This window comes from Lolium rigidum, chromosome 7, assembly GCF_022539505.1.
Source record: "Lolium rigidum isolate FL_2022 chromosome 7, APGP_CSIRO_Lrig_0.1, whole genome shotgun sequence".
NCBI lineage: Eukaryota > Viridiplantae > Streptophyta > Magnoliopsida > Poales > Poaceae > Lolium > Lolium rigidum.
This window is the reverse complement of record NC_061514.1, coordinates 169,226,886-169,295,577: the sequence shown is the minus strand read 5'-3', so window position 1 is coordinate 169,295,577 and position 68,692 is coordinate 169,226,886. Positions and strand designations below refer to the sequence as shown.

At 47.2% G+C, this 68,692-nt stretch overlaps 3 protein-coding genes and 1 pseudogene across 3 annotated transcripts; all 4 read right to left on the bottom strand.

The window, feature by feature from the left end:
- Window positions 1–18,524: 18,524 nt before the first annotated feature.
- On the bottom strand, window positions 18,525–20,880 carry LOC124675624 (transcription factor BHLH6-like). Its single transcript, XM_047211691.1, has 4 exons — window positions 20,729–20,880; window positions 20,383–20,623; window positions 19,810–20,262; window positions 18,525–18,926 (listed from the first exon to the last, which is right to left on the bottom strand). The coding sequence occupies exons 1-4, from the start codon at window positions 20,806–20,808 to the stop codon at window positions 18,825–18,827; spliced, it is 876 nt and encodes a 291-aa protein (XP_047067647.1). The 5' UTR covers window positions 20,809–20,880; the 3' UTR covers window positions 18,525–18,824.
- A 7,398-nt stretch (window positions 20,881–28,278) lies between these two features.
- LOC124672269 lies at window positions 28,279–32,008 on the bottom strand (annotated as a pseudogene).
- Window positions 32,009–33,530: 1,522 nt separating this feature from the next.
- On the bottom strand, window positions 33,531–43,264 carry LOC124672268 (beta-glucuronosyltransferase GlcAT14A-like). Its single transcript, XM_047208527.1, has 4 exons — window positions 42,748–43,264; window positions 37,463–37,538; window positions 37,268–37,383; window positions 33,531–34,348 (listed from the first exon to the last, which is right to left on the bottom strand). The coding sequence occupies exons 1-4, from the start codon at window positions 43,262–43,264 to the stop codon at window positions 33,843–33,845; spliced, it is 1,215 nt and encodes a 404-aa protein (XP_047064483.1). The 3' UTR covers window positions 33,531–33,842.
- A 5,107-nt stretch (window positions 43,265–48,371) lies between these two features.
- Window positions 48,372–52,701, bottom strand: LOC124677352 (polyubiquitin-like). The gene is made up of 7 exons (XM_047213343.1): window positions 52,562–52,701; window positions 52,259–52,475; window positions 52,075–52,153; window positions 51,154–51,227; window positions 50,587–51,027; window positions 50,115–50,201; window positions 48,372–49,277 (listed from the first exon to the last, which is right to left on the bottom strand). Exons 2-7 carry the CDS (start codon window positions 52,454–52,456, stop codon window positions 48,573–48,575), a joined length of 1,584 nt encoding a protein of 527 aa, XP_047069299.1. The 5' UTR covers window positions 52,457–52,475; window positions 52,562–52,701; the 3' UTR covers window positions 48,372–48,572.
- Window positions 52,702–68,692: the final 15,991 nt, after the last annotated feature.

Genomic DNA, 68,692 nt, shown 5'->3' with positions numbered 1-68,692 from the left:
ACCTTCCTTGGTGGTTTCTTCCGGACTTTTCTAGAACCTTCTAGAACCTTCCATAGAACCTTCCGCGACATTTTATTCACATAAAATGACATCCTATATATGAATCTTATTCTCCGGACCATTCCGGAACTCCTCGTGATGTCCGGGATCACATCCGGGACTTCGAACAAATATTCCAACTCCATTCCATATTCAAGAACTACCATTTCAACATCCAACTTTAAGTGTGTCACCCTACGGTTCGTGAACTATGCGGACATGGTTGAGTACTCACTCCGACCAATAACCAATAGCGGGATCTGGAGATCCATAATGGCTCCCACATATTCAACGATGACTTTAGTGATCGAATGAACCATTCACATATATTACCAATTCCCTTTGTCTCGCGATATTTTACTTGTCCGAGGTTTGATCTTCGGTATCACTCTATACCTTGTTCAACCTCGTCTCCTGACAAGTACTCTTTACTCGTACCGTGGTATGTGGTCTCTTATGAACTCATTCATATGCTTGCAAGACATTAGACGACATTCCACCGAGAGGGCCCAGAGTATATCTATCCGTCATCGGGATGGACAAATCTCACTGTTGATCCATATGCCTCAACTCATACTTTCCGGATACTTAATCCCACCTTTATAGCCACCCATTTACGCAGTGGTGTTTGGTGTAATCAAAGTACCTTTCCGGTATAAGTGATTTACATGATCTCATGGTCATAAGGACTAGGTAACTATGTAACGAAAGCTTATAGCAAATAACTTAATGACAAGATCTTATGCTACGCTTAATTGGGTGTGTCCATTACATCATTCATATAATGATATAACCTTGTTATTAATAACATCCAATGTTCATGATTATGAAACTAATCATCCATTAATCAACAAGCTAGTTTAAGAGGCATACTAGGGACTTCTTGTTTGTCTACATATCACACATGTACTAATGTTTCGGTTAATACAATTCTAGCATGATATATAAACATTTATCATAAACATAAAGATATAAATAATAACCACTTTATTATTGCCTCTAGGGCATATCTCCTTCAGAGTTTCCTTCCACTTCTCGCAGTTCTCGAGGCGGGCGTAGACGTTGAGGAACTTGAACTGCAGGCCGGTGTCGTCCGTGTACATGTCCAAAGCTCGGCGCAGCTGGGTAAAAAAGAGCACGGCGATACGGGTCAGTTAACGACGATGTACCTCGGTGATGCAGGGTCGACGGAGCGTGGTGGTGGACGAGAAGACGCCGCATTGTGGTGGACGAGGAGGAGAGTGGTGGTGGACGAGAAGACGCCGCCGGGAACTGGAACTGGAAGACGAGGAGAATGGCCAAATTCAGCGGGAGAGAATGGGGATATGCAAGCAAATTGGAGGAAATGGGGATATGCAAGCAAATTGGAGGGAAAATCGACAGGATTTGGTTTTCCTGTCGCCGACTACGCGGGTCCACACGACGTTTCGCGCCAAAATCTTTCGTCCGGAGTCCCCGAGCGCGCCCCGGGGGGCCGGGGATGGCGTGGGCTCGCCGGATGGATGAAGGGCCAAATCCGGACGAAAACGAGGAACCGGGGGCGCGACTGGGCAGATTTACGCCGTCCGGATGTAAAAAGGATCGCCGGGGGCCTGTTTGGGGGACGAGTGGAGATGCTCTTAAGCCGAAGAAGGAGACGGCGATAGAGCAGAGCGCGCAGTGCGCCGCCATGGAGACGGCGGAAGGTGCTTTCCGTGCTCGCAAGCTGCAGCAACGCCCAGTGACGAACGACTGCACCGATCTATGAAAGGTGATGGGCTCAGTGGCGAGTAAAGTGCACCGGTCTATTGAGTCAGCTCGCTAGAGCGCTCCTTTCAGGACGAAGCTAACTCGACGACGAGCATTCCTTTTCCATGCTACAAGACTGTAGATAGCGCGTCTCGTGAGGGTGAGCGAGACGTAAGATGGTGTGTGACAAAACTATTCGTACAGCTGAAGCACCCACGCAACTTCCTTCTATCCGCCACCTTTTACATTTCGCCATAACATTTATTTTTTTTCCCTTCGTTAAATCCAATGAACCCTTCTTGCACATGCATGTGTAGGCGGCTGCTGGCATTTAAATGTTCATGTGAAACACTTCCGGTGCCACAAATTGTTGGTCACCACCAACAAGTTAATTGGTAAGATGAGATTTGGCCACCGTCAAAACCAAACACACCCTTGTTCATATCGGTTTTGCACTGAGAAAACTTAGAGCTCGGTCAACTTCTGAATCATTAGATTTGCATCACGATTTAGTTTGATGTGTGAGTTATAAGCCTATATTGAATCTAGGGTCTGGGATATTTAGCTAAGTGCGGTCCAAACCGCATTCGAAGGAAATTTAGAAATGCGCTATTAAAATAATATAATTGAGAAGATATTGGTAAGATTGAACCATTATTTTCTCTCGGTCGCATTACAATTTGATATATAATGTTTAGTTCATGCAATGTTCATTGAGAATATGTTATATGGTTTTACTTCCGAGGGCGGCACTAGGGCGGAACCCAAAAGAATACACTAGCGACTCCCCTGCCGCCGATGAAGTAGCGGCGGCGGCAGCTTCCCTGTGGCGGCTGGGGTGGTTTTAGGGGAGGGGCCTACGCATGGCGGCCAGGGCGACGCCTTTAGTCGGGTTGCGGTGGCGGTGCTCCCTCCAGCGTTCGCACGAGTGATAGATGTGGTTGGTTGTGGTTTTTGGGATCCCCCCAAGATCCGCCTTTAACACGGCATGACCATGGGGAGGCGTGTGGGTTGGTAGCACGGTGCGTGTTGCTGGCCTTGATGTGTCGCGCTGGGCTTTGCCCCGTGCGGAGGTTTGCATGCTTTCTGCATAGGACGATGGCAATGCTTCTGCGTCGCTCTTCCTCATGAGGGCATTGCTTTTGGAGCAGCTGTTGGATGGAGATAAGAAGGGGTAGAGCGGTCAGCAGGGACGGAGTTAGGAATCCATGATAGGGGGATCGAGAAGCAGAAGCATCAAAACCACTTTTTTTTTTGCCTCACAACACACTAAATTTTTCGGATGAAGCCTGGTGATCAGGTGGATACGTGAGCACCCCTTCTCTGCTCGACACGTGTCTAGCGACGTTAGCACTGTACACGCATCGACGCGGTCCAGCGCGTCGAGTGGAAGGGCGGAGAGACGATGGGAAGGTGCACGGTGACGCGCTTGGCCGGGGAGATACTGGCGCGGCCTCAGATGCGCGAGGTGGAGGCCGGCGAGGTAGTGGCCGTTAGTGAGTCGCCATTAGTGGCCGTTAGTGAGTAGCAGAATCCAACGGTGGTGGACCAAATCCAACGGTGATAACCGCGTGCTCACGTATCCCCCGATCACCAAATCCACTCTCCTAAATTTTATAAGGTGCAGATTATCAAGATATTTCCACTTTTCCGCAATGGCTTGAAAGTTTCTACAAATTCTGCCCCTCTTCAATTTCATGTCTAACCAAGCACAAGCGAACAATTGAAAAAATCCATTAAATTGGAGAGTTTGGTTATCACTTTTGCTGTTTATCACTCGGTTGTTTTCTAATTCGCCATCACTCGAATTTTCTAACGTGTAATTTTCACCCGGCAAAAGACATGTTTTGGCTCACCCATGGTTGACCGGTTTTGTGCATGGTTTTTTCTTTTTCCTGGTTTCTTGTTTCCGCCGTTTTTTTTTTCGATCGGTGGGCCCCACACTGGCTTCAACGGGCTTTTCTCTTTTTCCTTATTTCGACCCAAATCCCTCGCTGAGTGGAACGCAAAGTATCAGAGCAGCGGCGGGGAAGGGGAGAGAGCGGCTCGAAAGGGGCGAAATCGCCGCCGTGGTCGGAGACGATCCCGTCCGCCGCGGTTGAGCGCAGTTCGCTGCGCCCTTCCACCGGCCAATTTTTGCAATCGTTAGAAAAAGGAGCTTGGTCAGCCATGTTCCCTACATACCCTCTCGTTCGGGTGGGAGTGGGGGCTGGGGGCCTCGGGCCTGGGGCGGCATCTCCATTGTTGTACTCGAGCTCGTCCTCAAGGTAAGCGACGACCCCAAATCCCTCGCTGTTCTTCTGTTGCTGGTCGTCGACGATGAATTCCGTGAGTGGTAGGCGACCTGCGTGTACCATTTTCTAGCCGTCTAGGTGTTTGGTGATGTGGGTGGCGAGATTTTCGTCGGCGGATTTTTTTCGTGGATCCGTTGTTTTGGTTCATGACGAGGTGATTTCAGTACCAGGAATCGTAGATAGTTTGCAGGAGATTCGTGGGTAGGTTTAGATGTTTTTGCTCTGTAGTGTTTCGTGTGCAGTATAGGGGTTTCCCGTGGATGCTTCTGGTTGTTCATGTTCGGATGAAATCCATTAGCCGTGGATGCAGTATGTGTATGTTTTGGAGAGTAATTTAGTAGCATGAAGCAGTCCCATGAGGTGTGGGAAGTGTTTAAACTGTTTTTTGCATCAGTTCTGCATAGCACCTTGGTTTCTGGCTTTTTTGATGATTGATGATGAAGAAGATACTACTGCTAGTTTGTGCTCTGCTTGATTATTCTGCGTGACTGAATAGATACTTTGTGTTGCACTGTGTCTAGTTTTTTTATCTCTAAAGCATATAGCAGAGGGGTGCACAAATAATGAGTACACCTGTTCTTACTGTCGCTTTATGGACGATGTAAATCAGTAAATGACGACTATCTATAGATGTATATGCAATGTATGTATAGAGGTATATGGTATATACACACTGCTTTGTAGGGAAGTATTCTATGGGGGGGGGGGGCTTTGGAATAATATTGGCTATATGTAGATATATCCTTTGCAAGCATGATTTTAATGTATTTTCTACAATATGGAGAGATGCAAATTTCCTTAGCGCAGTGGAGGTGGGTGTCGGCTTTTTGATGCTGTGGTATGCAGATGTATAAGCATTTGTGTGTCGCCTTTTTGCTCCCTGTGGTGTTTGTACCTTAGCGCGGTGGAGGTGGGTGTCGGCTTTTTGATGCTGGTGTTGTTTGTACAGGGGCGCGACCTTGGCCTACCGACTGGCATAATAATCAACAAAACCAACGGTAGTGCACTATAGCTTTTCCTTGCAAGTTCCCTGATGTTTCCATATCACTGGTTGTTCTTATTTGCATTTAAATTTGAGTCGACCTATGTCTCGGCCGTGTGTGGTGAGAACTGAAAGTTTGCGTCCATTTCTCCCCTGGAAATAGTGTTCTCTTTGTGTGCTTAGACCGTGTGGTGTTAGTCTGATAGTTTTGATTAGAGGCTATTGCGAGGTGCCAAGATGCTCCATTGGAAATCTGAAATTTCTGTGCTTATGAAATTTCTTCAAGACTTGATAACACTGTCAGTCTCTCCGCTTTAGCTTGAGTGCTGCATTGTGCACTACTGATTTTACAATGAGCTTGCAGTGATACTACATTGTGGTGTTTTCAGTTTGCTAACAGTTTCGCGATAGTCCCACATCACTGATTGCTACATGCTGCAAAATGTAAATGAGATGCACAGCGCTAGCCGTTGGTTCTTGCTGTAACATGACTCTGTTCTTGTGTTTGTGGCGCAGCAGATATTCATATGACTCTTCGTATGATTTTCTTGCTCCTGTATTAATCATCCTATTATTTGATCAAATTCATGGGTTGAAATCTGGGTCAAGGAGGAGGGCTATTTGGGTTTCTAGGTGTTGATGCAGGTATTATATGTCTCTGCATTTGCTGATTTTGATGTCTCGGTTAGTTATTTTTAATCAGCTCCAGGTTGCAAGGTGGTTCTTCGGGCCAACGTGGCTGTGTGTGTGTGTGCGCGTGTGTACATTTTATACTCCATTTTTTTAGGAACCAGTTTGTCCATTTTCCATCTTAACAATTTTAATAGCGCGGGTGGCTGGCTGGCACAGGGAGAAATAAATTAGTTTTGGGCTGTTCAGTGCTCACTTATTATTTTTGGTATCTGTTCGTGTTTGATTTCTTAAGTATCAATTGATTTCTTGAGACTAGACGATGTAACTGTAGCAGATCCGAGATTCCGAGGGAAGTGTGTGTTGAATAATTCAGTGCAGTGCTAGTGTAGGTCTTGTTTTTCGTCAGACATAAGCAGGCTAGCTGCAGTAGTTTCAGTTTCAGACTAGTTTCAGTTAGCCGTTTTGTTTCAGTCAATTTAGACTTGGTCTTGGCTGTCTTGGATGCTCGTGGGGATGGACACGACCTATTCATGCAGCTATCTTGTAGGGTAGATGGATCTGAGCGGTAGTGGGATGGCACTGCCCTGTAGGCTCGGGTGTTGATCCTAGTTTCTAGCTTTTCAGTTGTAAGCCGTTGGCATAAAGAGATAAGAGGAATACAGAAAACGTTGCAAGTTTTACGCAACACAAAACACCTGAGTCCAGTCGTCAGTGTGGTACTTGGGAAATAACGCTATCTTCAGAGTGGATTTTATCACCTTTGAAAAATGTTAACATGTCTTCACATTCTGTCATGTTCGAAGGACAGACACTCATGTCACTGTGCACCTTATTCCTTCACCATTTAGAGTTGGTTAGCACTCCATATGCGCTATGTAATCTCTTGCTACTGTACCATTTCCATTGAGTGGTTTCAAGTGTTTGACCCTCTCTTTGTTAGATCTTCCATACAATGGGTACAAAATGGTGGGTTAGAGAATGATATATCGTAAGATTAAGAAATCAGTGTGCCATTTTTACTTAAAACTGCTGCTTGCTGCAGATACGAAATTTGTGAGGGGATTATTTAGGTGTTATTCATTGGGGAATGCAGTCTCATGCATTATTTTTATTTATTGCACATGTCTAAAATGCAGAATTGTTTTTGTATTCTCTGTAGTGGATTGTACTTGCTGATATATTAGCATGGATCAGCTCTCTGTTACTTACTAGCTTATTGATTTTTTTTGGATGCATGTACTATCTGTTTTATATGTAAATCCAGTGTATATGCAGTGTATCTGTTTTATATGATATATACAATCGTAGATGCATTGTATATATCAGAAAGTCCAATGTATATACAATGTAGGTTGTGTGGGATTGCCTCTCTGTTAGCATATAGTGTCTGTTATATATATGTAAATGCAGTGGTATATGCAAGTAAATAGAGTTTATATACAATCGTAGATGCATTGTATATATCAGCAAGTCCACTGTATATGCAATGCAGGGGCATCAAGCATCCAGGGGCGTGGATTGTCATTGATTTTTTTGGATGTATATACTGTCTGTTTTTATATGTAAATGCAGTGTATATGCAAGTGTATATGTTGTAGAAGGATTTGCATATCTCCAACGTATATACATCATAGGTGCATTGTTTATATTAGCAAGTCCTCAAGCCTCCAGGGTATATGCATATTCTTTCTCTTTTTTAGTTTTTAAATAGTTGTATATGCTCAATGCATATTCTGGTTGTTCAAAATGCAGAATCTGTTGGCTTTTTTTTGATGATTTTGAATGATTGGAAGCTTGAGTTCCAGTGCCATTGTTTGTTAGAAGTCAGTAGTGTTCTTTGTTTCTACTGCACTATATATCCATTGTATATGCAGTGTATATCCAGTGCATATGCAGTGTATATCCAGTGTATATGCATTGTGGCAATGCAGTATATGCATTATGTATATGCAATGTATACTACAGTGCATATGCATTGTATATGCATTTTTTCATCTTCATATTCTTAGTATCATTTTTATGAGTTTCTTTTCCTCAGTTTCTCTGGTTTCTTAGTATCATTCTATATGCATTGTGTCCCTCCTTCTCTCAATTAAGAAGGCTAGGGATAGAAATTGTGTCCCTCCTTTTCTCTCATTTCTTATGATGACCTGGTCGAGAGAGTACGAGTAAGGGGGCGAACCAAGTGCTTGCATATGCAATGTATATAGGATGCATATACAGTGTATATGCATTGTATATGCAGGGTATATGCAGTGCATATGCAAATGTTCGCACATAGTGAGATTTGCAAAAGCTACCGACAATTTTTAGCCGTACTCGTGAGATGAAATTTTTGCATACTTGCTACGGCTCCAACCGAACATGAAATTTTATGCACGCACTATCCAGATTTTATTCTTGTCATTTGACCAGATCTAGGATGTATATGTACTATATATGGAATGTATATGCAATGTAAATGTAGTATATATAGTGTATATTTGTCATTTTCATGTTGTCATCCTATAGTGCATATAGGATTTATATGCTATGTATATGCATTGCATATGCAGTGTATATCCACTGCATATGCATTGTGGCAATGCAGTATATGCAATGTATATGCACTGTATATGCAGTGTATATGCATTGTATATGCATTTTCTCATCTTCATTTTCTTAGTATCATGAGCTAACTGTTGTTCTTCACAAGAAACATGATCTGCTACAACCTGCAAAGACACATACAGGTAAACAATAATGAACTCCCCATGAGCTAACTAGCTATTTCCTCTGCAACTCAAAAAAATTCATGCTACAAAAACTAAATGATTTACCTCTTCTATGTCGATGTTTTCAAACATGCCAACTCCCCATGGATTTTCATCAAACAAAGCAAACTCAGAAGATGCTTCTTGATTTGTTGGATGTGAATGAGAATAAGCACCTCTATCCTGCATTTTTAAGTAACCCATTTTATGAATAGGTAAAATGAAAAATCAGTATCTTCATGAATAGTACAATTTCCATTCATAGAGCACATTCCAAACTTACATAGTCGCAAACATCATCCATTGAAACATCACTGTATCCGACATCCTGGAGGTTGACATTCTACAAAATGAGGCAGAACAAAATGTTTATTCTTTTTCAACAAATGAAATGAGGAAAACTATCTTCTTTCAAAATAAAAGTTACCTTATTAGGGACAGACTAATCCATGCCCAACAGCTCCATGTATGACATAGTCTGAAATCAAAGTAACACAAACATAGTTTAATACATTTTTTGAAACAGTCACTTTTATGTTTTCTCTGTAAGCATATAAAGTTTTAAATACTAAACTGACCTGTAAAGCGGGATCCTCTTGACTGCCAAGACAAATCATGTCTTGCATTAACTGTGTGTATTGTCCCTGTACAATTTTAGGCACATTAATTTTATTTTGTATTTTTAGCAGTGTATTACCTTACTAAATTGTCTTCAAATACAAATTTTCAAAGCTGCTGACTATATGTGCATATAGCAAATTGTAAGTGCTTGGTAAGACACTTGAACATGGACATATATACATATTCAGAAAATATATAAGTAAGGAGCATGCACACTATATGTAAGGCATGTCAACTATTTTTTGTCTTCTTCTAAATGCAGGGGTACATACATTTGCGAAGGGTCTAATTTTTGGAAGACAATCGGAAAAACATAGGTACTAGTTAGTTATTTTCCTGTCACTTTTTTTATGGCTCAGTTGTATGAGAACATTTAAGCTAGTAGCAAGTTTCAGCAAGTTCTAAAGGTAGTGTTTTTTCTTTTTGATAGTGTGATACCGTAGAGTGCAAAATATAGTTCATGACTACTTTCTAGCAGAATAATATCAGTTTAATTGATTTACCAATATGTCCACCTTTAAATAATGTTGGTTTCTTTCACAGTCAAGTTAGGCATTTTTTCAGAAAGAGAAACTATAATTATTTTGTTTGGAAATAAACCATGATACTGGTTTCCTCCTTATGTTGATGGTCGGCTAGGTCCTCTCTTGTTTGTTTGTAGGCATAACTTGAATCACTTTTGATTAATTTTGTTGGACTAGGTGTGATACTGCGTGTGGATGGTTATCGCTGAATTTGCTTAGTCTGGGATGTTGATACCATATAGTGTTTGTCTCTTACATAGCCTTTTGAGGACTTGTCCTTTGAATGCATGGGTGAGTTAGAAGTTGCTGGTCTGGTGTAACGGATAGTTCGCTGTGTACAAGGGCCTATAAAGGGTGTTATTTTACATTTTACACAAAGTTTTTGGTGACATTGGAGCATAAATGCCTACATTTTGCCTATGATTGGTTTTGTCTATGCCCCACGTCTTCAGCTAGTTAGTTTCTCAGTTTTTTTTGTGCTAATGTTGATCCGTTTCTATTCACTGAAGGAGTTGTTTCAGGTTTTAACAAAAAAAATCTTATCTTTTTCTTTGTCAGATGGAAATTAAGTTGAGCATAGTTCCATGGTTTCTGTTTGGGCATTAGAAGCTGTGGTGCCATTCTCTGTCATCTTAGGACAACTTTGCGACACAATGGGCGGGAGTTGTTGGTTTTTTTGGTCAAAAGTTGTCAGGGGAATGAACCGGTACAAGCCAAACACGCCCACTTTTCTGGAATTTTTGGCGCAGGGACCACGAACAGCTGGCGCTTGTTTATTGGTGCAGGAAATTTGAGTGATGTCTAAAAAGAAAACACTCGAATGCCAAATAGATAGTCCCTTATGGGCCAAACTAAGACACGAAGAGAATTGGCTAGACAAGTACACATATCTTTTTTTTCTTCCCTCGCCGTCGCTCATGTCGACGGTGTTGCCGGCCGGTCGTGCAGCCGTGGATTGCCGCCGTTTTTTTCTCAGAGCTCGAGGGAATTGGAGTCTTGGCGAGATACGGCGCAGACTGGCGGTGACCGAAGAAGAATCGAAACGTCGATCGAACTAGGAATGGAGATCCGATATGCGTGGCTGCGTGTGTGCGCGTTGTTTCTGATTTGCAACTGTTGGCCCTCTTGACTCTTGTGCTTGCCTGCGGTCGAATGCGCTAATTGCCACGTTTGGGCTAGTACTCTTTTCAGTTTTGAGCGGGAATTTGGGCTAGTACTAGTTGGCCCATCTGTTTCCAGGCTATCATGGTAGTCAGATGGGCTTGAAGAGGGCAGGTGAGTTACACACGGATCGGTATCTAATTTATTTATTTTTGAGAGAGGGAGCCCAGAAGGGCCTGGAAGCTTATATTAAAACACAAACAGTGGAGGTGTACAATATTATAGAAGACCTCATGAAATTGAGAAAATTATACATAAGGTCCCCAGTTTATGTGGAGAAGACCTCTCTGAAAGATCTGAAAAGCAATCTGGTCCCTCCTTATCTCCTCTGCCGAGCCAGAGATCAGCTACACCGCCGTCGAGCACCGCCGCGGGAACGAAACCACTTGCTTCAGTACCAACATTGGGCGCGGCCGCTGACCTTGAAGAAGGCCTCCGATGGAGGTTAAAAGGGTGCCGGAGCTCACCGGCTTTAACAGACGACACTGAGTCGTCAAAGAGAAGCTCGCCGATGTTGCTTCCAAGTTTCGGAAATCCCGGACATATTGGCTACAGAAGCCAACACCATCGTCGCCGTCTTCATCTTCCTCCTCGCCGCCACGGCCGGCCAGGTTGATGTTGAGGACGTCGAGGACGCATCACTGTACCCAACGGTGCTTATTTCCGCGGGCCTCGGCGGGAAGAACAGACGAGTTCCACCCCCACCTCGGGGGCTTGACGCGTCCATTCTTCGGCCAACCACTGGTGCTGCACCGAATCACCAAGGGATGGAGGCCCTTGTTCCCCTCTGAAGCACAACCGCCCGAGCCAGATCTTCCCCACCCCTCACCACCTCGGTCGGCCGGCGGGATAAGAACCGAAGGAGAGGCTGTGCATAGCAAAGGAAAGGAACAAACCATGGGCTTATTGATGGAGATTTCTGGGAGAGAACGGAGCGCCGCCGTATCCGACCGCCGGAGCTCTTTGTCGCGCCGCCACCACCACCTCCCGCACCAGATCTCGCCCGTAAGATCTGGCACACTACTCCAAAACCACGGCATGTTGCCGAGAACCCTAGATCTACACCTAATATCTACTCCGGCGCGTCCCCTTCCCCATCCCGACCGGCAGAGCCGCCGGAGACGGGTCGGGTTCGGCCCGGTCTTCCTCGGTCAACAGGCAGGAGAGGAGAGGTGGAGAGAGAGGGGGGTCGGGGGGAAATGAACAGAGCGAACTTGGTAATTGAGGCCAGCTTTTCTCTCCACTTCGCAAAGGCACCGATCGGTATCTAATTCATGGGCGACAGCGAGTCCTTGTAGCGAGGTGTAACAGGGGATCGGTGTCAGATGTGACATGATGGACTCGAGCAAAGGGTGGCAGCCGTGGTGGCATCGACGGTAGGTATGGCAAAGTGAATGCATGGATCCTTGTCCTTAAGACAGGGTTAGCAGTAGATGACGGCAACTTCTGGAGTGTGTGCAATGGAGCATGCTAAGGGTCAGCTGGATTAGTTTGTGCTCCCCAGCTTGGCATTAGACGGTTTAGTGTAGCTCCATGTTTATAGGTGATGTGTGTATGTGTGAGGTTCTATCAAATGGTTCCAACATGGTCAACCCATTCCTCAAGTTTGTAGGTGATGCGACGTCTGTCGCTAGCGAAGCAGCTTCGGGTTGATCTTTATATTTTTTTTGTAAAGCTCTGGTGAATAATATAAATAAAAAGCGGTTATGTGCATTATTTTGACATAAAGGCTACGTGTACATCCATTTCGTAAGAAAATCATCGATCTGGTGGGCTTTTTGGAATCCTTAAGAAGCATGTTTTCCTTGTAAATATTTAAATGTTGTCCTTCTATTAATATATTAAAACACTAGGTGCCCTTCCTACTGTTCAATTTTTAAAACAAGTGTGAATGATGACGTACACAATTATTTTCAAATTAAGAAAATGATGTGTTAGGGTGACCCTTTATCCCCTATGTTATTTAATATCATTGTGGATATGCTAGCTATTCTCAATGAAAGGGTAAAAGACGGGCCCATTCTCCACCTCGTTAATGAAGGAGTGTCTATTTTGCAATATGTCGATGATACCATTATTTTATGGATCAAGATTTAGAAAAGGAGCTTAACATGAAGCTAGTTCTATGTATCTTTAAACAACTATCCGGTTTAGAAATTAATTTTCACAAGAGTGGAATATTTTGTTTTGGTTGAGCAAAAGATGTGGAAGAGGAATATAGAATTTTGTTGAGTTGGGAGTGTAGTCTCCCCTGTTTAGATATTATCTTCAAATCCCTATTCACCACTTCCGTCCGGTCATCGTGAGTCTACATATATTTATGCTATCTTTTCTGGAAATATCTAAAGGGCGAGGAAGCGATTAAATTTCATCCGATCTTGTTTCGTTTGGCAAAGAATTGGATTACCTAAATAGAATATGATTCATAGACCAAAGGACCAGTGAGAGTTGGGGTTTGAGGTTTTAGAACTTAAAAATGCTTATTATTTGAACTTTTAAATGAAGAGGGAGTTTGGCAAGAATTACTTTGTACTACCTTCGTTAGATTTCTAAAAAAGACTTATTTTTCGGAATGGAGTTCATCATGGTTTTAAAGGCCTCGCCTTAGCATCGCCTCGGCGTCCGAGCGGTCCAGGAGTGCAAGGCGTCGGCGTCGCCTTTGATTTCAACGGAAGGCGTCTAAAGGCGTCTCCGAGGCGTCAAAGTTGTCGCCTAGGCGTGAAATCGCCGCCTTCATCGCTTCTGGACGCCTCCGTCCTTGTCACGCGGGAAACCCTGGGATGGCGGGTGGGGAAAACAGATAATGGCAGGCTGGGAGGGAAATTGGGGGCCATATATAGGGGAAAGAGAGGGAAGAGAGAGATGGGAACTGACCAGGGGAACCAATTGGGAGAGAAGAGAGAGGAGGGAGCTTCTCTCGTGCGACCTTCCCAACTTCGGCCAGATCTGCTGCTGATCCACCATCTTCTGGCCTCCGCAACTCCGATCAAGCTTGTGGCCAAGCTTCTGGTGACTCCTCCCAGTGGCGCAGCCCTCTCCCAGAGGGGAAACAAGGTACAACTTCTCCTCCCCCTGGTGCAGCAGCCTCCCTTTGCCATGTTCTATTGTTGGTGTCTTGGTGGTGTATGTACTAGTTTGTGTGTTGCACTTCTGCTTGTCTACTTTGCCTCTGATATAGTAGTCGTAGTAGTGAGTTGCTTGCCTCTGATTAATTTAGTGCTTGTTGTCCTTGTTAGTTGTTGCCTCTGATTATAATAGTAGATGTGATTAAATTAGCGGTTGTTGTTGTCCACTTGTCCTTGTTAGCTTTTGGATGTTGTGATTAAAGTAGAACAGGAATAGTTGATTTGTGGATGCACTTTATCATTAATTTAAGTGTTGTTTTTTTCCTTGACTCCTTGATTGCAGTGTCACAATGGATGATGGGGATGATGCAACTTATGATCCAATGAAAGTTCCAGAACGCAGGCCATGGAGGTCAACTGATACGGGTTGGAACTATGGCTATATGGCGACACCTGGCAACAAGAATATGGTTAAGTGCAATATTTGTGGCACAATAACTTAGGGAGGGATCAAAATGCATAAGGAACATCTTGCTGGCACCGGTGGAGATGCATTAGATTGTCCAAGGGCTAGCACACAACTCAAGAGAGAGATGTATGAGTAATTGGAGAAGAAAAGGAGAAACCACCACTGCCAAATTATGACGATGATGTTGTGGAGGTAGATGCAACTAGGACAGCAACAATTGAAGCCTCCACTACAAGACCAAGTTCAGGGACAACTGCCAAAAAGAATAACAGAGCCTTTGCTATGAGAGTCTACGACAAGAAGGTTCAATATGTTGCAGCCAAGTCAGTTGATGCAATGCTTAGGAGAAAACATGAGGATATTCTTGATGAAAGATGCTCCGGGTGTTCTCAAAGCACCATGGAGTCAAGCACAAAAATAGAGGCAGAGTTGCACTATGTGGATATGCAGTGGGAATTGTTCTTCTATGAGTGTGACATACCTTTCAATGTTTCAAGCTCTAGAAAATTTCAAATTGCAATAAAAGAACCTTGTCAATGTGGCTCGGGTTACAAACTTCCTTCTCCTTATCAGCTGCGGGAGCCATTGCTTAGGGATTGTGTGAAGGAAACAAAACTTTTGAGGGCGAAGCACGAGACAACATGGAAGCAATATGGTTGCACATAGATGTCAGATGGATGGTCGGATAGAAGGGGACGCCACTTAATCTTTGTAAACATCCCACAGGGAACTTACTTCTTGGAGTCGGTTGATGCATCAATTGAATGCCAAGATGCTCGGATGGTAGCAGATTTGCTTGAGAAGAGAATCGAAGATGTCGGAAAAGAGAATGTTGTCCAAGTTGTCACCGATAGTGATGCTAACTACAAGGCAGCGGGAAAGATTCTAATGGGGAGGATTCCGACACTTTTTGGAGTCCATGTGCATGCCATTGCCTAGACCTAATTTTGGACCTAATTTTGGAAGATATAGGGAAGCTAAAAGCATTTAAGAATCCAATTGCATGTGGTAGACGAGTCACTACTTTCATCTAGGGTTCATGGCAGACTTCTTGCTCTAATGATGAAGCCAATGGGCAACGAGGATCTTGTGAGACCCATAGCCACTCGCTTTGCCACATCATATCTTGCTCTTAAGAGTTTGTTCAAGCACAAGCAAGCTTTGAGGAGTCTATTTACAAGTAGGGAATGGGTTGCAAACAAATTAGCCAAAACTACAACCGGTTTGAATGTGCAACACATTGTGCTTTCAGCGAATTGGTGGTATGCAACTGAGGACTGCATTATAGTTATAATTCCACTACTTTGAGTTCTTAATTAGGACAGCAGATGGTGATGAGCTTCCTTCCATGCTAGAAATTTTTGCACTAATGAGGGTTCCAAAGGATAGGATCAGACAAGGTTTTCCTCAACAAAACAAGCAAGGTTTGCTCAAGATGGTCATGCCCATTATTGACAAACGTTGGGAGACTCAAATGGATCATCCATTTAATGGGGATGCTTTGTTTTTGAACACAGGAAAATACTTCTATATTAAACAGAGTGGTGATGATGAGCTTTTTGGTGAGCTAAGAAGTTGTTTCAACGATGTACTTTTAAGAATGGTACCTGATGTACCCACTCGCAACAAGATTGATGCACAAGTCGTTCTCTATGAGGACAAGCGACAAGGTTTTTCTAATGTGATGGAAATTGAAAACATGGGCAAAAGAATCCCTCGTAAGTGAACTCAATCTAATTTCAGCAACAAGCAAGTTAATTTATGCATGTTATTCTATGTATAAACTCCTAATGCAAGTGTGTTTTCCTATTGTAGTTGATTTGTGGAATTCATATGATGGTCGAGCCATTGACGTACAAAGGTTTGCAAAGAGGATTGTTAGTCTTTGTGCATCATCATACGGTTGTGAGAGGAATTGGAGTGCATATGAATTTGTGAGTAACTTCTTTGTCTTTATTTTAGCATTAGCAAGTAATTGCAGCAATTTATTTATTCACTCTATTGCTCTATTTGCTATTTGTAGATCCGTACCAAGAAAACGAATTGGTTACAACACCGAATCTTGAATGGCAATGTTTTTGTTTCATACAACCGGAAGAACATGAATAGGTTTCAAAAGAGGCATGAGAAGATTGGTGACAAAAGCTATGACCCTGTAATCATTGCTGATATTGATTGGGGCAATGAGTGGGGTTGACCCAACAATGCCTCCACCCCAAGGTGCTAAAGGGTGTCCCGATGTCATTCCATGGGAGCTTGTTGATGAGGCTATCGGTGCAAGTTCATCGTTGCAAGGCTGCAATCTTCCTAGAGGTACAACCATGGGAAGGGGTTACTCAAATGTCAACATCCAAAACGAAAGGCAGCGCAAAAGTCCCGCTCCAACACCATCATATGTTCAAGGACTAGATGAGTCAGATGATCAAGAGGATGACCATGAACAACGCTCAAGTGAGCCCGATGGAGAGGATGATGCTTCAGACTATGTTGAAGATGATGTGGATGTGACTGATGATGACGAAGATGTAAGTGGTGCTGACCAAGATGATGAGAACACAAATCCTACCATGGATGAGTTCGATGATCACTTTTGAGAATTAGGATTGAGAGTGCGAGCCTTGCTTATGATTCGATTGTGTTATGTGGAAGTGGAACCTATTTTATGTTGTTGTGAATCTAATTTATTGTGTTCTCTGGTTGTGCACCACTAGACCTATTTATGTTTTGGACCATTTGTCATGTAATATGTAATGCACTGTTGTTTGTCATATTTTTTTTGCACTTGGAGGCTCATTTATTATCTGTTTTTTTACATATGGTGGTATGTTAAGACAAGTTCTAACCATAGATGCTCATGGTTTATGCAGATTTCTGTTGTGGAAAGAAGAAATGGGGAATGGATAGGAAATATGGATGCTATGTGGCCAGCAAATTCCAGGTATGTTCATCTGCTCATCCTACCTAGCTGATGCTTTGTTTCCAGCAACGCAGCCTCAAAGGCATCACCTTGCAACGCGCCTTGAGCGCCTAGGTGTTGAGGCGCCCACATCTCCTTGGACGCATGGACACCTTTGAAACCATGAAGGTCATAAGAAATACCTTCAATCTAAAGTATTACTTCATTTTTCAGCTAAACCAACCAACTCATCTTTTTTGGAAAACCTCATGAAAGCAAGAGTGACTTTCGTGAGAGAGGATCATTTGAAATAATAAATGGGATGGGCACTAGGTTATGGGAACTCGATAAGCCTCACTAAGCAATATACATCACTCTACAATATATTGCATCATACAAAATGAAACCGTTTCAAATATTTTGTCCACAGTTCCTCTAAACATAGGTTTTAGGAGGGCTTTGACGGGAAATAAACCTAGATGGTTAGGTTTGCTTCGACAACTAAACGCAGGTTCATCTATCCTCGTATGAGGATGTTTTGAAATGTAACCTTACAACAACCGGCAAGTTTACAGCTAGGTATGTATCTAGATATGATTTTTGGTCACACACCTTTCCTTCGAATACATATGTAAGATCAAGGTACCACTTAAAATCAGGGTATTTTATGTGGTGTCTTCATATGAAGGTAATTCTCACCCAGGATATTTGGCCAAACGAAATTGGCATGCGTGTAATGTTGTTTTTGTGATCCAAATGAAACAATTCAGCATATGCTCATCTTATGTTCTTTTGCTGAGATCCTATGGCACATTGTTCACATGAATTTTAACATTTATCCACCCACAAATATCACAAATTTATTTGGTAATGGTTGAATGGGGTGATTTTTTAAGAAAATCACGCATTAAAGCGTGTGTGTGTGTGTTTTTTTTATATGGGCTATTTGGCGTGTTTAGAAAGATTTTATTTTCAACAAGGCAAGTTTCCCTTGATTTATGTAGGTTATACTTTTGGCTACCCATTAATTGGATATGTATGTGGTTCTATCTCTAACAGCCAGAGGAGCGCCGGGATATGGATATTGAGTGCAACCGTTTAACAAGTGTAGCAAGGGATATGTGCAGCCAATTCGGTTGGTGGTTTGATAAAAAAATAACATGTTGATGCAAAGGTGTGGCGTTACTACATGTTCTTACATGTCTCAGACTCTTCCCGGCCCATAAGTTGTAATAAGCTTTGATACTTCGTGATTTGTAATACTTTGAATAATGTTCTAATAAAGAGCCGTGCATCAATTGACGCAGAGGCTGGACTTCCTTTAAAAAAAATGTTGACATATTGCATGTAAATATTTAAAATCAGCTAATCACCTTTTTATTTATTTATCACCATAGATACTCCACGAACTTATGCCATGATCCTTCATGAGGTCCAAAGCATATCTAGTCACTCTATTATCTATATATGCCTTAAGCTATATCGCCTCGTACTAAAACAATCACCTCCATCGATACATATAAAGGGGTGTTGCGAAAAAACAGGGCAAAACTATGGCACATACATTACATAACAGTATATAAAGGCCTTGCAAAGGAGTGGCTAGCTGGTGTTAAGGTGAAATAGGCGACTCAAGGACGACGAGCGTATGATCCAGTCCTAATAGCTCATGGAGCTTACTGGCGGGCTTCCTGGAGCATCAAGCTGTGCGAGAGCAGCCTCCACGATCTCCTTCACCTGGAATCGATCCATGTCATCCACCTGAAAAATAAAGGAACATTTGACTCGGTCAGGTGGGCTGACATATATTGTACGTACAGTTTCAGAAATAAGTTAGCTCTACAGCAGAAAACATTATCAGAAATCTCATCCGAGTAACTAAACTAGTGGCGATAATACAGCACGAGTTTGATTAGCCTTAACGCACATGGCACTCGTGCTGGATGTACAACAACAAAAATCATCCATAACGCGTGGAAGAGGAGCCCTTTTTTTCCTTATAATTTCAGGTAAAAAATATGTTAGGATGGAAGCAGACAGCAGCATCTTGTAGAGGCAGGCGCACGTGCAGGTCGCTCTCCACGTCTCCCCCGAGCACGTGACGCTGATGCTTTTGTTGTTTGTCTGGAAACTCAATCAATCAATCAATTTGGCATCCAAAGCGCGTGGTGATTAGGTCGCCATCGAGCTCGAGCTGGGGAATATCCGTGTTTGTTGATTGACATGTGATTGGTGATTATGTTGCGCAACACCGATCCATAGTAAAACGTGAAAAATCAAGCATGACCAAGAGATGGAAGGAAAATGTGCCAAAATGGGCAAGGGATAGTTTTCTCAAGCTTTTTGGGGAATTCTGGAGAGTGACGTGGCGTTGAAGGCCGCAAATGGAACAGGGGAAGAACTTTTTGATGCAACATTCTACCTTAAAAGACCTTAAAAAGGAAGCTAAAAGTGTTGTTCTCCGACTGTAAAATTCAAACTCAAGAGTCAAGCAACCAAGAAGCTCATGTCCTTGACGTCAGCACGGCCCGCGTCATCCTATCAGGTGAACTAACCAACGGAGGCAGAAAAAGCAGAGCAATCGAATCGAATGAAACGAAACATCCAATTGTACCTAGCTTACTAAATGGCGACGGCGACGTACCTCGACGAAGAGTGTGTGCATGAGGAAGCCGGAGACGGAGGTGATGTTGGCGGTGATGACCCTGAGGCGGAGCTCCTCGAGCGCGCGGCACACCTTGGCCATGGCGTCGCGCTGCTTGGTGCACGTCACGCTCACCACCAGCACCTTCTCGCTCACCTCCGACACGCGCAGCTCCAGCACCTCCACGGGCGGGGACGCCGCCTCCGCCGCCGCGGCGAGCAGCGCGTCGTTCATCGACGACACCGACAGCGCGCGCTTCACCTTCTTCCTCTGCTGCTGCGCCGCCTGGGAGACCTGCTCCAGCTCCGGGAAGAGGGCACCGTCGTAGTCCTCTTCGTCCGCGCCGGCCGCGGACGACTCGAGCGCGGACACCTCCGCCGCCATCTGCCTCTCCTCCGCCTGCAGCACCTGGATGTACTCGATCGCGTCCTTGATGATCGACGCCTTGTCCATCTGCAACAACAACGCATTGGCCGCCGTTAGAATCTTCTCTCTCTAGCTCGCATTGATCGATCGAAAATTTAAGATTCCGGCAATGCCGGCTTGGTCAGATGGTCATCGATCGAAGCTCACCTTGGTGATATTGGGCACGACGCTGCGGAGCGCGTAGAGCTTCTCGTTCAGCTTGCGGCGGCGGTCACGCTCCATCAGGATGTTCTTGTTTGCCCCAGTCCCGCCCATCTCCATCCCCATCCCCATCCCCATCCCAGCCCCGGCAATGGCGGCCCCTGTCGGCGTAGAGGACGAGTGGGACCCGTCCGGCGAGCTGGAGTCGTAGTACGAAATGGCGTCCTCGGTCGCCCCGACGAAGATGCTGCAACCAAGCATCGAGTTTGTTATCAGCATCTTCCCTTGCCCATTTCAAAAGATTCTCAGCAGTGGCGATCGATGGCCGGCGGCGGGCGGAAGTGAGGCGTACCTGTCGACGAGCTCCTCCGACTCGAGGTAGCGCTGCGTCTCCCAGTAGTACGCGAAGTTCTCGCCCATGTCGGCGTCCATGTCGTCTCCTTCCGAATCGCCGCTGCTGCTATGCTGTAGCTGAGAGAGTGTGCTCTGTTGGTGCTGGCTCGCTCCAGGTGCTGCCGACTGGTCTCTCTCGAGCGCTTTTATATAGGCGTGGGATTGCCGGTGTGGCTGGCAGGTAGGCCCCACGCGCTGGACACGCACGCGCTTGTCTGTGGTCGCCGTGTCCGCGTAACGACCAGGCGGAAAACGTGGCGAATTCATATTTTATCGGGAAATTCGGAACAGACAGGCACGCCACTATCGCGCACGCGCGGGGCACTCTCTCGCGAGCTCAACGTGCGCCATTTCTTTCTAATCTAGCACATGGAACAATGAGTTAACCATTCCATTTATCTGTACGGCTTCCAGGAGTATCTTTTCTTCAGATAATTAACAAATACAAAATCTCCCAGATTGTCAGGGCAATGTCAATACAACCACGACACATGTATCCAAAACATAAGGTCAAAAAGTTAGACCCCCCTGTTCAAAAAAAGTTAGATCCCAATCTTAACATGGATTTTTTTTTTGCTAAAATCTCATCGACCTATTAATAATCATCAATAGCAGTACAAATAGACCTAAAAGCAATATAAATTATAAGTAGGTTATTGGACCACCTAGCGACGACTACAGATACTGATGCGAGCCGAAGGCGCATCGCCGTCCTCGCCCTCCATCACTGAAGCCGGGCAAAGCTTATCGCAGTAGAGCTTGTTATACTAGATAAACGGGAAATCGTCGTGCTAAGGCCCCAAAGGATCAGCGTACCAGAGCAGCAACCATCGTCAAAGATGACAACCATAGATCGGAAGAGACTGGATTGAAACCACACAAACGAATAGAAAAACTGACCAGATCCCAGGAGATCCGTCGGGCACACGACTCCACGCGCCCGTCGATGCTAGACGCATCACCGGAGCGAGGATAGAATGGGCAGGACTTTATTCTGACTTCGGGATGTAGATACCGCCCCACCATCCCGAACAAGAGGACTGTGGGAGGTGGTTGTCATCAATGAAGTCGCCGTGAGAGAAGTCGGTGCTCTTCTCCTCGAGTTGAGCAACGACCTTCTCAGGGTCCGCTTCCTCGAGATAGTCGTCGGGAGCAAACTCTAGCACAATCGCGTCGTTGAACTCCGTTTTCACCGGCGTGCACGAGCTCGAGCTGGAGGAGTTGCGAGAGGCGGAGGTGGTGCAGAACGATGCGGAGGAGGCCTCTCGGCGGCTGAACGTGGGAGGCAGCATCAAGTAGCATATGCACGCCGCATCAAAGCGGATCTTCCCCACCTCGTCCTTTTCACATGTGGCGTTGTGGCCGTTGAGCTCCTGCCGTAGCCGCTCGAGTTCCCGCCACGACCAATTTGGCCACCACCATCTCCGTTTGACCTGCTACCCTATGCCATGTCGATTCAGCGGTGCGGATTTGTCGGTGGCGCGCGCGGATTCGGTCACCGGCGCCAAAGGTAAGCTAAGCAAGAGTAGTCATAATCGTAACCCTCCCATTGACATCTCTCAACCTAACCAACCAGGTGCATCTAGTGTTCATCTTTTAGACTGATGGTCATTGGAATGAAGCCAAGATAGGGATGGAAGCTCTTAGAGAGTGGAAACAAATCCAACTCAAGTGCTAAGATGACTTGGCAGAATGGGTCGGAGATACCTTCTTTTGAATGTGACCAACCCTCATCGGCCTTTCCCTTGGCCTCTTGAAAGCGCTAACTTCTCTAGTATCCTTTGCCAAGGTAAGAGATATGAGTGGCCATAATCATCTTGAAGCACTCCAAGAAAAGGAAAATCACTCAAAACAAGGCCATCGATGTGCGTCTGAACTCCTCCCCGCCCCAAAATCTGAACAAAGTTGGAGCCTTTGACGACATTGCGGTACTTCAGGAACCAACAACGAGCACACTAGCAATGACACCACCACGAGGTACGTCAAGTCCAAGCCGGCTGTTCGCTGCCCATCAGCCCTGGACGAGCACGACCTGAAATTGTCAGATCCGAGCAATGGGAGCGGCAGGACATGAAACAAGGGAAGAAGGAGGCAGTCCCATCTGGCCAGAGACCGCCCACCGGTGGCACAAGTGGCCACCCCGCCACTGGTGGTGGATTCTCTGTTCATTACATAAATTAAACTTTGATTAAACCTAGAAAGTCTTAAATTGCATGAAGAAGATTGATCGGTCTTTCCTTTGGGTGGCTTCCAACAAGGTTTCCGGTGGGCAATGCAAAGTCAATTGGGGTGTGGTTTATAGGCCTAAAAGCGGCCTTGGGGGCCTCGGAGTGCCCAATACTGTCTTCTTCGCTAGAGCGCCCCGGTTGTGGTGACCTTGGCATGAGTAGAAGGACCCGGACAAGATTTGGGTTGGCTTGGTAAACCCTTGCAACGACGTTGACATGGACCTCTTCTACGCCGCCACCTCTATCACCATTGGCAATGGGGAGAAGACACCTTTTTGCGAGGCGTCGTGGCTTGGCGTATTGCCCCGGTAATCTTCCAAATCTCATCTAGAAAGCGGTGGAACGTTAAGAAAGCTTTACAATAATGCTTGGATCACTAAGATTGATATGGAAGCGGACTTCACCATCGACCATGTGCGTCAATACTTATCTCTTTGGGCAAGCCTTAGATACATTGTTCTTCATGAAGATGTTTTGGACGAGATTACTTGGAACCTCACCGAGAGTGGCATCTATTCCTCCAAGTCCGCTTACCACGCACAATTCTATGGTGCTTACTCTTCCCCAATTGGCTCATCGATTTGGAATGGGCTCCGCCCAAAATCAAGTTCTTTGCTTGGCTTGCCATCCAAAATAGGATTTGGACTAGCGATCACTTGGAGAAGAGGGGTTGGACTAATTGTGGTAATTGTCCTCTTTGCAACCGGGTCATGGAGTTGGTCGAACATCGCTTCATCAATTGCCGCTACACTATTCGGCTTTTGGGGTTCATCAAGAATTGGCTCAGGCTACATCTTCTAGATCTCAATGCTTCGCATAATCTTCATTTCCTCGCGTGGTGGGATATGATGACTAAACACAAAGATTTGGAACGAAAGGAACGCTAGGATCTTCAAGAACAAGCACCCTCCACTGACGGTTATCTTACATAAAATTGAAATAAGTCTTCCCTTGCGGGTGCTAAACGCGTGGGTTTTTGATGCCGTGTGAGTAGGTTCGGTTTGTATCTTGGGTTTTTGTGATGTCCTGTGAACTCTCTTCTTAATCAATGGAATTGGGCAAAAAATTGTCCTCTTTTAAAAAAAGAAGCAAACTAAATAAAAGCGGAGGGGTAGTACTATCTCAATTCACGTGTGTTTATTGGTGTAGCGAGATATTATCTGGTGGGGCCGTGGGGATGGATCGCGAAAGGCAACGTGTGTGGACGTGGGGCGACAGCGAGTCCAGATGTGTGGACCATCAAACACGCTTTTCTCCTCCGAGTAAACGACGCTGTAGCATGCGTAGATGTACGGGATGTGGTGCATGCATTCGTGTGGTGATGAAGCCATCTTGGTCTTGGCCTGCTTGCCCGGCGTTCAGATAGAGATATATCTCTGTGTTTTCATTCTATTTGGAGGAATTAGTTGATTGATGATGATAATGTGCGATGGAACGTCCATCAAAGTAGAGTCATGCGTGCGTCATCATTGGTCTCGTCATACTTGCTGTCGTCGGCTCGTCGCCGTCGGGCGTCGGGTGCTTCTGGCGACATTGCCTGTACGGCGTGATGCACATTGAGCGACTCGAAAACCGGAAGAAAGAGATGGCGTAGCTACTCGGAATGAATTCTGTACTAACTTTTGTGTTAGTATGAAGCTTATAGCTAGGCTACGGTTATGGGAACATCATCTTTACCGGTAACAATGTTGTTTCCCATCCAAATAGATGATCTTTTAATTCTGGTGTCATTGGTATATATTTTGGCTGGTAATGTGCCTAACCGTTGGAAATGTTTTTTTTGAATAGGTATTTATATTAATCAAATACTAGGGTTACAATCCTCATTACAGAGTCTAGGTATATCATTTGGAGCCGTGTACCTCCAGAGATTTGTAGTATGTTCTAAACGGCCCATCTTGGTAAGAGCATCACTCACCGAATTTTGCTCTTGCCTAAATACCTCTACCTTAGATCATACTCTCTCAGTCAGTAATCTTCTAACTTCACTTACCACAGAACTTTGTATCATCACCACCAATTCAGCGCAATCCATGTCGACAACGAAGGGTTTATCACTAAACTGGAGGGCAAGAGCACACCCCTCCATGCATGCAGCCAGTTTGGCCTCGAGGGGAGACGAAAAGGACTCCAGAAACCGGCATGAAGAGAAGATAATCTCCCCTTCCCGTTGCGCAAAATCATGCCTGCTCCCCCTAGCTTGGATTCTTCACAGAATGAGCCATCAACATTTAGTTTCTCCCATCCCGCTGGGGGGGGGGGGGGGTCCCATCTTCTTTGTTGTTCAGTCTCCATCTGTGCACCTTTGCTCGCCGCCCTGAACTATGGCATATATTCAATTGCTGGCTCCTTACCCTTAATACCATCGGATTGTGGAAAGTATTTGATCATCATGTTTGATTCCAGATAACTACACATAAAACGCCTCGAAGCTTCCAGAGGTGGTGCAGGTTTAGAGTGCACCACTTCATTCTGGATGTGCCAAATCCTCCAAAGCACCATGAGGATCTTCACCCGACCTTGCTCCGTCTTCCCCTCCAGAAGATGAAGAAGGCAATCCTTGCCGGTGTTATTGATCAAAGAAAGGTCTGGCAGCTGCCAAACTTCCTCCATGTACCTCCAGAGCATGACCGCCATGGGACATCTGCAGAAGGCGTGGAAATTGTCCTCACGTTCAACACCACAAATAATACATATGTCAATGACTTCCAGGTTTCGTTTACATTTGTTATCCCAAGTTGCAAGACCATTAGTGGCAAGCCTCCAAGCAAAAATGCATACCTTAGGGGGGGGGGGGAGGGCACCCCCATAATGCCTTCCAGATGGCACGGTGGCCATCCGGTTCCCTGCTCGTGGTGCCTATAGAAGGCCATTGACGTTCTTCCATTGCCAACCAGTACACACTTTTGACAGTACAGATTCCATTCTTCATAGGCGCCCAAGCTAGCACATCATCAAGCCTTCTCGGAGAGGTCCTAATCTTGATAATCTCGGACTTCATCCGACAGAAAATGACGTTGGAGAAGATCCAACTTCGAGGCGCCATGCTCATTCAGAAAATCAGCCACCCGTCGGATACGACAATCTCCGCCTAGAAATAGGCCTAAAGGAATGTGGCCTCGGGATCCAAGGATCTAGTCACACTCTTACTTGAGAGCCATTGCCAATCCTCCATATTAGCCCATTTTTCAACAACTCCAGCCCATATTGGATTGCTTGCCAGGTCGAAGAAGCATTACATGTGAACACAGTGTCTTGTAGTTGCCCTGATGGATAATATCTCGCTTTAAGAACTCTAGCACATAGACTTGTTGGATTCGATATGAGGCGCCAGGCCTGACGGGCAAGGAGAGCTTGGTTGAAAACCCTGAAGTCACGAAAGCCCAGGCCACCGTTGGAAATGTTAAGGCAACATATGAAGTGATGAAGAGGCCTTCTTGATGAAAGCAGTGACACCAATATACACCGGTATACATGAACACGATGTTATGTTATAAGTTGCTTTTACTATCTTGTGCCCTGGATATGGAAGCGAGCCTTGAAATTATTATTGTGTTGCTTGAAATTGATGTTTTCTTCTAAGATGGCCCATGAAAGCTGTTGTAGATTTTTTTTGTCTGAACTCTTAAGTTCCACTTGTTCTAATCGTCTAAATGTAAGAGCTTTATTTTTCTAGGAACGTGCGAGGAAGCACGCCTTTTTTATAGGTAGAGGAAGAACCGAATACAAACTCCGCACTTACAACACAAGTGACCAAGGCCAAAAGGACAAAGAAACTCCTCACAAAAATCCCACAAGTTTCCACCTATCTGCTTCGTCGACAATCGTGTCGACAAGAAGAGCCTCCGACCTAGATTTGTTCTTGAAGATCTGATTGTTTTCCTCAATCCAAATCGACCTAAGAACCAACAGGAAGAGACAACGCGCTTGAGGTTTCAGCTTGGTCGGTCAGGACTCAAGCACATGCGGCCACCACTCGAAGAAGCCTTCCACATTGGTCGGGAGAAGGGAGGTGCGGTCCAAGCCCTTCGGGACTTCGAACCAAATGATCCGGCAGAAAGGACACTCGAGAAGAAGATGGTTAATTGTCTCTGAGTGTTGCAAGCAGAAGGTGCAAGAATAATCATTAGTAAAGCCATGGCGAACCCTTCGTTCTCCCATCCAGCAACGGTTCCACGCCACTTTCCACGAAAAAAGTTTGAATTTAAGAGGAGCCTTGCATTTCCAAATCGGGTCGTGCCACATCCACAAAGTGCGCCCCTCAAAAAAGGCCAAGTATGCCAACATCGCAGAGAACTCTTTCGAAGCAGTCCATATCCATGTGAACGAAGCTCCGGCCAGACGGAGGGGGACTCGGGCCGCAATTTCCCCGACGAAACCGTACCTGGCTCAGCTTCATCAGGCAGAGGCGAAACTTGTGGACACCAATACGCTGCGACATCATCCCCTCCACGGAACGCTGCCGTAGACATGTACTTATCACGCCAAGCCTAATGCTAGACGATCGACTCCAAATTCCAATCCGTCGACGCTCATTCGAGGAACACCGATCTGGGGCTGGTTGGGGGACTTTTATTCTCGTCGCTGCCGATGCCCCTACACCGGAGAGGAAGAACTCGAAGATCCTACAGGCACCGAACATCCGATCCGTGGTTCCCCCGCCCTCCGGCCGCCGTGGCGGCAAGGGAGGGCAGGGGAACCGGCGGCAGCGATGGCCGCTGAGGGTAGGAGCTGATCGCTAGATCGCTTCTCACGAGAGCTACCCTAGGAAAACGTTTCGGTCTAATTAGCCAACTTGGGTGCAAGTGTACTGTCTAAAACTGAGCTATAACACAAATACTTTCAGCTGACAATATATTTCTGTCTGATACACTATAAGGCATGAAATTCTCACTCGAGAGATGACAGAGAATTAGACCACAGAGGTTCATTTTCTTTTCTGAGAAGGGAGGGATATATCCATATAACAATTTGCTGGACAGGCATGGAATACTAGCTGATCATGATTATAAAGACTATTCTCATCTGAATCTACCAAACTGAAAACTGAAAACTGAAACCATCAGCTTCCCCACAAGGCAACAGTATCAGGTCACGATTGATGATCGCCCCAGTTCCGTCTGCCAGCTAGACGAGTTTTGACTACATCTAAACAAGAGGATGAAACCAGTCGTCCATACATGCCAAAGTGAAGAGCTTGCTCTCTTTTAAGCAATACAGCTGTGACAAAATGAGCACGTGGGACGTGGCAGTATGCAAAACGGGACATAATAGCCGGCTAAGAGGTTCCAGGAGCAAGTTACTAACAACAGGTACGATTAATGAAGTTGTACTCTAGTTCTACTCTGATGCAGAGCAATCCTGTGCCGTGCTTCGAGATTAACCATCTGTGCTGGTACTGCTATCACGTTCTGCTGTTGACGTAGTATTGCTTGATCCAGAAAATTGTGAAGAAGTCAAAGATACAGCCCTTGCCACATCATTGCCAACATTTTGCTCACTACTTGCCTCTGAGACTGGGGTTCATCTTGCTTGCTCCAGGTCTTCAAGCTGAATCCATAAAAAATCAATGATGGCATTTCTCCTGATGAGTTCTTTATACAGTATTGATGTACTAGGTTTATGAGGAAAAACATAGTAGGTAACACGTATGGAATATAACTTATTTACCTTCTCCTCTAGGGCAGTCAATAATATGTTAGTAAAGAACTGTATATCCTTGGCTAGAGAGGATCCTTCTAAGCCAACTTCAGTAGCAGATGCATCATCACCATTATCAGCCAAGAAAGCTGCATTGGTCCTCTTCAGGTTCTGTATACGGGACCTGCACAATGAAATGGCCCTTGCATCTCCACTCTTGGAGAACTTGAAGGGAAAACATATCTGTGTGTTTCTAGGACTGAATTAAGGAAATCGACAGAGGAACAACCAAAATCTGGAAGGTGCCAGCGTTGTCAAACTAAATTATGCATTGGTGAACAAAGCTGATCCCTAGTCACCACACATACACTTAGTATGCATAATCGCATAGGTGAAGATACCCGCATCAGTTCAAATTAACTGAAAGCATAGATGATGTTACAATGATAAGGGGACCTTCAGGCTTTAGCCACATAAATTTCAAGTCAACTGACTAAGATGTACCCCCAAAATCCAGGAGATACATGCCTAGGAGGACGCAAGTACTCAGCACTGGGGTTGCAATTTGCAAATATGATGCTTTATACTATATGGCAAGGCATTTGATACTGTTACTACCACAAGGAGGATACAGCTTGATAATATACTGATGGTGAGGCTGATCAACCAAATACGCCAAGATACCCAAAGCTTTGGAGCAGGCAATGATTGAGTAGTCTCTGTCTTCTGAAAATAAAATGTGGGATCATAATCGTCAGGATCATTCATCAATTAAATGCAGGCATAACTAAGACAACTGAGACTACCTCTTCGCATAGAGACTTCAGCAAGAGCAGCAAAGATTTTAACCATCTCTCTAGTACTGCCAGGACTCTTCTCAAGTATTACCCTTGCAAAATGCAACATTTTCCATGCCAGATCTAAATCTGACAAAATATATATAAAATAGAATCAGAATCATCTTTCCATTCGAGTTTTTCTATAACCAATGGTTATATCAGCATGTAGCATGACTGAAACAAATGAAAATTGGTAACAGGCATGAACAGTTGAAGAGACAAGGCTGTGAAGCATAATCAGTAACATTATCAACTACATACAGAAAATAACAATGTTTTTCAGTGCAATTCAACTGAACGGGGTAAGGGAACATACCTGAATAATACTCTATGATTGAAACATTCAGATCATTTGATGGACTCCAGGCTTGAGCTCTACACAGCAAAGCACATCCATATCTGTAGTATGTGTCGCAACACTTTGGAGAAAGTTTACCATGATGTACCACCCTAGGTGATAACAAAGCGTAGTAAGGCCACGAAAGTTAATATAATCCTAGATAGAACAAGAAAAACAGAAGTAACTTCCACAATATTAAAGGAAGGTGCCAACTATTTAAGCTGTAACAGCAGCCTAGTGCTTGTACAGATCATGAAGTACCAGTGTCAAGTAGCATATAAATAAGTCTTGCACTGAGAGGAAATATTTACAGCACCTATCCCTGAAGCAAATATAGTTTGATTCGATGTTCATCGGTATTGCAGTTTGCACATCATAACATAAGAGGCGATACTAGCACCCAAGTATAGCCACGTACGGTACCACATTGCCCTGATCAGCATAACATCCTAAACTCAAGTAAACTCATCTCCCAAAATACACAAGTCAAAAAGCAGAAAGCAACTAATCACATACAAAAATACCAATATTATAAACCCATGAAATGAACTAATAGTAATTCGCATAAGAAATGAACTAATTGGAACTTTGTATCCAGCAATCCATATGTACAGCTAGGCTTTAGGATAAGAGCGGCGGTTGGAATTTGGAAAGGAAGAAGCCCAACCTGATTTCGAGGGAGCTGCGTAGGGAGTCTACAGCCCTGCCAAAGTGCCCATCCTCAAATGCTTTGGAGCCATTGTCGAAATGCTTCTGGGCAGCTTCCTCCTCCGGTCGTTGGCCCTCCTTCTCCCCGTTGCCCACTTCCTCCCATCCGCCCCACTCCTCACCATTCCCCTCAGAGGAGGAGGCCATGATGGACGGCAGCGTTATAGCCCTAGCTTGATCTGAAAAGAAAACGATAAATGCATGTGGGATTACAAACTCCAATTTAACAAACTCATTCTTGAAAAAATATATGGAGCACCATCCACGCTCCTACAGCGCTAACTAGGAATACTACTACTTACGGCCTTGCTAATTAACTGAATCACAAATTGCAGCAGAGAAAATATATATGTACAATTAGCTTATGCATGTTTGTAGATGGAAACAAGTAGAGTAGCACTAGCACCTGGAGTGTAGAAGCTCATGTAGGGAATGATACTGACACCTCTGATGCGATATATATTCTTGACTCTGCCTGACTTAAGGTCAATTGTGAGGATGCCACGGTGTGCTTTGAGGTAGAAGACACCGATCCCATCCGCAAAGCCAATCACATCGGAGATGTCATAGACACGGGAGATATCCTCGTCCAGCTTGACGACTCTGCGCTGCATCCATGCCATAGATCCGTCGGGGGAAGTGTCCCTCGACCACAGGCAAAGCCAAAGCCCCCCTGATTCCTGCATAGTTGCGCATCCCAGCAGCATGTCTTCCTCTGCTTTCATGAGGACATAACTCTTGCCTGGCCCGTGAATGATTGATAGTTCAGGTCTGGTGTAATCGAAGCGTAGAATTGTGGAGTCGCATTTGAAGTAGATTACATTTCCCACAAGGGCTGTGGGCTGATCTACGTCGACTTGGAAGAGAGGGTCAGCAGGAGGGATACAAGAGGCAACGGGGCTCCACTCACGAGTCTCTGAAGAGAAGACGGAGGCATGGGCGACCGAGGGGTTGGTGCCCACGAAAGCCACGCGGAAGGGGCCGCCATGGCAGCCGAGGTGGTCGCAGCGGTCGGCGGCGCAGAGCACCACCGCGTTGTCGTAGGCGATATTGGCGGCGAACTCCGGAGGTGGAAACTCCCACTGGAGGCGGCCGACGGGGTCCCAGACGATGAGTCTCTCGGCGCGGTCATCCCTGTCCAAGACGGGATATCTCAAGAGGACGAGGCCGTGGCGGCAGTCGAGCACGACGAGGTGACGGTGGTCGGGATGCATCGGGGGGAAGGGGGAGGTGGGGGACGAGGGTTCGAACCATACGCGGACGTTTTCCTCGTTCTGGAAGAAGCCGAGCAAGGGCGGTGCCCGGTGGAGGTTGCGGTAGTGGGTGGCGAACTCGGGGCTGGTGAGGAGGCTTCGCCAGGCCTTGCATACGAGCATGGCGCGGAAGAGGCGCGCGGGGTCGTCCGGAGGGAAGCGGAGGAGGACCTCCTCTGCTTCAGCTCGGGCACCGTCAATCGCCGGCGCAGGCGGCGGCCGTGGCGGCATGGTGGCCGGTGGGGTCTTGGCGGTGGGGAAATGGTGAGGACGATGCGGGGAGGGACAGACTGGGGACGCACTTGTTGGACAGACTGGCGCCTGGTGGGGTTGGGTCGGGTCTCGGGTGGGTCAGACCATCTCTAGCGAGTACCACAAATTTCAAACCCTAAAAATGCGTTTGCAGATCGAAGAATTCACGATTTAGGAGCCAACAGTGAATGTTCGCAGACCAGATACGCAAACAGAACTGCATATTTAAAAAAGATCGACGCCTTCGACTTCCATTTACAAAGCTACTCGAATCTCCTTAAAATTCGAGCTACATTTCGCTACCACGGCAAACTACTACCAAAATTAGGCTCCCGTTTGAAGTGGCGGTGACGCGTCGGCGGCCTCACTCGCCGTCGCTGCCGAGGTCGATATACATCTTGCCCTGCTCCTTTGCGACCAGGCGCCACTCCTCCGCCTTGTCGACAAAGTCGCCGGGCGCGAGGCCAGCCTCCTCGCCGAGCTTCAGGAGAATCCGCTCGAGCTCTGCAACGTCGAGGTAGTCGCCGGGCGTGGGCGCGTCGTCGAGCTCCATCTTCACCACCATTGCCATTGCCGGTGGTACGCGGGAGCTCGAGGACAACGAGGCGGCGGAAGGGGAGGAGAAGCAGCGGTGGTAGGCGGCCGACTCCCGCTTGAAGAACGCAGGCGGCGGGGCACGCCATACATGGTGTACTGGTACGACCCCTGGAGGCGCGCCGCGTCCGAGCGCACCTTCTCCGCCTCTGACTTCTCGTCGACGCCACTGTCCCCGCCTCGCTCGCTCCCGCTTCCGTTGCGGCCAATCTGGCGCCCCCGCGACCGTACGACCCGCGTCCGGACACCATGGCACTGCGGCGGCGCTAGAACTACGCGCGCGCATCGATTGCTCGCCGGCGGGGATGTGGATTTCTTGTCGGCGGGAGGCGGAGGTGCGGATGGGGTTTGGCCCGCATTGGCCTCTCGGTGCGCCATATATAGGGGCGGATGACGTTTTTGGGCTGCGGTCTGGATCCGTTTTCCAGGACAAACCACCGATGCGATATCTGGTCTGGTCCAAGAAACGACTAAAACCTGTATATCAGTCCATGCTGGCATATGAGGGCTGATGTGCGGTGTATGCGGTGTCTGATAGAACAACGGCACCCTAAAAACAGAGACCCCGGGAAACTTCAGATCAGACCCAGACTTATCATCGCATCTCCATGTCCTTGTACAGTCATTTCTCATTTCTCATCCTCTCCGGCTGTGCAAGTGCAACGCGGTTGTCCCAACGGTGCTTCTTCCTAGTGCCTTGGCCTTGCCACCACAAGCATATTTCAATTCTTCAGTAACAATCCAAAGTGCTGTACAGTTCACTGAAAACTGAATTTAGAGTTTGTTTTGTTAGATTATTAGGTAATTTTCGAGTGAGTTTAATTTCTGAAAGCAACATTACAGATGCACTAGTATGTTTAACCACAGTCACAGGAACAAGGCAAACATCACCTACAATTTCTGTCAGTGAACTGGAATACCATCACCAGCTATAATATCATTGCCGTATCTTGTCAATAATGACCTAACAATTTTCAGTATACATTTTACAAAATCGGCAAGCCGTATTTATCTAACCACATCATCAGGAATTCAGGACACCATTATCTGACAAGCGCATCCTAACCTATCCTATGTTGAAAAGCAACTACTGTGTATATAACTACTCTCTGACTGGGAGCGTTAGTGGTGTTATATGCAGTCTCCTAGAACTGTCGACTACAGCATGCAACACTTGGTTTACATCAAGCTAAGACCTCAGATTCCTGTTTAGATGGATTCAGCTTTTAGAGCTATCCGTGCATCCTCTTGTCTGACTGATCTCAGATACGAAGCGCCTCAGCTTCTCTCCAGCACGCCCAGGCCTGACAACATTAGCGTCGCCCCATTTCGAGCACGGCCCCAAATTCCCGCCTCCTTGCTCTTCACTCGAGTTCAGGCACCACACAGAACGGTTCAGCAGCTGCTCATCGACCTTCTTCAGCACCGGAGCGTCTTCCACGAACCGCCTCGCAAAGGCGGCACTGTTGTTCGCCAGGTTATCGAAATGCGTTTCGTCAAGTGTAAGCGGCTCCAGCCCAGGAGGATCGTCCCAAACAAAGTAACGTAGGTCGCCGTTGACAGTGGTGTTTCTGAAGTCAGGAGAACTGCATATGAGAGTCTGGAAGTAGGATTCCATGGAGTATGCTGCGTTGGCAAAGTACATTAGTAGCCTGCGTGGCAGATTGTCCCAACCATGCACGCAATGTTCGGTAAAGTTCCTGCTCAGAATTACCCATGGAGAACCTGCAAGACAGGAAAAGAAAAACATTCAGAAGTGGTATATATATGACTAACAGTCAGCTAGGAATTCATGGAGGCAGGTACAACGTACGGAGTATAAGTGAAGCTACCAAATAGGAGATTAAGTACTGTTTCATATGGCATGTTAACTTTCTGAGAAACAATTACAGGCATCCTAAGTGCATGGATCAAGTCAGTCGCCCCAGTAATAACACTACCTCTAAGAAATCAAGGAATGGATTGACCGTCAGTTATGAAAACATTAGGAAGAAACCCACCGAGACAAAATAGAAACATACTAATGAGATCTCCCAAGGACATTCTTCTTTGCGTACGCCATCTGCCCTCATTATAAACATACCGCTCCAGTGGTCGTTATCATTGTACTCAACTACTCATGCTGTCATGCTAGTTGACCCTTCATCTTTTTCCCACTATATGATGATTATTACCCGCCAAGATTCTTCTACATATAGGTTTGTTCATAGAATTTCCTTAGCAACTCCCATGATTATTATTTTATGAATTCCACTTTTAATCCCCGAAGTACACTCAATTTTCCTATAGTTTCGTGTGAAAATATGTTTTCATTAGACAAAATGTTTCCAGAGCATGAGGTTTTAATTTAGTTTAGGTATCGCAATACTTGATCTTGACAAGACCCCAAATCAATCTAGTTTGTTGTGTCATCATTTGAAATGATGGGGAGATATTACTATGGAGTTTAATTGTTTCTACCTATGAAAGAAGTATACAAATGCTAATAGCAATTTTGCAAATATGATAAATAGTGTCTAATTCTAAGCTCTGGTTCACCAAAAAGGTCATCACGGAATGATCTTTAGTTACTGAACAGAAAATAAATATCTGAATTTCTTTTCTCGAACACGCCTAGAAGCTCTTCATTTCATTTCAGGTGAGTCTCCCGTAACCCTCCAGCCTCCCGTAACCCTCCAGCCTCCCCAGCCCTAAACGCCGCCGCCGCCGCCGGTAGCGCCGCCGGGGCAAAGACCCTCGGGGCGTGGCGGCGGCGGGGGCCCTTCCTCGTCGACGCGTGGTGGACGGCGGCCGAATCTCCTTCATCGACGCATGGCGGGCGCGCTGATGGGTTGGGCGGCGGCGGCCTGCGCTGCGCCCCCTTCTCCCGTCGGCTCTCTCATGGTGGATCGGCCGGCGCGGTTGGGATGGGCAGCGGCGGCCAGCGCTGCGGCCTCCCTCCTCCCGTCGGCTCTCCGCAGCACTCCGGCAGGGGCTGGTGGTGGGCGGCGGCCAGGCTCATGGCCTGCGCCAATTTCCCCGCCTCTCGCCGGTGAGTGGAGGCGATCTCGGGCTTCACCCGCGACACGAGGTCGCCGGGGCAGCAGCCTTGGGTACGACGGTGGAGGTGGCCCTCTTCTTCGCCGGAGAGGGTCGGCCTGCGGTTGGTGGTGGTGGATCTATCGATCTATCACCGCGTTCCGACGGCGAGATGGAGATGCTTGGAAGCCGGCGACGGAGTTGCCGGTGGAGGGTTGGAGTGGCCAGCCCGGGTTGGTCACCGACGTGGGGGTCCGACCTGAATAAAGGCGGTGGTCCTAGGGTCTCTCTTGCGTGAAGAGGAAGACCTACCGGAGGCCTGGACTCGTGATCTGGCCGGTGTGTTGAGTTCCGGAAGGTTCCGCCAGCGGATGTAACAGTGCTTTTTGCCTAGAGTTTCGTTGGATCGGTGGTATTCGGTCGTGCGCACCCATGCTTTTATTCCGACCGATTGGTTCGGAGGGAGCGGCGCGAAGCTCTTTTTCTGTGTTGACATCAAGTGACTATGGATCCATGATGAAAGTCGGAAGAAGAGAAGTTCATGAAGGCCGGAGGAGGACTAGCTAAGGGAGGTTCAAGTCTCACGGCTGATGAGGGACTTGCTTGGTGTTCCGGGCTTCACGACAGCGGTATGAAAGTGGGGGCGACAACACGGGTGAAGTTCGAGTCCTACCTTTCGGGGTGAAAACCCAAGGTCTGGCCTTAGCTGGTTGTGCCTGGCAATGACCTTGTTGGAGGCATTGTTTTGAGAGCGGGGACTATCTTCGGGGTGAAAACCTAAGATCGTTGATCGGGCGACGATGGTGTTAGCGCACTTGTTCCCTTCTTGGAGGAGTCGTTTTTGGAGATTACGTATTTCGGGTGTTGTCTTGGCGGTGGATGTATTGCTTGTTGTTAGGCCCGAGATCTTGTAGCGGGACTTTTGTTTCCTAGTTTTCTTTTTCTTTTTTTGGCTGTGTGCATCCGTAGTGCCATTAGGGTGGTGCGTTGTTGCAGAGGCTGGGTGTAATTGGTATCGTTTTGATATTAATATATTCCCTTTATCGAAAAAAAGCTCTTCATTTCATTAAAAGAAAGTACTAAGATAGCACGACGAAACCAACAATTAAGAAAAATATATATATGCCATCGAGATATTTTTTTTCAAAAAAGAAGGCAAATCCTCGCAGTTTCTGCATCCTCGGATCCACACATACATAATACTCCCTCTGTTCACAAATATAAGAAGTTTTGGATATTCAAAGTGAATTAGATATACACCATAATGAGTGAATCTACAAACTAAAATTACACTAGATACATACAAAAATAGATGAATCTACAAAAAATTTGAACATCTTATATTAGTGAACGGAGGGAGTATTACTGAAAACAACAAGCATCAATGTCAAACAACTCAATTTACAAAAAAACAGAAGGAAAAAACCCAGCGACATCATATCCTCTATCGTACCATAAATGTTTCACAGTGGACTATAATCCAACGGTAAAGCAGCATGGGACCCATCTAAGTAAATTTAATATTAATGGGGCTTCAGTTACAATCACTAAAATCCTGTAATATTTGTCTTATAAATGTCTTAACAATCAAATAGAAGCCTGAGCTAGAAACATGCTTGCACACACCTGTGAAAATCTTGAATGCCTCAGGCATTTGTCTTGTTTCTGTGGCAGGAAAGAGCTCAGTGTTTTTGTTCATATATAGACTCGAGTCAACAATAACTTTTTCAAAACGTTCATGCCTGGAAGGGCAAAGCAGAAAAATGTTAGGGAACAAAACAGTGTAAAGAGGAACATTCATTCTAGAGAGACACAACTCACTTTTTCCATCCAAGGTCACTTGAGTGATCAATGAAGTTGAGGTCCCTCGGCACAGAAGAAAACGCGTAGAGGAGATCTGCATTAGAACCACCAGATGCTTCATATGAATAAAAACGACAAAATGGATGATCCAGAATTACACTAGATAATACGGTTTCTGCAGTAAACAATCAAACAAACAAATAATATATGTGAAGCAACTCTCTGTATGTCTATTGGTGCCAGAACTTGTCCAAAGTCGGGTTCTAAAAACGCTAGCAGTGGGCGGTGCTCTCCTTTTCTCTTTCCACCTGGATGCGTTTTGTTGTTTTTCCGTTATGCTTTCATAATGGAAATCAATCCCATTGTGGTGGGTTTCGCCTGAAAAAAAAAAGTCTATTGGTGCCAAATGGGTTGTCTGCAGAAAATGACAGTTTGGTCTTCCTTTTTGATTATAGAAAGAAGTCTATATAACCCCCTAACTATCAGGTTTGGGACAGAGAATCCCCCTAAGTTTAAAATGGGCCACTTAACCCCATAATTATGCAATACCAGACAATTGACCCCCTCAACACAATAAGAGTGGTTTTGGGCGGTGGTATTGCTAACGTGGACTGGTTTGAGCCACATAGGCGTTTGACTAGAGGGCCGTGCTACCCGGCGGCGCCGCACGGGAGCATGATCCGTGCGGCGGATTTGGCGGCCCCACCACGTGGACCGAAAGCAAAAGTTATTTTTTCTGTTGAGCGCGTTCAGTGTCCCAGCGGGATGTCAGCTAGCACATGCACCTTCTACCCCGCTAGTCAACATCAAGTCATCAACCATGCGCAATAAAATATCAAAAACAGAAATCTTGCATGTTGTTATAGCGTCATAAAATAAGCACGACCTCTCCTGCTTGCAAATTTCTTTTCACAGGCTAAGATTTTAGGTGCAATTTTCACAAAAAACTTCAAAACAAAATCTATTCTTTTACTTTAAGGCAGCTACCATTTTATATGATAATTTTCAGATTATTTTGGGAGAAGCTATCAGATTTTTGAAACAAATTACTCTCTAAGGTTTTCAAATTATTTAGGAGCAGCTACCGGATTAATTTTCAATAACTACCAGGTTAGCAAAAGTACCACGGTACTTTATTTAACAACTACAAAAATGGGTGAAAATTATACTATTACTAGCTAACAGATTATTTGTGCAATAACTACAAGATTAATTAGCAATAACTACCAGATTAGCAAATAATACCACGTTATTTAACACAACTACAAAAATTATAGCAGTACTAGCTACCAGGTTATTTTGCAATACCTACAAGATTAATTAGAAATAATTACCTGATTAATTGACAACAACTTTACGATGTTGGTTGTGACCAGGTCCCAAAAATGCCAGCTCAAAAAGCCAAAATTAGCTATCAGGTTATTTTGCAATACCTACAAGATTAATTAGCAATAACAACCAAATTAATTGACAGCAACTATATACGGTGTTGGTTGTGACTAATAGATCCCAAAATTCCAGCTCTAAATGCCAAATTCAAAATTCCTATCTGCCAGATTTCCAATCCATAGTTGCAAAGTGGATTTTCTACTGAAAGATGCGATGAATCCTTTGTCATCCAAAAAGTTGGAGGCACTTGCAATTCAGGGGATACTCGCTAGATAGTTCACATGGAAAAAATCCAGTAATAAAATCTTCACTAATAAAACAACAGATCGAGCTGTAGGGAGAGAGGAAAACACTCAGGAAAAAATCATGCTGGTCGCCAGACTCATGGTGCGTACAGCGATGCAGACGTGCAGGTCTCCGAGGGCGGGGGCGGCCGAGGCGCGCAGGGAGGCAAGCAGCGCCTACAACCTGCATCAGCACAGCCTCCTCGGCATTGGCCTCTGTCCTGCCGCAAATCGGCAGCTAGCGACGGCGTGGACGAGCTCCCTTAGCCCGGAGACTGGGAGGGAGTGCCCCGAGCGCCATGACCTTGTGGAGCGCAGTGAGGGAGATGGAGGTGACGACTGTGTCGGCCTCCTCGGAGCGCGCAACGTCGAGGAAGGGCTGCAGCGTGGCGGCCAAGAGCAAGGGCAAGGGAGCCGCGGCCGCGAGAAGACGAGGCTCGCCGGCGTCGTCCCCGTGCTAGGGACGGAAGCCCTCTCGACGCGCTCGTCGGCAGCAGCTTAATGGAACCCTCCCTGCGTCGGGCCTGCTCGAGCTCGACGGCGGTGCTGCTGTCCTGCTGCGTGCTCGTTGGCGGCAGCGTCGCTTAGGACGGAAACCCTCTTCTAGCGCTCGTCGGCGGTGGAGCCCTCCATGCGCTGCGCCCCTCTCGAGCTTGATGGCGGCGGTGCTCTCCCTGTCGAATGCTCGTCAGCGACGCCGGCCTCGCGCTAGGGACAAAATCACACTCCACGCGCTGGTCGGCGGTGGCATGGCAGAGCTCTCCCCGCCGCGTGCTCGTCGGCGGCGACGACCCCGCGCTATGGACGAAGCCCACTCTGCGCGCTGGTCGTCGGCGGGTCGGCAGAGCTCTCCCCGTGGCGTGCTCGTCGGCGGGTCGGCAGAGCTCTCCAGCCGCGTGCTCGTCGGCGGCGACAGCCCCGCGCTAGGGAAGGAAGCCCACTCCGCGCTTGTCGGCGACGGCTTGACGGAGCTCTCCCCTTCCCGTGCTCGTCGGCGGAGATGACCCCGTGCTAGGGACGGAAGCCCACTCCACGCTCTCAGCGGCGGCGGCGCTTGGCGGAGCCCTCGATGCGTCGCACCTGCTCCTTCTCTAGTTTGTCCGTGATGAGATGCAACTATCCTGTGGGGCTTTGACAGAGAAAAAAAATGGGTGAACCAGAGAAGCTAGCGAGGGGATAAGGAGGAAGTTGGGAGTCATCCCGATGCCTTTCGCGAATCCTAAGGCACCGCCGCACGCGCACCGAACCGTGCGGCGCTTCTTCCTATCTTTTTCCTTGACTAGAACCTTTTCCGGTCAAAGTTTTGACAGGAATTTTATTGAGAACACAATTACACAACCACCGCCGGCGAGACTCACCGCGCGAGCTCGTCGCTACGCGGGCGAGCTTGAGCTTGGACTGCCTCCTCCCGCCGCCCCGCTGCTCCGGCGGTTGTGGGCGAGGCCCCTCCTAGTCCAGTGGAGGCGAACAGCCGGACAGTAGAGGTCACGCAACTCGAGCTTTCGCTTGAGGATGGCGACCACCTCCTCACCTCCAGCTTCGCGCGCTAGCTTGTCCCGCGACGGAGAGCTCGAGGGCATCGGCGTGTTCCACCCGTGTGCGCCGGAGGAAGTGGACGAACCGCCGGTGCCGATGGACAGAATGAGGATGTCATCCATGCCGGCGGCGAGCGGGAACTCCTGCTTGTTGTGCACTACGTGCGTGATCGCCGCGGCCACGATGTCGGCGTGCGGAGGATGTCGTCCAGGCCGGCGGCGAGCGGGAACTCCTGCTTGTTGTGCACTACGTGCGTGATCGCCGCAGGTCAGCGTGCGGAGGATGTCGTCCAGGCCGGGTTGCCCATGGCGGCGACGGCACCCGACGCGGCCACGATGGCCGGCGGCGGCGCAAGTGGCCACGCAGACGTCGCTGAGGTGGAAGTCCAAGCTGTCTCTCTCGACGGCGTCGGCGCGCGAGAACACGAAGGGCGCGCCCGTAGCGAGGTCGTAGCAGGGCACGAGCAGCGGCGCCACGATGTCCCTGCCGAGCGTGGCGTCGCCGAACACCCGCAGAACAGCTTGGCTAACCTGCGGCGCCGGCCACCCAGTCCTTCCTGACGCTCCCGGCCACGAAGGCGAGCGCCTCCTCGGCCGTGTAGCGGGGCCGCCCGTCGGCGCCCTTGAGGAACAGCATGGCCGTGAGCACGCCGCCGGCCGCGGAGCCAACGACGGGCGTGTCCGCATGCTGGCCATCGACGGGCGTGTCTGTATGCCTGGCCCCTTGGACACTGCGGCCGTGACAGAGCGCCAACGCGCGCGCTCCCGTGAGCTGCTCCCCATCGACCGCGTCTTCTCTACCGAGGAGGACGACACGCTCGGCGTCCCGGGCGGCGCCCGTGGCCCGTGCCAGCGGCTGTCCGCGCAGAGGAGCATGGGAGCAGATGTGAAAGGACGCTAGACTGGGATCTCACGAGAAGTCCCACAGCGAGGTGCCCGTCATCCCCGGATTTGCCCAGCCCGTCTCTCCCTATGTTCCCCAACTCCGGCGGAGCCTGTATTCCCCTCCGTTCTACGGTCTGTGGCCAATTTTGTTTTACCGCTCTACGGCCAAATTCCAGAGAGAGGAAACAGAGTATGGGAGGCCGCATGCAAAGCTGAAACCACTGTCCACGTCATCGAATACCGCGCATGAAAACAGCTCTTATTGTACTGAGGGGTCAATTGCCTGGTATCCAATACTTAGGGGGGTTAAGTGCCCCATTTTAAACTTAGGGGTTCTCCGTTCCAAAGTATATAGTTGGGGGGTATGTAGACTTCTTTCTTGATTATATAATAAGAAGGAAAATGTGCGAAGAGTTTGTATTTTCCAGCAACTTGATAGCATGAAGTTAACAGGAGTTGACTGCACCATGAGTGCAGGTGTGCAACTCTGACCAACTGATCAACCCCATGAGCGCTATCGTTAGGATATCAGTCTGATGCAGTATATTCATTTATTTAGTCTGAAAACGAATATGCCACCATTCTGACCAACCCCAACCCTCTTAAACATGGTGCCAACGCCAATCTGTCATATCAGTTGGAAGTTCCTTTACGTGATGTTTGACCAAGATCCTAATAATTAGAAGCACATGTGAGATGCCCAGCCTCACCGATAATGGAAGGGTTGTTGCAAAATTGATGGAGCAAGTACTACCTAGTACGGACACCTACACGCACAAGACCGTTGGGGGCCAATTCACCGCAAAAACAGTTTCAGCTACGAGGACGGTAGTGGAATTGGTACGACCAGAAACAGAGCTGGACAAAGGTGCAGGAGGGTACTAAAAGGACGATCAAGATCAATACACCTGGAGTATCACAATTAAAAATGTGAGAATTCTCACCGATGACTGATTCAAAGCTTCTCTACTATCGAAGTCGTAATTCGCAAGAGAGACTTCCACCTCATGGATGTTCAGACGTAAGCGATGATCACAGCGATCACAGCATCAGGGTGCCTCCAAATGTCAATATATCATCCGGAACAGTCAACTGGGCTTTTCTATATTGAATTTCAGATGTATCCAAGAACATAAAAAAATCTAGTAGGAGTATACTGTAGCTAGGAAGAGCATAGAGCACGGCAGTGAGCAGAGGAAGTGTCCTTTACCGTCCTGCGTGACGAGAGGGTAGTCCCAGGAGCTGAGCGTGACGAACCAGTCCCAGTCGGCCCCGATCCTGAGCAGCACCGCGGCGCCGTGCAGCGCGGCGGCGAGCACGGACGAGCCCGTCCTGTCGACCGCGTAGCTCTCCCCGACGACGTCGACGTTCGCGAACGCCCTCCACGCCGCCTCGGCCCGCACCGCGGCGGCCAGCTCCGCGCGCTCCTCGCGCGACGCGCCCGCGTCCAGGTGCAGCAGGTAGCGGTTCCTCGGGTGGTACACCGCGGCGAGCAGCCGGAGGACCCTGCGGCCGTCCCCGCCCGTGCCGGATATCCAGTACGCGAAGGAGGGCGGGGTCCCGGGCCCCCGCGCCACGCGCGGCAGCCCTGCGGGCGGGACGGGCAAGCGGGAGTAGGCGAGCGCGTGCGGGGAGGCGCGGAAGAGCAGGAGCAGCGCCGCCAAGGCCAGCGCGGCGACCGCCAGGAACGGGGTCAGGCGGCACGGCCTCGTCGAGGCGGGCTTCATCTTCTGGGAGGTTTGACCCGCGCGGCCGGCGGCATGCGGCGTGTGCGACGCGAACTGGAAGGAAGCGCGGAGGGTGGTGGGAGCGGAGGCGAGCGCGTGACGGCGGGGGCGAGGTCAGTCGTCGTCGTCGTCGACTAGAGCGTGGCTTGGAATTGGATGCTTGGATTGGGACGAAGAAGAGAGTTTGAAAGTTAGGCGAGGCGGCACGGGAGGGACAGGAAGAAAGGTCTAGAAGTAGGAGGACGTGGTGCGGTGGTGGGAACCTACCGGTTGGCATTTACCGTAGTTTTTGCTTTTTCTTTTGAGATGCCGGTTGGCACTTAGTAGTTGTGGTGGGCATGCCAGGGTTTAAATTGGGCGAAAGTCGATTTCAAACCCTGAATTTATAGAGGTTCGATTTGAACTTGAACATTGAAATCTTTGTTGTTTGCACCCTTACTGTCGTTGTGTGCTCGACGGTACTCCGGTGAGGTAAGCCTAAGGGAGGGGAGAGAGAGGGGGTCATAGGAAGGAATCACCGAGACGCGGACACACGAGCTACCTAGATTCGGAAACCCCACTACGGTGGTGACGTCCTACTGTTGCTTATTTGGAATTTTTCAGGCAACAAGTCTAAGATTACAATGGGTTGAGTTATGTCCAGACAACTCACATGATCCGGCTTTTAAAGGCTCCGGATATAGGGTTACACGGTTAAAGATCCTACCAGATACTACTAAGCCTAGACCACGCTAAGTACGTCTTGTCTTGCACGTCAAGGATCCGATCGACTAAAGTCGTGGGAGGAGAAGGAGGTGGTGGGAAGCTATCACTTGTCATTTAATTGTGGTAGGGCCACGGTAGGTCGGCAGGCTGGCGTTAGAGCGTCTCCAGCGGGCCGACCCAAAACGGCGACATCTGGCGTCGGGTCACACATCATCTGCACAGTACATTTGTGAAATATCTTTCGGTGATGAAAGAAACAATATGTTAATTTGAGTAGAGTATAAAACATTTTTCGAAATGAAGGCTATGCCTCACCCTTGTGTATGTTGCATGCCTAAGAGCATGTCTAACAGACCCCTTAAAAGGGCCAAACCCGTATAATAACCGCCAGAATACGGGTTTCGGCTCTACCCGGCCGTCTAGCAGACCCCGTAAAAACGGCCCCCGCTGCGATTTTTCCTGTTTTCGATTACGGGGCGGGTCTTCGCCCCCTACTTGTGCGGGGTGGGAGCAGGGATAGAGGGCGAAACCAGTATCCCAATTCCAAAACCGCGCGCGGATATTTCAGTTCCCCCCACCCGTTTTCACCCGCGCGCCGCCGCCGGAATCCGTCAGATCCGCGCCCCTCCGCCGCCCGCCGAGCCGCGCCGAGCTGCGTCGACGCCCGCCGCACCTCCGCCGCACCCCCGACGAAGATCCGCGTCCCTCCGCGCGCGCCGCCGCCCCTCCCGCCGCGGTCTTCTCCGCCGTTTTCGCCGGTGAGTATTCCACCGCGTTCTTCTTCGTTCTCGCCGGTAGAATGGTCGTGTTTGGGGCTGATGTATGATACACCGTGGTAGATGGCTTCAGAGGATGTGCACATGGCGGATTTGGACGCGACGTCGACCGATTGGTCCTCGTTGGATTCCGACGATTCGGACATCGATGAGTTGCTCAACGACGACGAGACGGAGATGATGCTGCTCCTGTTCGGCATGAAGCACTTGGAGGACCGGGCCAAGCTGCTGGATCAGCGGAAAGGATCCGTGATGGGGCGTATGTGCATTCCCGGAACCGCGCACTCGGCCACGAACAACTGATGCAAGATTATTTTGCCGAGGTACCGACCTATCCTCCCCGCCTCTTTCGTAGACGGTACCGAATGCGTAGGACTTTGTTCGAGAGAATCGTCAAAGATTGCGAGGCAAATTGCGATTATTTCAAGCAAAGAAGAAACGCTGCCCAAGTCATGGGATTTAGCCCATATCAAAAAATATCTGCCGCCATGAGGGTTATTGCATACGGTATACCAGCAGATTATACCGATGAGTACCTTCGCATTGGTGTGCAAACAACCACGGATTGCGTGCGTATGTTTGCCAAGATGGTGATCAAGTTGTATGGAGAGACGTATCTCCGAGCTCCAAATGAGGAAGATACAAAAAGGCTCATGGAGATCAATGAAAAGAGGGGGTGGCCGGGGATGCTTGGTAGTTTGGATTGCATGCACTGGACATGGAAAAATTGTCCAAAAGCATGGCATGGAATGTATTGTGGCAAAAACCGTGATGCTACCATTATTCTTGAAGCTGTGGCCTCTCAAGACTTATGGATTTGGCATGCTTTTTTTGAACTGCCGGGGACACTCAACGACATCAACATCAACATCTTGAATAGATCCCCTTTGTTTGCAAGACTAGTTAAGGGTGAAGCTCCAACTTGTAACTACAAAGTTATGAACAATGAGTACACCATGGGGTACTACCTCACAGATGGTATTTACCCTAACTATGCAACCCTTGTCAAGTCCATAAAAGAGAAAAAGGACAAGGCTTTGACAAGAAAGGAAGCTTGCTTCACCAAAAATCAAGAGGCATACCGCAAGGATATTGAGAGAGCTTTTGGTGTCTTGCAAGCAAAGTTTGCAATTGTTCGGGGTCCTGCAAGGTTTTGGGACAAGGAAACTCTTGTTGATATCATGACATGTTGTGTGATTCTTCACAACATGATCATTGAAGATGAAAGAGGTTTGAACTTGCCATGTTTCTATGACAATGTTGGCACCCGAGTGCAGCCCGAGAGGAACCCTGATCGGATTGAAGCTTTTCTTGCAGCTCATCGAGGCATTGAAAATGCCGAGACTCATCACCAGCTCACCCAAGATCTGATTCATCACCATTGGCAGTTGCATGGCCAATGAGTTATTACATTCATTTCTCATTGTTGTATGTGTGAAACATTCATTTCCTATTCTTGTATGTGTGAAACATTTGTTATTTGTTTAATTCTTCCATTAGAACATTTGTTGACATTTCCGAAAAACATTATTGTAATAATTATAACGATTATTGTGTGATGTAAAACATTTACTTTATGTGAATGTTGTGTTGGTTCTAATATCCAATTTGTCAAAAAAAACCCTGTTTTGAGGGGTTGAAAACTCGTCCGAGCTAGCAGACCCCGTATCCCCACCCCGTAAAACAGAACGTTTTAAGGGGCGAAAAAATACGGGCCTGTTAGACATGCTCTAATATGCCTATGTTAGCTAATCTTGAAAATTTCCCATCATGTTTTATACTCAGCACATCTATATCAATTGCATATATGTGGTAATCAGTAAAGCAAACACTATCACATAAAACTGGGCAATGGTAGTACCAACGGTCAAACAATAGGAGTTGTTCTGCCCTTGGGGCATTGGCAGCAGTAAGATCATCAGCGGACTTGTGGTAATCAGTAAAGCAAACACTATCACATAAAACTGGGCAATGGTAGTACCAACGGTCAAACAATAGGAGGCGTTCTGCCCTTGGGGCATTGGCAGCAGTAAGATAATCAGCGGACTTGTGGGTGTCGCCTGACATGATAATGGAAAGTAAGTAGGAAAAAGGAGAACATGAGCAATCACATTAAGATGCTCCCTAAAATTCTTATCGTCGACGGAGAGACATGGTGAGGCCTTCTTTCCTGACAACCGTGCAGGGGATGCTTGTTTAGGTTTCTTTTAACTTTTTGGAAGCAAAAGCCAGCAAATTGAAACAAATAGGTAGCTTTGTGAGCTAGCTTTTTCAAAGCCAAAGCAGCCCATAGGCATATACCAGGAAGCACGTTTTCAGGTGCTTCCCGCAGCTTCCACTTACCAGTCGAACCGTTTTTTAGACTTATTATCCATTTTGTTCCAAACTATTTATGGCGGGATGCCACCGTCTGGGCTAAATTGTTCGCTTCCCATCTCATTTACTTCCCCCATCGACCGTCGTTGTCTCTTCGTCTTCGGGCGGCCGAGCACCGCCATCGGCCTTCCCCTGTCTGCCCGCGTGCTGTAGCTTCCTCACCGGCAGAGCGGTGCCGTTCCTGTCCGTTCGCGACCGAATGCTACCTTTAGCTTCGATTCTAGATCCGGTCGGCCCGGCTTCGTCTCTGGATCCCGGTCAACTACTTCCATGATTTTTCTCATCTAAGTTGATGATTTCAAATTTCCCACAGAAGTGTATCATTTTATTCTATTTAACATGTATTTTTCTATGCATCAAATTTTTGGAATCCATTTGTGGTTGAGGCTTATTATGCTTATAGGATAGCGATTCTAGCTACAATTTGAAACGTGTTTCAAAGGCTGCACATCTCTTGAACTACTATTAATCAAAACATGATAATTCTTATACAGTATGCAATTCCGCAGCAGCACGTGGAAAATTATCTTCTAGTTCATTAGACAAGTTAAGCATGTCAACCTAAATTATTTTCCAGTAGTGGAAACCCGTGTCCGGGCCAGGCGATGAGAGGGGAACGGGGTTTTCATTGGTTCATTAGATATGCCCTGGTATCCAGAAACACAACAACACTGATAGAAGTAGCCGAGGGCTGCAGCCAAAGTCACATATCCCATAACATTATTTATCCGAAATCCATTTTAAACGTGGGAGTATATGCTTTTGTATATATGAAAAACATTTTAAAATGTTTAAATAATCATATAAAAATTTTGGTGTGTATATATCAATACTATATGTGTGCACGGTAAGTTTCGCGGAAAACTAACATTTTATGTGCCTTGTCTAAATAGACTAAGAAATGTCTCTAGAAAAGCTTTTTTAAGCACCTTTTTTTGTCTTTTTTGCACGCGACACACAAAATATCGATTTTCTGTGAAACGATTTTCTAAGCACATATAATGTCAAGATGTACATGTCAATTTTTTGGTTGAATTTTTTTTGACATTTTTTACTGTGCTTAAAATACATTTCAAAACCCCCAAAACGCCTCATCCTTTAGTTAGCCCGTGTTGCACAGGTCTGTCTGTGCACGCCGTCAAGGAGTCTCCAGAATAGGTGCTCAACTAAAGATTGGCATACATTAGTTAGAGATGTACTCAAGGTTAAAAGAGATGCATCTTAGCCTGACGATCAACTTGACATTCATTAGTTAGGACACTACGTGCTAGTACAATCTATTCATAACAGTTGTACCTCAAGTATTCATCCATTTTACAACCTGCTTTATCTCAAAAGCATTTCGGTTCAGAAGTCTCGGTGATATCCCCAGCATACGCCAAACGACCAAAAAGCAACACACCGCTTAAGAAGCCCGCATCTGTATAACCCGGACGACCATGGCATCCAATTCACTGACTACTAGGAGCTCCTGGCAGGAGAAGGAGGATGGACTCATGACAGATGTCATAGTCCACTAGGGTGCGGCCGTTCTCCAGTAACTTCCTGCCAAAGAAGAGGCGCTGGTGCTCCAAGGCAATGTGCCCCTCATCCTGAATCCTCGTCTTGACACTATAAATGGTGATATCTAAGCTCGCAAAGTTAAGACTGATGATGTCGTTCCGCAGCGTGTGTACATGGATACACTTTGGCGTTGGCGGCCCGCGGCGCTGTATAAGATGAAGGGTAGACTCATTTGGAACGTTGTAATCAAACAGGCTGTGTTCAGGCAGCAGCTGCTTTCCATTAAGGATGATTCTCTGATTGTCCCGATGATAGCCCATCCAGTACTGGATCATCACCTTGAGATGAGAGATGGTATATGATTTCAGAACATCAAGACTGAAGCTCCTGCCATCCAGAGTCTTGATACGGATACACATCTCTGGTGATAACAGGCGAAGAGCAAGGTGTAGGGTGGACTCATGCTGAATGTTGTGGTATGCCAGGGTAGTGCAGCCATCCCCCAGCACCATGTTGCTGAAGATGAGTTTCTGCTCATCTGGAGGTATGTGTCTCTTCTCCTCAATCTTAGCCTTGACACAGTCGATCGTGTCTGAACCCTTGACCTCAATAACGATGGGCTCGCAACCGAGGGCCTCAACAAAGATCTTCATCTATCACGTGCACACCAAACATCAGCAATTTTAGCACAAAGATGCATAGAACAGACAAACGACAAAAACATCAGCAGTTTCAACAGATGATAGGACCAAGAACAGAAACCTACACCTTTACAACAACTCAACGGTATAGGGATAACAGTTTCTGTTACAAGGTGAAACATCTTGTTCAGACTTGAATGACAAGAGATGCCTACACTGCACGCGGCGTAAGATGGTAAGAATACATGACCAACATGAACATGAGGACTTATGTTCGGTTTGTGACGTGAATCCTTCATACTACCTCCATCCTGAAAAGGATGTCGCAGATTTGTCTAAATTTGGATGCATCTTGACAAGATTTAGTGTGTAGATACATCTAAATTTGGAAAAATCTGCTACGTCCTTTTTCGGAAGGAGGGAGTACATAATTTTTATTTTTGGCAAAAACTAATATGCAACACAAATTTGATGATACTGTGACAAAAACATAATAGCCAGAATCCTCTTTTTTTAAATAGGATTGAAACATATGTTCTCCATATAAGCAATCCTAATATATGACAATTTATATGGTTAGACAAAAAAAAAGTGCTCTCCAAACTAATCGACTAAATCATACATGCAAAATTAAAACTAGCAAACACATTCTAGAGATCACCCAGACAAGAGATATGTATGGTAGACCATCCTAGAGGTTGGAGATTAATAGCTGTATTATGATTTGGAATATCTTGGAACATACAAGCACCAACCACAATGTATATGATTTAGATATAACCCCATAAACTCATCAATGGGCAGGAAGATGGAGTGCAAGTGGCCAAATGTGAGTAAAGGGAAATTCACCATGCCATGTCCAAGCTTGCTGTATTTATGTCCCCGAATAGATTGTTTTTGCATCTCGGTATTATTCGTGCGCTTTTTACTAGTCACCTGTTACAAATCAAGCCCTGATCCATTAGCAACCACAAAGCACAAATCTGATGATCCTGTATAAGTATCAGATATCCTAGAAATCAAACATAATTCTCACTTAATTCATGGTATGTGTTTCTGGCAACACACAGCTCATGTGTGGAAACTATCGCTATTAAGAACTCATATCTTTTGAGCAAGAAAATATGTATATACAGTGACACAGATTAAAATATGATTCTTTATCTGTAAACGAGAACTAGATTAACTATCTAGGAATATTAGTAAATCATCCTATGAACACACAACATGAGGTGATCACCTAAACTGTAAGCAGACCTAGATTTCCCGAGTGTCTCATTGAGATCCTTCTTGCACTTCTAACAAGTTTCAGGATACTCACTTTGAGATTTCGTATTTCTTCATTTTTCTCCTCAGCCGAGGAGTGCATTTCTTGTAGCTTATCCTCAAGAAGCAGAATCTTGGTTTGTGCTTCAACAGCTTCTTCTTGCAGTCTGCCATTCTCATCCACTTTCTTTTGGACAGCCACTTGCAGCTCCTCTATAGTTTGTTGAAGCTTTTGTGCTGCTTCAGTAGCTTGTGCTAGCTCCATATTCTTGTTTTCAAAGAGCAGGCTTATGTCATTCTCCATTGTCGTGACTCGGTTCAACACGAACTCCTTTTGTGCAAGTAATGCAGAAACTTCTTTGTCCTTGTCTGAGCTCAGGGTATCATAAGCTTGTTTTAGTGTTCTTAGCTCTGCTATCAAGTCTTTTGCAGTGTGCTCATGATCTGCAGTATTTTGACAAAGCTCTGCACAGCTTCTAGGTTCCTTAAGTTGTATCTGATATTACAAATAGGACAGAACAAAAATTAATAATTAGGAAACTCAATGAGATGATACAGAATAATGAATGAACACTTGTGAGCTGAAACTTATGTTTATTTGTTTGTTCTGGTATGTAGGTACCTTCAGTACTGAGTTTTCTAAGGCCAAAAGTGCTTCCGAAGTTTTGGAGTCCTCCAAGTCACTCTCTCGGGGCTCTACAATGAACAAAAAAAGGGCAATGTATCAGTAGGAAGAGATTTTGTTTCAACTAAGAAACCAAAGCAAAAGGGGATGTGAATGAGCCAGCTTTTCCACCTGAAGCGCAAACCCATATTTTTATTTTAGGCCAGCAAAGGGGTAAGAAGTCCGGACGCGGATGGAGTGAACCCGGGTGCACGTGCACCCCATTATGAAAAAAATGTTATTTCGAAGTTTCAGAAAATTTTGAAAAAATGGATGCATGTATATCCTATGTTGACACTTATTTGTGTAGATTTTGGCATAAAAACGACCATGTAGATTTTGGCTTACAAAACGACCAACTAGATTTTGGCATAAAAAACGACCATGTGTGACCTACACATAATTGTGAAAATGACATATTTCCGTGAACAGTATGCAACCAATCATTATAGTGTCATTTGGACATTTTATCATTTTTGTGTAGGCCACATACAATCATATTTTTTGCATGAAAACTTACACAAGTATCAGTATAACATGTACATAGAAAATTTTATTTAAATTTTTTTTGAGATGTTCAAATAGCATTTTTTCTAATATTGGAGAAAACGGATGGACGTGGACCCGGGTTCATCCTGATATTTTCCTAAGAAGTCCCCACTGACTTTTCATTTTAGCGATGAGAGCCTTGGAACTCAGGTGGTGGGTTCGCAACCTGTAAACCCACATTGACGACAAGATGTGGCAAAATTTGAACACAACCGGTGAAATATGCTTAGGGCGGGATTTTTTTTCCCTGGAAACGTAGGTCGAACACCGGCATCTGCATCAAAATGATGCACAACAACATTTGCTAAGACTGTATGGTGTCTTTCTTACCGGCGAGCTTCTGGCTGCCATTGTCCCCGAGAAGCAGCTCCATGTAGGCTGCTTCCCACCTCCCCCTGCTCACCTCCATCTTTCACGAGAACACAAGCTAAGCATCAGGCTCGGAGAGAGAACCCCAAGACAAACCTTAAAAAGGAAGGAATGGAGAGAGCTAGCAAGTGGTTCAATGAATCACCTCGTGGAGGCGTTTCTGCAAAATGTTGTCGCGGCCTTCCCAGAACTCGTGCTGGATCTTGTTGACCGCCTCTAGGCGCGCGCAGTCGGCGGCGAGCGCCTCGACCCGATCATGGATGCGCAGCCACTGGGCCCTCCAGCCCCCGCCGGAGATGCCCGCCATCGAGGCCTTCCCTGCACCGCCGCCGCCGCCGCTCATGTGCAGGAAGCTAGGGTTTCTGAACAAAAAGAGGGGGAAATTAACAGAGGAGAAAGTAGGTCGAGGAAAGGAGCGGCACGGGTCGCCGGGTCAGGGAACCCTTACCGGAATGTCCGCCCTCCGCCGCGCGTTCGCCTGCTCCGGGAGGCCGAGAGAGAGAGAGAGTGATCAGTATCAGTCCGGAGGTGAGCAACGGCGCCGAGGGCTGCTCGCGCCGTACAATAGATACAACCGGCGGATTCAACCACGGCCTACTCAGTGCTGAGAGAAGGAACCCAATGATGATTTTTCTTTACTCCAATGATTAGGTGAAACGATGATTTGTGTAGTTTAGACTAGTGATCGGTCAAAATTATCTTCGCGAGCAAACATGAGAACGTGCAAATAGAACCATAGTCTTACACAATTAACAGCTGTGCTAAAACTAGATACAAAAATGGGCGATAGAAAAAATTGCAGAAACATATATAAACATATATGACATAAAATAATTGTAGAACACAAATTATTTGGCAAACGATCAAATAACACATTACACAACTTAACCGATGTACAACTATCATACAACATGAATACGAGGAAGCAAAATATGGTGTTGCCACCCGGTGGCACTGCCCCCCTCTCACTACCGTCGGATGTAGAATATAGATTCACTCCTAGTTAGCAAGGCAAAGATTAATCTACTGGCACCTCGCATCAACGAATCATGAGTCGAAGTGAATGGCAACCTACCCCCTGGTTTAGCAACTTTACCACTTATTGTGTTCTAGTTCTAATAGAGTAGTAATCGTAGTACTCCTACTAGTTTTTTTAGTAATAAAACACACCTTATCGAAAAAAAAGTAATTGTAGTACTAGTTATATGATTCACTTCAACATGCATGCATCGCTAGATTCATAGTGGGGAGCTCAGGGAGCTCCAACAACGTTTTGGTTGCTGCCACATCGGCGAGCTCAGCGAGCTCGGGCATTGACTCCAGGACGGGCACGGCGTGCGCCGCTGGCTGCTTGAATGGGCGCCGCCCACTACTAGGAAAAAGGCTTTCAGTGGCGCACCACATATAGCCATCAGTGGCGCACTAGTGGTGCGCCACTGTTATCACGCCACTGCTAACACATAGTAGTGGCGCACGCCACTACTAGCCTAGATACCTGTGGCGCACTGCACAGTGCGCCATTGACATGCCCACCGGTGCGCCACTACTACTCCAAAGTGGTGCGCCACCGTTGGTCGAGGCGATGCGCCACCACCGTGTAGAAGAGGTGCGCCACTGCTACGGTCTTGCGTGCGCCACCGGTCCGGCTAGTAGGTGCGCCATCTGCTGCGTGAGTACGTGCGCCACTTGCCCTCTCCGGGACGTGCGCCATCGCTACTTATCCTTGTGCGCCATCGCTAGTCTCGGAGAGGATCACGGGGCGGTGCGCCCATCGGATCGCATGCGGTGCGCCACTGCTACTTAGTGGTAGTGCGCCACAGATGGTCCACTAGTGCGCCACTGCTAAGATTTCGAATTTTTTTTTGTATCTTGGCAGGTATTTATACGAGGTTGTATATGACGAGTACAATAGCACAATACAGGATATATAACGAGCATATAAACAACAGACACAGCTTATCCATACATAGTTCTTCACATTAGCCCCACATGATTCACAAGCATTCACATTAGAGGTTACAATGCAAGTTACGGTGTTACAAGTCACAAATGAGCTAGTAGTGGCACAAGGTCGATCATCTAAACTAGCATCACATAGAAGAGAGCTAGAGTCACTACTAGCACCGTCCCGATGAAAGTGGTCTTCATCCGGTTCCTCCTCCGCTCCGTCCTCTCTCCCGCCGGATAGCGTGCGTATCCGTCTTCGGCCTCCGCTCTAGTGGTGTACCCTTTGTAGCTGTTACCGCTAAAACGGTGAACCTGTCTCCGACACTCCTCCCGGTCGTTGTAGACTCCGGGAACCTTGCCCTTGTACACGACATACCACGTCATATCTGCGTACATATGCACAAGCCAAAGAAACATTAGTGCACGCTCATAGATGTTTGCAACGAATAAGAGCAAACTCAAAAACGATCCAAGTAGTATGAACTAAAAGGCATGCCTCATACATTGTTGGTCGGAACAAATATTAACATTTAGGGACGGAGTAAGTGAAACCAAGTAGGATGCACAATAGATTGATACTTGTGTCATCGCACCAGGTTCACTTACCCCTCCCCCAAGTGTATAGGTGACCAACATTCTAATCATCGGCATTTTGAGATACCAAAGCAAATAGAAGAATGACAAGGGCCTCATACTTTGTCGGTCCAAACAAATATTAACATTTAGGGAAGGCGTCGGTGAAACCAAGTAGGATGCACAAGAGATTGATACTTGTGTCATCGCACCGAGTTCACCGACCCCTCCCCAAGTGTATAGGTGACCAACATTCTAATCATTGGCATTTTGAGATACCAAAGCAAATGGAAGAATGACAAGGGCCTCATACATTGTTGGTCGAAACAAATATGAACATCCCGGGATGGCGTCGGTGAGGCCGGGTAGGATGCACAAGAGATTGATATTTGTGCCATCACACCGAGCTCACTGGCGACACCTCGGAGTGTACAGATTGACCGAACATTCTAATCATCGGCACTAAAATGGAAGAAAGAGCATATGCCTCATACATTGTTGGTCAAAACAAATATTAACATTCCGTGAAGGAGTCGGCAAGACCGGGTAGGATGCACAAGAGATTTATATTTGTGTCATCACACCAGGCTCGCTGATGCCTTCACGGAGTGTACGAGTGACCAACCATTCTAATCATCGGCATTCGAAAAACCAAAGCAAATGGAATGACGAGGGCCTCATACATTGTTGGTCAAAACAAATTTTAACATTCGAGGGATGGAGTAAGCGAGGCCGGGTAGGATGCACAAGACATGGATATTTGTGCCATCACACCGGGCTCGCTTGCTCCACCCCCGAGTGTACAAGTGACCAACCATTCTAATCATCGGCAAATGCAAACAAAATTAAGGACCAAATCAAGTGCGGAAAACGACAGAGCCATATATATAAGTTCACAAACATAGCCGAACTAGTAATTAAACGGACATGCAAGTAAAGTGCTTGGATAAAGTTTATTACAACGAAGCTCGTCTTTAGTTCACAACTACATAACTAGGCTCGCACATCAAGACTTTTGCGGAGCGTGGATAAAACCGCCGCCTTTCTTCAAGCACATCCATGAGCGGTAGTCGTCACCCTGCATTTGGAGCATTGTGTCTATGTCATCGTTTGACGGCCGATAGCCGGCGCAGAACTCCCCGCGCTTCTAACGACATCTTGATGGATGATTTCACAAAACTCTACTTGGATGCGGAAGAAGTCTTGCTTGATGCCGTCGTCGGGGACCCGCGCCAATTTGTTGGCCCGAGTCTCCGAGATGCTCGAGTAGCGTAAGCTGCTGCTCGGTCCCGTATGAACTTATCCATGTGATAGAGGGCGTAGTAGGCATCCTTGTTACTAGAAGGCGGCTTCTTGACGCAGGGAAACTTTGTTTGGTGCTTGAACACATGCTTCCCGTACCTAACATTTGGCCTCTGCATGTTGCCTTTCGCTTTGACGTAGGCATTGAGAGCATCATCAAGTACGGCCTTGACATTCGTGTAGTCCGTGGTTGACTTACCGTCCGCATCGAGGTATGTGGCCACGGAATGCTTCGGGGTTATGGAGATGAGTGTGCAGGTTTTGTCTCTGCGTAGAACACATAATGTTTAAGAACATGACGATTGAAATCTAAAAAAATCACGAGTTAAGACCGGTACGGTGAGGGGGTGACTTACTCGGGAAATACGAGCAGGAGGATGTTAGACTTCTTCCGGTTCGCTAGAAAGAAGTCTTTGAGGTATCCACTCGCGACTGCCCGGTCTCCGGCGGTGGCCAAGTGGACGGCACGCATGTAGAAGGGGTCGGCTATCGCGATGTCCGGGATGTTGTTTCTAATGATCCGCATCGCCTTGCTCGAGCGAGTATAGGCGAATGAAGGTGTAGTGCGGCGGATAACCGTTCAGCATGGCAAAGATGTCATCATACCGCAGGAAGATCTTCTCCGCGAAGCCACTATCGACAAAGCCATGGCCCGAGGGCACCTTGGCAATATACACCGGGTATCCATTATCTTTCTCCCCGAGACGCCGCTCCTCCATAAACCGAATACCGTCAACCGGAGATCGCATAGGACCGGGTGCAGCATCGTACAATCTTTGAATTAGCATCCGCTCACCCGACACATGCACCCTCGCCTCGATATTCTTGGGCACCGGTGGCCCGTCCCGAGCACGGATAGGTGCCGGCTGGGCCGGCGGACTTGTCGTCCTTCTTCTTTCTTTTCCGTCCCTTCGGCCTCGTATTTATCGGGACTGCATTCTCCTCTTCGCAAGCCTTCTTCGGTGTGTTAGGACCGATAACACTTCTCACCTCGGCTATCGGCTGAGTCTCGGTGAAGTCGGCGGCTGGAGGCGTCTCTCGAGAACGGAATAGGCGCCGCTTGTTGCAAAAGGTTTTCCCCTCGGCGGCAGCTTGAGAGGGTTGGCTACCGAGATCGTAGTCCATCACCCCAAAATCGAAGTTGCGGTCCGGGTTGGCGAACGTCATCGTCCTCGTCCGGACCGTCGTTCGGATCTCGTGCCATCCGCATGTCCACATCGGCCGATGGCGGCACCGTTGGGGTGGTCTTGCCATGGCTTGGCGCCGGCATGGCTTGGGGTGCTGTCCGGTGGGGTGGTGTCGCTCGCCCCCAAACGAATCCGGCTCTTTGGCCAAACCATGGACCAATTGAAGCATTGGTGGAGGGCAAGGACCCGATCATCTTCGTCGGCACCATCGGGTTGAAAGGGAGGTACCACGTCGTCGTAGCCGCTAAGCACCCGAATCGGTTGAATCCTATACACGTCGGGTTGCATGGGTCTACCGTGTAGTCGGCGGTTGCTCGGTTGAACGATTTTGGCCTTGGCAACATCGATCAACTCGCCGTTCACAAAGTGCGGGAGAGTGCATGGGACGTCGACGGCGGAGCTCGCGGAAAACAAGTAGGGCGTTAGGGATGGCTAGCTAGTCAAAGGATGGGATATGGAAGTCATTGGCCGAGGGTTGGTTACCGTGATGGCGTCCAGCTCGGCTAAGGTCGAGGCACCGCCGGCGACGGGCGTGCAACTGATGGAGTGGCCGCTTGTTGGCGCGGTGCCGGGCGGCGTATTATCCGCAGCGACGGGTGCATTGAGCTGAAGTAATGGCGCCGCGGGAGCCACCACGGTTGGCGCCGCGGGAGCCACCAAGGTTGGCGCCGCCGGAGACACCATTGTTGCCGCTCGCGGACTCACCGATGGCTCCACGTTGTGGGAGTTGCTGCCCGCGGACCGGGAACCGGGGGTTCCCCCTTTGTCCTCCCTTATACCACGCGTCCGGACCGGCAACCAAGGTAGGGATGAGGGAGCTAAGCGTCGTGCCCACTTGGTCCTCCACTTGCTGTCGTTGCGTCCTCTCGTTGGGTCTCCACGATTTGTTGCACTTGTTGCCGCACTTGCTCCTCGACCAATGTCGGGATCTGCGCAACTTGTGCCTTGAGCTGTGCGACCTCCTTCTCATCGATGGTGGCCTTTCTCTCCTTTTTCCCCGACTTATAGTATTCCGACCATTTCATAGAGCATCCTTCGCCGGCCACACGACCAGCCGACGTCGGCTTACTCAATGGATCCCTCTTCTTGTGGGCATTCAACGCCCTATTTAAAGGGTTGTCCCAAGGGGCACACTGCGAGGAGCTCGTGGACCCCGCGCCGCTACTAGCTTCCTTTTCACTTTCCGCAGCGATTTCCTTAGCCTACGGGAGGAACATGCATGAACCATTTAGAAATTTGGATTCATCAATAAGAATGCAACCATAAAGGAGCTAATTAAGCGGGTGCATTCCTTACCAGAAGAGCCTCAAACTCCTTCACATCCGGAGTGGTGGTGAGCTCCTTTGTTTTCGGGTCAAGACGGTACCGGGCCAGGAGAAAGTTCCTGGTTTGCTTGTTTTTGTATTGCGGGAAGAGGGGCTCGAGGCCGTTCTTCACACGCTCCTTATCCGCGGCGTCCCATTTCGGTTGCGCCACCCTAAAACCGCCAGGACCAAGTTTGTGGGTGCCTAAGTTCAGTTTTCGCATGTCCTTCCCCCACTGACTAGAATCCGACGTTGACTCGCTCTCGCACTTGATCTTGAAATCAGCGTAGTCTTGCTCGGTGATCGAGGGATTTGACTCCTTGATCTTCTCGTAACTCTCACCATTATTAATCATTTTCTTCACTCGGTTCCTCCAACTAGCGAGGGTGGTGCTCATCTTCGTGAGGGCGGCATTGTGCACTTTGTTCCGCATGAGACGCTTTTCTGAGCATTCCACCGGGAACTCGTATCGTTCGTGCAGCTTCTGGAAGAGGAGGGTGCGCAAATTCGCTCGGTCGGGATGCCCGAGGTTCTCGGTGTTGATCGAGACCGTGCTCCGGAGGATGCACCCGAGTTGGGCAGCGTAACCTTTGACTAAATCGGGGGCGCCGTTGGAAGCCCGGTGGCGTTCACTTCGGTGAATGCCTGCTTCACGGTGCCGAGCACATTCGGGCGACGCTCCCTCCGTAGCTTCTTCGGTGCGCCGGTGTCATCCTCGCCGGCCGTACCATCCGTGGTGTCATCCTCGGCGGCACAATCGGTGGTGTCGGCCTCGGCGGCATCGTCCGCTCGGTACTCGGATCGGTGCCATCATCCTCGCCGTCGTCGCGGCGAGGTTGTGACTCCATCACCTCCATTTCATCGGTTAGCATCCAGAATGGCTTGCTACCGCTGCCGCCGGCCTCTTCGTTGTTGGCCATGTTCGAACTAAGTAGGAAAAAATGCATAAAGTTAGCGCAAGATTTCACGGAAAAATTGGGCATGACCTATGCTAATTTATGGACATATGAGTGCCCCATTTTCGCCGAAACGGAAATGAATCAACATTTCGGCGATAATGGGCAACTCGTCGATCCCTGCACAAGAAAATGACACCATATACACATGCAAAACAATCCACCAGCTGAGCACCATGGCACATATGTTTTAAACTAAATCATTTAAAGAAAACTAAGCTAAAGTCAAATGTTTTGCATCAATGAATGCCGATGCTCAAGTCATTATCAATAATGCTGTAGCTAACATCAAAATACAGAGTTAACATTCATCTCTGAAGACACCCAACATTTGGATTCATCTCTTAAGTTATTTCCAATAATGCTGTTACATTTGCCACAAAACAAATGTGCAAAAAAGAACTACTGCAAGGACAAGCTACATTTGCAACAAAGAAATCCAATGAACTACGAGAGAACCACCTTTTGTGAAATCAAACCACTACCGAAGATCAAACTTCTTTACAACAACGAGGTTAAATGAGCAATCACTTTAATAAAGCATCGGTTCACCGGCATATCTATTTCGGATCATCTTTGCACCTGGATATAAGTATAAGCATTTACAGTAGCTTGTTTGTGGTAGTTTTTTTAACATCATATGATCATAGCTATGATCAAAGCCTATCTAAATCACTACACAAATACTCGCAGTACCAAATCATGCTAAGCATATTGTTACTCCATGCACACTCTTACGAGGCACCACGAGAGGAACATAGATCTAGCATATGGCACAAACAATAATCTGTTCTTATTTTAATGCGTGCCTCAACTTATGCATCATTGACTAGGCAACAAATCAAGCACAAGTATCTGTTCTTAGCAAATGCACATCTTATAGTAAAATTATATGCCTGGATGGGGGAATCATCCAAATGGAGGCATCAACCATAGCACAAGACAGTGAATATATGGATCAAAGCATTGTCGGCCCAAGCCACACCTCACAATCACAGGAATAGTCGCAGACCGGCTCACATTAAGCAAACAAATAAGTCCAACAGCAATCCAATAATATGTTCCTGGCCAATCATATGTATGCACATAATCTAGAGATTCCATAACAGTAAAGCCACTACCTCTGGCCAATCACTTGGGATGGAAGGATGCGCGGCGTCGGTCCTCTGCTGCGGCGTCAGCTGTCGAGGGTGTGGCAGTGTGCTCCTCCCGCTCCGGCTCCGCGGCGTGGCGAGGGCGTGGCGGAGTGCTCCTCGTGATCCTGCTCCGCGGCGTGGCGTCGAGGGCGTGGCGGCGTGCTGCTCCTGCTCCGGGCGCGGCGAGCATCGCGGGGGCGTGGCGGTGAGGGCTCGAGGTAGAGGATCCGCGTGGCGTTGCTGCGGATGAGAATCAAGGGGGAGGCGACCGCCGGCGGGGAGGTGAATCGAGGGGGACGTACTCGCGCGACGGTCGCTCGCGTGAGAAGTGAGATGGCGCCTACTCGGGGGGGGGTGGCGGCCGCCGGTGGGTGGTGGCGTTGCTCAGGGGGCGCCGGTGGTAGGTGGATTGAGGGAAGGGGCGGCGTCGCGAGGCAGATCGAGGGAAGGGGCGGCGTCGAGAGGCAGAAGGGAAGGTTGCACAGGTGGGATCTGGTCGGGACGAGGAAGAAGGGGAAATTTGGCTAAGTCCCCAGACACACTTAGCAATAGCGCACCTCTAGTGGTGCGCCACTATGAGGCATAACAATAGCGCACCTCTAGGGGTGCGCCACTGCCACTTTATGATTTGGGTCAAAAGACAAACGCCGGGTGGATTGACATATCCCGAAACGTACCGCACTGGCTCTGTCCTCTGGTTGGTTTGCCAAACCTGGCCGGCCAGGTTCGAACCCTGGCGGCCCCATTTTTTCACTTTTTTATTAAATTTATTTAACACTATAATTAAACATCCAAAATAGCACAATACACCAACATAAAAGGCATAAATAATTATAATTATGTAGAATATTTAAAATACTATAGAATCTAGAAAATATCCAAAAATATGAATTATATGTCTATTTTGATCGGTACAAAAATATTTAAAATACTATAGAATCTAGAAAATATCCGCAGCACTCATCACTCCCACAAGGGGAGCGCGTGCGTACGAGGGAGCAGAGGGAAAGGCAGATTTGTGCGGCGGAAAGGGGAGCGCCTTTTTCCTTGTGGGAGTGATGAGTGCTGCGGGTGCGGGAGGGAATCTCCGGGAGATTGCTTCCGGTGGTAGGGGCGGGCGGTGCTCCACCACCGCTGAGCGCGCGTGATGGGTGTGGCAGGCACGCCACGAATGGAACAGTGGCTCGCTACAGGACTTGGGAGGGAAAAGGTGGAGCCGACCGCGCCGTGGCGGTGACAGGGAGGGAGGAGGCGGAACGGGGTTTGGACGTGCATGTGAACCTCGAGGCCGGCGGCGATGCGATCCGGCGGCGGAGCTGGGGACGAGGGGATGGTGGTGACGCCGCCGCGAGCGAGGGGATGCGCCGGCCGATGGCGATGCGAAGGTCGTATCGTTACAGATCTTTCTGCGCTCTTCTTCTCCTTGGCAGCGGTGTGTTTCCCTTGTTCTGTTGGTGGGTAACGTGGCCTTGTTGTGTTCGGTCGGTGATGGACTCTCCGTACGTGGTAGGGTGCGAGCCGGTCCATCTCGTCTCGACGGACGCACTTTTTAGATTCTATAGTAGAATAATTATAATTATGTAGAATATTTAAAATACTATAGAATCTATAGAATCTAGAAAATAATTATAATTATGTAGAATATTTAAAATAATTATAATTATGTAGAATATTTAAAATACTGCTAGGGTGACATAGCAATGGCGCACTGCTTGGCGGTGCGCCACCGCTAAGCCTCTCATCTCTAAAAAGGGGCTCGGCCACCCCCTAGCAGTGGCGCACCTAATGACATGCGCCATAGGTAACCTATGTAGCAGTGGCGCACCATAGCAGTGCGCCATTGCTAAGCCTATCATCTCTAAACGGTCTCTGGACACCTCCTAGCAGTGGCGCACCCCTACAACGTGCGCCATAGGTAAGGAATGTAGCAGTGGCGCACCACAGAGACGTGCGCCACTACTAGGTTGGGGGAGGATCTGGCCTCCTCGTCACCACTTACTTATGGCGCACCGGAATCAAGGTGCGCCACTACTACTTTTGTAACAGTGGCCCACCGTTTTATGGTGCGCCACTGCTAAGTAGTAGTGGCGCACGGCAGCCATGGTGCGCCACTGATGGCAGTCTTACGGCTAGGCCTTTTCCTAGTAGTGGCCTCCTCGTTCTAGACAACGCTCGGGAGCTCGCGGCCGCTTGTACCAAGTTGGCCTCGCTGTTGCACCGCCGGGTGTCAGCATCAAATTCTCCCGGCATCATTCGTGAGAGAGCGGTCTCGCACCGGCAGAGGCCGAAGGGTTCAGTAGGGGCTAGGTTCTGCCGCTGTAGGCTACAGCCTGTAGCTCACTAGCTCCTGGAAAAACTGTACGTATGTACGTGCACCAAATTGATCGAAGGACAAGGAGCTACCTAGTTGATTAATTTAGTATCCACTATCAAGTGTGTTGATTCCTAGCTGACTCGCATCAAGCACATGTCAAGAAAAAAAAGACTCGCATTAAGCAAGCTAGAGTGCTCCCTCTTGGTTGATTCAGAATTTGTGCGTCTCTGATCTGGATGGGAGACATCTCCGACGGAAATGTGTTCATAATCTCTAATCGATACATTCTCGCAATCAGACAGCTCAAACAGTGCCTGGCCAGTGGCCACGGCCACCGAGGCACATGATCTGCTTCGTGAGACCATGACGCATGCTCCAGCATTTAGGGCATCTATAACGGAGCGACGTAAACGGACGTTGAGCGACTGTTTACGTCCGCCATGACCGGAAATACTTTGGGCCCTGCTCCAGCGGGGCGATGCAAAGTGACCGGGCTGTTCGCGACGGCGGAAACTTGGCCCAAATATGCGTCAAGTTTACGTCTCCGCGGACGCTCCACGGTCGCGCCGACCATCCTTCTTTTCCTACCGGTCCCGCAAGTCAGGGACAGCAAAATCGACCGCTTCGATTTGCTTCGTTTTTCCCTTCTTTGCTGGCCTAGTGCGACGCCACCACCCCAACCCCACCCGCCGCCGTCCCGCCATAGCGTCGCAGTACTCGCCGTCGGCTCGCTTCTCGCCGCCCGGGAGAGCAGGATCGTACTCGAGGTTGGCTCCGGCGCGTACTTGCCGGCTGTTTTGGGGCCAAATGTTGTCGGTTGCGTCGCCCTTCCGCGCCGCCCACGACCTGTTCGGTCAATTGTGCCGGTAGGTTTCTTCTCCTGTTTTTGGCGCTATTGTGTGCGGCCATTGATCCACAGTTCGTACCCACGCAGATGGACATGTGGCAGATGCTGGAGAAGTTCCGCGCGGAGGTCATTGACTCTTCTTCCGACGAGGAGTCCGATCAGTCGACGCAGACATTGGCAACTACTGCGGCCTCCATGATCCACGAGTTCACTTCAAATGAGGGGCCGGTGCACCGGGGCTCTGTCAAGGGCCGCTCAAAAAACCTGCCGCGCAACAGAGTGGAAGGGCACCTCCGGCTCCACAAGGACTACTTCCACCTCACCGATCCGGTGTTCAAGGAAAAAATGTTCCGGCGCCGGTACATGATGTCAAGGGAGCTGTTCATGGTCGTTCTCAGGGGCGTCAGACACTACGACCCCTACTTCCAATGCAGGCCCGATGCAACAGGTGCGCTAGACTTCACCTCTTACCAAAAATGCTCCGCGGCTATTCGCATGCTCTCATATGGAATGGCTACTGATATATTCGATGAGTATCTTCGAATGGGTGAGAGCACCTGCCTTGAGGCCATGTACAGGTTTTGCCAAGCCGTGATTGTCGTGTTCGGAGATCATTACTGTAGAGAACCAAATGTTGAGGATACAAGACGGCTCTTGTCTATCAACGAGTCTAGAGGCTTCCCAGGAATGATTGGCAGCATAGATTGCATGCACTGGGAGTGGAAGAACTGTCCATTTGGATGGCAGGGTCAGTACAGCGGGCATGCGGAGGGACGGACTGTCATTCTTGAAGCTGTCATATCTCAAGATTTATGGATTTGGCATTCATTCTTTGGCATGGCCGGTTCCAACAATGACATCAATGTGTTGCACCGATCACCGGTTTTCAACAGGCTCATGCAAGGCTCCCCGGGTGAGCTATGAGGTCAACGGAAATGAATATGACAAGCCATATTATCTTGCTGATGGTATCTACCCTGACTGGGCCACACTGGTGAAGACTGTTCGTAATCCAAACTCCGAGAAGACGAGGAGGTTGCCAAGTTGCAAGAGGCTTGCAGGAAAGATGTCAAGCGTGGATTTGGTGTGCTCCAAGTGTTGGGATTCGTAGCATAGAAAACAAAAAAATTCCTACCGCAAGAACGAAAACACAAGCCAAGATCTAATCTAGTAGATGGTAGCAATGAGAAGATCATGAGACTAACCCTCGAAGATTTCCAAAGCCTAACGAGATTAGATCTCGTGGTGGATGTAGTCGATCACTTGCCGCTTGCAAAAGCGCGTAGAAGATCTTGACCACTTGCAAAAGCGCGTAGAAGAACTTGACGGTGCCACAATCGGGCAGCACCTCTGTACTCGGTCACACGTACGGTGTTGATGAAGACGACGTCCTCCTCCCCGTTCCAGCGGGCAGCGGAAGTAGTAGATCCTCCTCGGAATCCCGGCAGCACGACGGCGTGGTGGCGGTGGTGGTGGAGAACTCCGGCAGGGCTTCGCCTAAGCGTATGCGGGAGAGGTGGTGGAGGAGGAGAGGCTAGGGTTTGGGGAGAGAGGGGGGTGCGGCCAACTCATGTCTTAGGGGTGGCCGGCCCCCTCCCCTTGCCCCTCATTATATAGGTGGAAGCCCCAAGTGTTGGTATCAAAGTCTTCGAATAAGACCCGAAACCAAAACCTACCAAAGGTACGAAACCTACCCAAGGTGGGAGTCCTACTCAAGGTGGGACTCCCACCCTTCCTTGGGGGGGGGGGGGGTGGCAGGCCACCTAAGGTGGAGTCCACCTGGGGCTCCTCCCCCCTAGGGTTTGGCCGGCCATGCATGTGGAGTCCCTCTGGGACTCCACCATCCATAGTGATTTCTTCCGGACTTTTCTAGAACCTTCTAGAACCTTCCATAAATGCACCGGATCATTTCCAAACTTGGAATATGACTTACTATATATGAATCTTATTCTCCGGACCATTCCGGAACTCGTCGTGATGTCCTGGATCCCATCCGAGACTCCGAACAAAACTTCGAACTCCATTCCATATTCCATATTCCATATCTACTCAAACGACATCAAACCTTAAGTGTGTCACCCTACGGTTCGCGCACTATGCAGACATGGTTGAGACTTCTCTCCGACCAATAACCAATAGCGGGATCTGGAGATCCATAATGTCTCCCACATATTCAACGATGACTTAGTGATCGAATGAACCATTTACATACGATACCGATTCCCTTTGTCACGCGATATTTTACATGTCCGAGGTTTGATCATCGGTATCTCTATACCTTGTTCAACCTCGTCTCTGACAAGTACTCTTTACTCGTACCGTGGTATGTGGTATCTTATGAATCATTCATATGCTTGCAAGCTAATTAGACGATATTCCACCGAGAGGGCCCAGAGTATATCTATCCGTTATCGGGATGGACAAATCCCACTGTTGATCCATATGCCTCAACTCGTACTTTCCGAATACTTAATCCCACCTTTATAACCACCCATTTACGCAGTGGCGTTTGATGTAATCAAAGTACCCTTCCGGTATAAGTGATTTACATGATCTCATGGTCGAAGGATTAGGTAACTATGTATCCGAAAGCTTATAGCAAATGAACTTAATGACGTGATCTTATGCTACGCTTAATTGGGTGTGTCCATTACATCATTCACATAATGACATAACCTTGTTATTAATAACATCCAATGTTCATGATCACGAAACCATGATCATCTATTAATCAACAAGCTAGTTATACAAGAGGCTTACTAGGGACTCCTTGTTGTTTACATAACACACATGTATCAATGTTTCGGTTAATAAAATTATAGCATGGTATGCAAACATTATCATAAACACAAAGATATATTACAATAACCATTTTATTATTGCCTCTTGAGCATATCTCCAACAGTCTCCCACTTGCACTAGAGTCAATAATCTAGTTTATATTTGTAAAGATATAACACCTTGGCCTTCTGGTGCTTTATCATGTTTTGCTCACGGGAGAGGTTTTAGTCAACGGTTCTGACACACTCAGAAACGTATGTATTTTGCAATTCATTTGCGTCTTTACGCATCACTCATTTTCCAAATGAGTCAGCATTAAATATGTCTGGTCTTCTGGTGGAACCTTAATTCCGCGATCTGAAATATGTCACTAATATTGTCACACACAATATAGCTTCAAAGTTCTGACACTATCGGAACTACACCAAGTTCTCAAAGAACTTCTTGACTTAACATCCTTAATCATTGTCAAAACAATGATATACTCTGCCTTCTTTTGTAGAATCCATCACAATATTTAAAACTCTTCTAAATCTAGCATTGTGCTACCTTTTAAACAACACTTAGCCTAATTGAGATTTGAAATTAATTTTTATATGTGACCAAACAAATATCGGTGCAACACCTTACAGCGATTTGTTTGTCATTACCCCATATAAAACTATATATATCCAGTTCTTCTAAACCACACAGGGGTATTCTTACTGTTTGTCCAATGATCATCACATGAATCATTCTGGTATATGCTCCTAACCTTTTTTAGAACACAGGACATCTGATTTTGTACATATTATTCGTGATCTAAAATCACTCATGTGTTTTTACTCATCGAGTGTCAAATACACTCAAGTCTTATTAAACCTTCACATGATAAGAACACCTTCTTAATGTTTCTATATTGAACTTCGTCAATATCCATTCTATGTACTTTGACTTAAGCTTATTATGTGTTTCAATCTATCTTCATAGATCTTGACACTAAATATGTTTCAGTCCATATCCTTTCATTGAAGTTAATTCTCAATGAAACCTTTTAATCAAGTATATAATTACATCATTTATAACCAACTATATGTCATCTACATAAAGTATTATAAATATGTCTCAGCGCTCCCACTTAATTTCTTGCAAATGCAAGCATCTTCATCGTTTCTGATGAAATCAAAAAGTTTTTGACTATTTCATCCGGTGAAGATTCCAACTCCGTGATACTCACTTCATCTAATTGAAGTTCGTATACCTATCTAGTATTCCACGGACTAGCAAAACTCTTGGTTTGTATCTTGTATACACCTTTAATACACACTTCTGTTAAGTAATGTATTTTGCCATCTTACTAGCATATCTCATAAAAGAAATATGTAGCGATTACTAGAATAATCCACATAGACTATAAGCATTGCTACGAAAGATCTAATCTTATCGCAGTCAACTCTTTGAACTTTGTTGTAAACAACTTTTCGACAAGTCGAGCTTATTCAAGGATATTTCATCCAAGTCCATCAAATTTATAGATCCATTTACTTTCAAAAAGTATTCATCTGTCTTGGATTTCATGGCGTATAGCCATTTTAACGGAGTCAGGGCCCATCATAACTTCTTTGTTTGTAGTTGGTTTATTATTGTTCAAAAAACAATCCTTTGTCCACAAATCATTTATTTGCTCACAAAGTAAACCACACCTACAAGGTTCAATATGTACTTCGATCTCCATGGCTAAAAACACTTTGCAGTCATGAGAGCCATGATCGTCGTGGCCGCTTCCCATTTCCGATGTTGCGCAACTCTGATCATTATGCTTAGGTTCATCAACCTTATCAAGTTCTATTGTCCTCCCACTCAAATACTTCGCTAGAAACAATTTCTTGGAAATAAATAAGAAACATCGACAAACACTTTTGTCTTTGTCTCCATAGTGGAAAGAATTCCCAATCAATACTTTGGGATAACCAACAAAGACATTCATCCGATTTTGGTTGTAAACTCTTAGACCAAAATTTAAAGAAAGGACTATTAGGGTTTATACCCATGCCATAACTCGTATGGTGTCATTTCAACGGATCATGATGATGCTCTATTCAGTGTAAAAGCGGTAGTCACTAAAGCATAGTCCACAAAAATATAATGGCTTCAATATTTTATCTCATCATTGACCCAACAAGGTTTGGATACATCTCTCAGATACTCCATCATCATCATGATACTCCAAGAAACGTGAGTTGTAGAACAACT

Bases quoted from the DNA above. Each gene is read 5' to 3' on its own strand.
- LOC124675624 (XM_047211691.1), bottom strand. From the start codon at position 20,808: ATGGACGCCGACATGGGCGAGAACTTCGCGTACTACTGGGAGACGCAG. The intron at 20,624-20,728 runs GTACGCCTCACT...GCTTGGTTGCAG, and splicing joins TCGGAGGAGCTCGTCGACAG to CATCTTCGTCGGGGCGACCG. The intron at 18,927-19,809 runs GTACGTCGCCGT...TTTATTTTTCAG, and splicing joins TGCACACACTCTTCGTCGAG to GTGGATGACATGGATCGATT.
- LOC124672268 (XM_047208527.1), bottom strand. From the start codon at position 43,264: ATGAAGCCCGCCTCGACGAGGCCGTGCCGCCTGACCCCGTTCCTGGCG. The intron at 37,539-42,747 runs GTAAAGGACACT...GTTCTAATGCAG, and splicing joins CCCTCTCGTCACGCAGGACG to ATCTCCTCTACGCGTTTTCT. The intron at 37,384-37,462 runs GTGAGTTGTGTC...TTGCCCTTCCAG, and splicing joins AGTGACCTTGGATGGAAAAA to GCATGAACGTTTTGAAAAAG.
- LOC124677352 (XM_047213343.1), bottom strand. From the start codon at position 52,456: ATGAGCGGCGGCGGCGGCGGTGCAGGGAAGGCCTCGATGGCGGGCATC. The intron at 52,154-52,258 runs GTGATTCATTGA...TTCTCGTGAAAG, and splicing joins TGCAGAAACGCCTCCACGAG to ATGGAGGTGAGCAGGGGGAG. The intron at 50,202-50,586 runs GTGAGTATCCTG...GATTTGTAACAG, and splicing joins AAGAAATACGAAATCTCAAA to GTGACTAGTAAAAAGCGCAC.